The 60394-nt window shown below is 52.9% G+C and overlaps 2 protein-coding genes across 4 annotated transcripts; one reads left to right on the top strand and one right to left on the bottom strand.

Moving 5' to 3' along the window:
- Positions 1-9953: 9953 nt before the first annotated feature.
- Positions 9954-30189, bottom strand: TPRA1 (transmembrane protein adipocyte associated 1). 3 transcript variants are annotated; one of them, XM_042912582.1, is made up of 11 exons: positions 30000-30189; positions 17462-17603; positions 17174-17306; positions 14355-14441; positions 14184-14256; positions 13995-14074; positions 13295-13405; positions 13104-13164; positions 12815-12917; positions 12613-12693; positions 9954-11363 (listed from the first exon to the last, which is right to left on the bottom strand). In XM_042912582.1, the coding sequence occupies exons 1-11, from the start codon at positions 30142-30144 to the stop codon at positions 11120-11122; spliced, it is 1260 nt and encodes a 419-aa protein (XP_042768516.1). In that variant the 5' UTR covers positions 30145-30189; the 3' UTR covers positions 9954-11119. The 3 variants fall into 3 exon arrangements, with proteins under 3 accessions (XP_042768516.1, XP_042768534.1, XP_042768524.1); XM_042912600.1 differs by lacking the exon at positions 30000-30189 and adding an exon at positions 25559-25753; XM_042912590.1 differs by lacking the exon at positions 30000-30189 and adding an exon at positions 25044-25335.
- Positions 30190-30398: 209 nt separating this feature from the next.
- MCM2 (minichromosome maintenance complex component 2) lies at positions 30399-52506 on the top strand. Its single transcript, XM_042912570.1, has 16 exons — positions 30399-30471; positions 31375-31604; positions 35844-36019; positions 36142-36402; positions 37162-37381; positions 37650-37857; positions 39394-39528; positions 39846-40037; positions 46203-46296; positions 47542-47792; positions 47913-48039; positions 48627-48739; positions 49646-49894; positions 50635-50817; positions 51062-51217; positions 51672-52506. Exons 1-16 carry the CDS (start codon positions 30466-30468, stop codon positions 51780-51782), a joined length of 2712 nt encoding a protein of 903 aa, XP_042768504.1. The 5' UTR covers positions 30399-30465; the 3' UTR covers positions 51783-52506.
- The last annotated feature ends 7888 nt before the right edge of the window (positions 52507-60394 follow it).

Here is a 60394-nt window from a genome sequence, read left to right as displayed (position 1 = left end):
AAGAATGAGCATAAGGAAGGCTGATAATGTCTTATAATGAAAACAGCTTTGACCTCACAAGTCCCCTCAAAGGGTCTCAGAAACGCCCAGGAGCATGGCCCCCCCAGCCACACCCCTGCTCCAGCGATCACTGGGATCACTTGGAGTGACGTTGAAGATGCGTCCGCCCGAGACCCCAGCCGTTCTGTCCCTCCAGACACACCCTAGAGAGACTTGCACACGCACATGTGAACCACAGAGTCAGACCCAAGAATGCACGAGAACGTCATCTGCCTTCACAGCTCAGAAACTGCCTGAACGACAGAGCTGACAGGTAACTGATACTCTGTTTCTATAACAGAATACTACACAGTATCAACATACATAAGGCTCCCAAACAAAAAGGGAACGCAAACAACAGGCTGAGGAGGGAAAAGGTCGGTATGAACCCACTTGATGAATTTAGAGCACGCAGGAAGGCGCTGCACGTTGTTCATGGATACACTTAACCTTTGCTGTGTTAATAACCGCGAAATTCAAGATTTCAAGATTCGCGGCCATTGTTCTCTACTGTGGGGGGCAGGGCAGAGAATCGGGAAGGGGAAGTTGCCCAGGGGGTTTTCATTGCATCTGCGATGTTTAATTCATAAAGTTATTTTTAAAGTACCCGAGTGACTGGGGGAAGATGTAAAACTGGGCCAAGCTGGCGGTGTGTGCCATCACCAGTTCATTAACTTATTCTTCATCTTTGCGAGTACGTGAAGCGGAGACTGCCAGCCGCCTACCTAATATCTGTGTTCCTTCTTAGCGATTTATCAGGGGTAGCATGTGCCCAGCTTAAAAAAAGAAAAGAAAAGAAAAAGAAAACCCTGCATATCCCAGCCCCTGTGCAATGTAGTGGCTATACCAGCACACTGGGGCCAACAAGGTGAACCTGAGGCATCTCACGGGAAAGATTCTCAACTATAAGGGATGACGACTGACCGCACTGGTTTTCTTCATCCCTCACACTCACCCCTTTTCTCCTTCTCCCCACCTAGAACCGGGTTGGAAAGACGGTTGGAGCTGCAGCAGCCCTTTTGTGATCATGAGGTCACTTTGCAGATGGAAGGCAAGACTGAGCACAGTGTAACTGTAGGGGGAGCCTGAGCACTGATGATACCACATAGCCCTGCATCAGCCCTTGGCTCATGTTCCGTCACGGACAAATAATCCCTCCTTACTTAAGCTGCTTGGGTCCAGGCTATGTCCACCCTCCTGCACCCTTGTCTCCCCAAGCACACTGAGAGCACAGTCTCACGCTGCACATGCAAAAATGGCAGGTGCCCCAATTGCCTCGCTTGCTAACCCTCCTCTTCTCTTTGCCTTTTCCTGGTCTACATTTCCAGCTTGTTGAGCTGGGTTTTTTTTTTTTTTTCTTCCCTCCTCTTGGTGCCAAGTAATAAAATTTCAGTACTTAGCCTTGAAAACTCTAAGCTTTTCTTACTGCCGGTAAAAGAAATCTCAGCAAGATAAGAAGGAAAAAATGTTCTTGCTTCCCCTACAGCTGCAAAAACACAGACGCTCTTCGGAATCATCAAGCCGGTTCTGATAAGTAGTGCATTGAAAATATTCACCGAGAAAACGACGTATGTTCTCCTCTTCAGAGTGGAGACTGGCGTGAAAATGCAAAGCCCTGTTCTATTTTCTGTGAGTATAAACGTGTGCTTAGAAGGGTTATTTGCACAAAGGAGCCTTATAAGATGCCTGGCCTGTGGGCCTGGCTATGCTGTCCACAGCCCTCTTAGGCTGCAAGGCCCAGGATTGGGAGGGTGTCTTATGTGACCCTTTCTCGCCCTGCTGAGCACTTGGCATCTGGAATTTCTGGGTCAAAACCTAAGAGGATCATTGCTACTTGCATGAAGGAAAAAAATTAACAAAGGCGAAGACATTGTTAGATTCCTTATTTGAACCCAAATTCTTGGACTCTCCCGTCTTGTTTAAATCAACACGGATCTACCGGTATTTGTTCATGGGTTCCCCTATCCAGACGTCCTCCTGCTCTGCTCTCCCTTCATTTCATTTCATTTCCCTTCAAGCTCAACCAGAGTCTCCATCTTGGAAGGACCCTGCCCCTAGAAGAACTGGGCTTCCTCCATTCCCGCAGCTTCCCAGCATCTCCCCAGAGTAATTCCTCTCCTCACTCACATCAGCCAGGGTTCCTATAATTACAAGGGATAGAAGCCCAATTCAAACTAGCTTGAGCAAAGAAGGAGATGCGTTAGCTCCAGCGCCTGGGAATCCTGGCTGAGCTGCACTCAGGCAGAGCTGCATCCAGGTGCTGAGAGGATGATTTGTTCCCGTGTTTTGCTCCCGGTCTAGCCTCTTCAGTGGCCTTGGGTGGCTTCGTCATCAGAGAGGTTCCAGCAAGGGGTGGGGGGGATGGAGTCAGCAGCTCTGGGACCACATCCCACCGATCCATCCAAATCGGCAGAGAGAGACATCTTGTTCTTGAGGGCAGAAGCAGCTCTGTGATTCTGATTGGCCCTTCCCCAAGTGTCACATGCATCTCTGAGCCAATCACACTGCAGCTTCTCACGGGCTAGGCCTGCACCTGTGCCCACCACGAGTGGGGGTGGAGCCTTGGTGATGTGGGAGGGCCAGTCCTGGAGAGGGGAAGGGGGTGGTTCTCATCAGTACACTGAGCTGGCACAAAAGCCCACTGCAATGTGAGGTTGTAATTCATTTTCTTCCGTGCGTTTTGTGTCCAGATGGACAAACATGGAGCCTGGCACATAGTAGGTGCTCAGTAAATGTTTGCAGAGTGACATGAATGGGAAATACGAGATGCAGCCCGGAAAAGTCACCTTGATGCCACAGCTTTAGAGCTTCTCAGACATTTCAAACTCCCATATGTGGAGGGGCCAGGCCAGAGACACAAATAATCGATGTGGGCCAGATGGGCCTGTCATAACTGGGGTGGGGAGGAATGCCCCAATCTGGGATCGTTGCATCTCGTGAATGTTTTTTTTTTTTTTTTGAGAAACCGAAAATCTGGAAGTGTGTGTGATATCTAATATTTATGTTCTGACAACTAATTAAAACAATTTTTGAAAACATCGCGCGTGTCTATGGGCCACCTGTTTACGAGGATGACCAGAGTCCGTATTTGAAATGTGCGCAAGAGGGAGGAATCGGAACCTTCTGGAAGGCCACCTTCACAGGGGCTGCTTCCATGACTGCACGAGAGCACTGTCACCCCCACACCAGTCTGGGAGTCAGGGGATTCAGGACCGACCACGGGGGGCAGGCCCACACCATGAGGGTGTGCACCAGGCCGGCCCCACGGCCCAGGCAGACCCTGGCCCATCGGGAAGGCTGTCTCCTTGGGGTGGCTCTCCAATTTTCCACCTCGAATCAGACTCATCTTCCCCAGAATGCCATTCAGCCCCAGCCAAGCAGCACTGATTTTGCGTCCCAGAGTCTCCTGAGCTCCTAACGAGATCTTGACTGGAGCCCGGCTTTAAACATTCTTCACAGTGGGTGATTGGGTCTTGATTTGCTGGATGCGTTCAGCTGAGTCACCGTCCCCAAACAATATGAGAAATAAAAAGCTGGCCACGCTTGGATGGCCAGCAGCCGCCTCCTGATCCACTGGGCCAATTACACGGGCCGCTCCCCGCAAGCAGGCCCAGCCCCCCCGAGGAAGGTCCTGCTTAGAAATAGAGGGTGGACAGCCCCCTAGACAGAGAGGCTGCTCGGTGCCAGGCCTGGCACAGGGTGGGGGTGGGGCGCGATCAATACCACGTCACAGGCGAGGAAATGGAGGCATGGGGACCAAGGGGTCCTGCCACATCACACGTGAGACCTGGGTCGAGGAACGGGGTTGTCTCCTTGATGCCCAAGCGGTGTGCATCCTGGACCCAGCTCTGCCATAAGCATCCCAGGGGGCTGTCTCTCCCCTCCAGGGCAATCCTGTGGGGACTTCTCTGCACCCCTAGACCGTGGAGTGACTGCAGCTTCCTCACCTGGGTCCAGTGGCCCCAGCGGCAAGGCTCAGAGCCCCTTCTTTGTTGCTGTGTCTGTGAGTCTTGGCGGTGGAGCGCAGTGGTTGTATCCCTGCGGTCAAATCCCACCCTGCCTTGTGTTTGGCCACGTGACCTCTCCTTCCCTCGGCTTCCCCATCTGCAAAGTGGGCATCATAACTGTGTGGGCCTCTGTCACCCACGTGGAGTGTTCGGAATGTGGTCTGAACATCGATAGTTGTCACAGGCCCCTGGATGAGAAACGACTGTCATTATGCCCCAGGACAACCAGCCGACATCACACGGCTTCCACTCCAGTACACGGGCCTGCCAGGGGCCTGACTTCCTCTCCGATGGAACACCTGCCCATCAGCACCCCTTCCGGCCTGTCGCACCTGCTGCTGCAAGGGGGAGGGTGTGGCAGGAATGTGGCCACCCGCTTTCCCCCGGGGCCTACCTCCCAGCTCCGCTTCCCCTGAGACCATAGCTGCCTCTCTCGGAGCCCCAGTGTCCTCATCTGTAAGGTGGGGGTGATGGCAGAAAATCTGCCTTGCAGTGTACGTATCAGGACCTTAGCAGAATTACCTGCTGCGGAGGCCCCGTGGCCAAGGATGAGACCAGCTCTCTGAGAGACAGCAAGCCCCCAGAATCCAGAGCAGCCTTGCCTTTGCCCCTGCAGAGTCTGGAGGCAGAGCCCATACATGCTTCCCGGGGACGCAGGGTGCTCGGACCCACACCCTTCTGGTCTCACTCGGGGTTTGGAGCTCTGGGGAGTAGGGGTCCGGTCTCCAGCGCGGTCCTGCGACAAGGTCTGGAGGAGAGCTGGACGGCCACTCAGCTCCAATCTGCTCCCTGGGGCTTAGGACCGAGCTGTAGTAGCTCTGACTCCTCACTCCTCCCCAGTCCCCCTCCTGAGACTGAGGCTGCTGGCTGCAGCGTCCCTTTACCAAGTTTAGCAGGTGCTCCTCTGGGCTGGCTGGGCTCTGTCATGTTCACCTGCCCCGGGGAGGCGGAAGGGTAGAGACACGGGTCTCTGGGGAGAAGCAGGGGCGGGGGAGGGGGGTTCTCTCTGAGCAGACCACGGGCTGACAGGCTCCTTCACATGGCGCTGCACATGTCCGGTAGCAAGTGCAGGCCACTGAGCATCGCTGGAGAGGGACTCAGGAAGCTGGCTGTCTGCTCTCGGAGGGGCCGCTCCCCTCATCTTAAGAGAGAAGTGTGCTTGTCCCTCCCGGGCTCAGGGCGTGGGCCCACACGGTGGGCAGCACAGCAGTGACAGCTCATCAGGGGAGGGGACGGCGCTTCCTGCATCAGCATTCCAGAAGGAAGCTCAGTGCAGGGTCCTGGAGACACGTTCATAAACCGTAACCCCGGATGCCAGTGTTTCCTCGACTTCACGGCCCCATCTCAGAGCCAAGCCAGTGTCACCATGGCTCCCTAGCTCCCCAGCAGGACCGCATAGGTCCTGTCCCAGAGCAGAGGAGGAGCTGCTAGAACCTCAAGGGAGGAGAAAGGCCGGGGTGCTTGGGCTATGAGCCTGGCCCAGGCATCTCCAAGGAAGGAAAGCCATGAATGGGAGAGGATAACTTTGGCATGAAGCTTCCGGAAGGTGGCACAAGATGTGAAGGGGAGGCCCACGCCACACAGAAGATAAGGGGTGACCCTGTGACCCCCCCAGGCTGTTAGTTGTCCCCAGCCCAGACCTTGCTCCCCCTATTTGCTGAACATCGAGTGAACTGAGCACCATTAGGAACCGAGTGGTCTATCTCATTTTGCCCTTGTATCAGTCACGATGTGCTAGGACCTGCTGCGTTAACACATGGCCCCTGATCTTAGCAGCTTAAAGGACAAGGCATCTTTCTCATTCTGGCTAAATAGCCAGTGCAGTCTAGCAGAGGAACTCTTGTCACGAGGTCCCTCAGGGACTCAGGTTGACACGGGGTCTATCTGGACATACGTTCCAGTGGCAGGACATACTCTGTCCTGTGGCAGGACAGAGTAATGTACTAGCAGTTAAATGCTTCTACCCAGAAATGACACGTGGGACCTCCGATCAAAGTAAGTCCCGCGGCATTACCCCTCTCCCCAAAGGGGGCAGGGAAGTACAATGATCCTCTATGTGTGTCCGGAAGGAAGAGAAGCAGAATGTGTGGGCAATCCTCAAGCAAACCCCCCTTACACCGGTGCAGTGAATCCCAGGCCACAAACATACAAGTGACTTTCTAGAAGGCTCCTTAATTTCCTACTTTGTCCGATTCTGCTGAGCGGGTGGAAGATTTCACCTCTGTTGTTCTTGGGGGCTTTCTGCCTGGTCCCTGGACCAGGTCAAGTTTCCTAGCTCTGGTACAGTGTCAGGATGTCAGGGGAAGAGAAGCATTCGTGCCATTTATTATGGGCTGAATTGTGTCCCCCCCACCCAAAAGTCACATGGTGAAGCCCTAACACCCAACACCTGAGAATGTGATGTATTTGGAGACAAGGCCTTTAAGAGCCGATTAAGTTCAAACAAAGCCATTCGGGCGGGCCCTAATCCATCTGATGGGTGTCCTCATAAGAAGAGGAAATTTGGGCACACAGAGAGACATCAGGGGCGCGCATGCACAGAGGAAAGGCCATCTGAGGACACAGTGAGCACACCAAGGAGAGGGGCCTCAGGAGAAGCCAAGTCTGCTGGCACCTTGATCCCAGACTTCCAGCCTCCAGAACCATGAGAAGGAAATGTCTGTCATGTTAGCCACCTGGCCTGCAGTACCTGGCAGGCCACTACACCACTGGTCGCGTGTTCCCAGCCGTTACCACTAAGACCTCCAGTGCTCCTGGCGACAGGGACCTGCTGAGCTCAGAGCTCTGCAGTGTCTGTATCACTTGGGCTTGGAGACCGCTGTGCCCAGAGTCTTGCTCCCGAGGCTCACAAGGGCGCCATCTTATCTGGAGCCCGGCCTCCCCCATGCCTGGTCCTCAACGCTCAGGGACACATAGACCTGACTCCCAAGGGAATCCCCACCTGCTGCCTTCAGTAACCCAAGGCATTTGGGACAAAGTCAGGAGGTCAGCCACCATCTGTGGGCTTCCCTGGGTAAGGAAGGACAAGACCCAACTCCCCCTGACATGAAAGGGAAAAGAAAGCGAAGCTCAAGAAGGAAAAGACACAATTACTATCTCAAAATAGTATCCTATTTCCTGCGAGTGACCTGTTGGTGGTGGGAGGGGGGCTATTTTGATCCTCACATATTGTCATTAGGACCAAGCTTCTGTATACAAGATAGTTTCTTTCTCTCCCATTAAGGAAGCCTGTTGGCAGCAGTTCAGTGCTGGTACAGCATCACCATCACTGGGAACAGGACTTGTTGTTCTGTCTATTTGAGAAGTCCCAAGGCATAGCTTCCCAAAGTCACCTACCTCATCATCCAAGATGGCTGCCAGAGAGTCGGTCATCACATCAGCATTGTAGGAAGCAGGGGGACAAAAGAGCATACCTCCTAGCTGAGTCAACGCCCATTAAGCAGTCTGTGTTAAAGAAAGCCTCATACTTCTGCTAACATCCACTGACCAAAACTTAGTCACGTGAGTGACTACAAAGGGTCAAGGAATGTCACCTTACACCTGCCTGCTTCACTGAACCACAAAACACCAGGGTGTGGTTACTAAGGAAGGGAAGATTAGATAGCAACCAGTCATCAGATACCCTGAGTCCCTATGAGGAAACTGAAGGTCAGAGAGAAGACGCCACTCGCCCAAGGTCCATACCTCATGAGCAGAGGCAGCAGGGAGGTAGGACTGGAACTTGGGCCACATAGGGTTAATTCTATCGCCATAACAAGGCTTCCAGAATTCCCCACATTCTGGCCACTCTTCAGCATGGTGTTTGTTGCCATCTGGAAAGTGCTCCTAGAAGAACAGGAGCAAGCAAGTCTTTTCAGGAAGATTAAAAATTTGAATGGCGCACAGTGTCAATGAGGCTGCACTGGTAGGAGTTAATACTCGTACAGCCTCCTTGAAGAGTGTGCTGGTTCAGATTAGGTTGAACTATAAGAGAAAAATCCAAAGCGGTTTAAACAAAGTAGACATTTTTTTCTCCCTCATATTCAAAAAGCCATCATAAGGGGCACCGGCTGGCTCAGTAGGCTAATCTTCTTTCTGACTTCAGCTCAGGTCATGATCTCACAGTCCATGGGTTTGAGCCCGCGTTGTCCTCCGTGCTGACAGCTCAGAGACCGGAGCCTGCTTCAGATTCTGTGTCTTCCTCTCTCTCTGTTCCTCCCCCCATGTGTGCCCTGTCTCTCTCTCTCTCTCTCTTAAAAATATATAAACATTAAAATTTTTTTTTCTAAAAAGGAAGGAAGTCCAAGGCCACCATGGATGCACCAGTGTCAGGACATGGGCTCCTTCTATCTTGTTGCACTTCCGTGAGAGGCTTCCGATCCCAAGATACTCTGTGATTCAAGATGGCTGCTACAATACCAGCCACTGCAACCACATCCCAGTTAGCAGGAAGGAACAGAGCCTGTTCTCTCTCTAAGGAAGTTGTGTGTATGCTTGCATCCCATTGGCCAGAACGTAGTCACATGGCCACACCTACCTGCAAGGATGGCTGGAAAATGTAGTCTTATTCCAGGAAGCTGTGTATCCAGCTTTTAAAAAAACCAGGGATTCCATTACAAGGGAAGAAAAGGAGGGAAAACCAGGGATTCCATTACAAGGGAAGAAAAGGAGGGGTGCCTGGGTGGCTCAGTCGGTTGAGCATCTGACTTTGGCTCAGGTCATGATCTCATGGTTTGTGAGTTCGAGCCCCGTGTCAGGCTCTGTGCTGACAGCTCAGAGCCTGGAGCCTGTTTCGGATTCTGTGTCTCCCTCTCTCTCTGCCCCTCCCCCACTCACGCTCTGTCTCTGTGTCTCAGAAATAAACATTAAACAAAAATTTTTTTAAAAAACAATGGGAGAAAAGGAGGACATATATTGGAGGATGGCTATTAGTCTCTGCCAGAAGACTGTAAGACTAATTAAAACTAATTAAGACCACGTGCTCCAGTAATTCCACTTGCATGAGTTACCAAAAGCATATTTCTAAGGATTTTTGCCACTGTGCTGTCTGTTGTTGCAAAATAGATCAGGAACAAAAGTCCATCCCAAGGGGACTGGTTAAATAAATTGCAATATATCCATAATGTATGCAGCTGCCGGAGGGAAGCAGCTCTCGCATCTGACATGGGATGATCCCAAGATCAGATGTCAGTGAGGAAAAAATCTACAGAACGTCTACGTTCCCAGAACAGGGGTAATGAATACACACGGGTTCTCTGGAAGGCAACGAAGCCCCTGGCCTCGGTGGTGCTTCGGGGGGGAAGGGGACAGGGAACCTGAAAGTCAAGGTAGGGAGGAGAGTCAAACTTCGTCGTACACCTCCCTGCACCTCGTTTTTTGAGTGTGTGCGTGCGTGTGTGTGTTTCGGCATGTACGTCTATTACCTGTTAAAACACAAACTTTAAGATCAGGACAAAAAAAGGGGTAGGCCTCTAGCCTCTTCTCTTCTATTGGTGCCTCCCTGTTGACACAGCCATTTGATCCGTCACCACACTGAGCAAACCCCGGCTGTGAGTCTGGTATCTCAGCACAGGCGTCCCAGGCTGCAGACACTGAATGCAGCTCTGGGCTGGACTGTCCGGTCCCGCCCGGCCCCCAACGCTTGCCCTGCCTGGGAGGCGCTGCAGGCCTCCTTCGCCGGCCCCCAACAGGCTTCTAGGAAAGCTGCGAGAAGCAACCTCCTGGCAGCCCCAACGGTCCCCGCCCCGGCTGTGCCTTTGCACTTGCCGGTGTCCGGGCCCACGGATGGCCCTCTGGGCCCCTGATCCCGGCGAGCGTGCCTCATGCCCCCCCCCCGCCCCCGCCAGTGCCCTTGCTGTTCTCCCATGAAAGAGGGCTGGCAGTGCAGGCGGGGCCGGGCCTGACCCTTAGAACCCCTGTGGTCCCACTGAGCCTTCCTCCTCCTCTCTGGCACAAGGGATCGTGTAACTGTCAACTCCCTTTTTCTCCGGCTGCCCAAAGTCTCAGGGACAGACTTCAGTACGATGGCAGCAACACGGACACCAGCACCTCTCTCTTATTCACAGGTTGCTTTATTCTGGCCCCTTCTCAGCGTATCCCATCAACTCCCTGCCATCCTACCTTCGGAGCACCTGTTACGTGGCAAGCACTGTTCTAGGGGCTAAAAACAATCCAGTTGTCACTACTGCCCCATAACCGTCTGCCAGCCGTGCACGCTTACTGTTTCCTAACCCTTACAAGAGCCCCTCGAAGACAGGCCTTCTAATCCCCATTTTCCAGATGCCGAACAGGAGCTGGGGGAGGAGGAGCAGCCTGTCCAAGATGGCAGAGCAGAAGGAGCAGAGAAAGGATGGGGCCCGCAGGGCTCATCCTAAACCCCGGGCTCCCCAACAGGGTAGGGAGACAACAGCTCACAGAACCATGATGCTCTTTTCATGTGCGTCTCCTCTGCTCAAAAAGGGGCCTAGGGCAGGGAGCCCTGGGATCCGATTTCCCTCCATGTCCCCAGCAGCCAGCCTGTGCACTGGCCAGTGTTCCTTGGCTGAGTAAACGAAGGGGCCCAGGGCCTCCCAGTGCTGGGGACACAGGACCTGCCAGGACCTCTGTACGTCGCGGGTTCTCACCCCGGCCCCGGCGCTCCGGCAGAACCTCTACAGCTACACCTTCTGCTCCTTTTGTTTTTTATTAAAAAATAGATCAAGAAAATATCCACACTTCAGCCCACCTGCCAGAGTGGGCTCTGAAGAGGCCAAAGTGCCACGGGGAGGGGACTTTGGAAGGGACGAGGAAGGCCAGACCGGTCCCGGGTGCGCAGGCTTTGGAGAAAGGAGACGCCCTCAGCAGGCCCTGGGAGATCAGAGTCTGGGCCATGTCGCTGAGCAGGGTGAGGGCAGGTGGAAGGGGGAGGCGGCCCCCAGCTAGAGCAGAGGTGGCCACAGGCAACGCAGAGGGCAGGACAGGGCCCGCACGGGGCTGCCGCCCACAGAAGGTCCTGCGACCTCGTCCTCCTCCACCAGGGGCTTTGCGCGCCCTGGCCTTCTCTCCAGTCTGCCCTCCGCAGGCCCCAGCAGGCCTTCCTGCCAGGGTGGCCACACTCAGGCGTTGATAGCCTTCCAGCGCTCACTGTCTGTGCTGTTGATGCTGCCAGTGTGGCAGGGCATGGAGGCGATGTCGTCCAGGTAGGCCACCCCTCCGGCCGAGTCGAACTGTGTACTCGCGGCCCCTGCTGCCTCCGGTCCCTCTCGCCGGGCCACCGCGTAAGGCTGGGGCAGGTGCACGTCTGGTTCCTCAGTCTCGTCCACTTGGCATTTGTAGGAGAAGAGGATCTTGGGCTCCGAGCTGGTGGAGAAGACAGAGAGACAGGGAAGCTCCACCGGAGGGTCAAGAAAGGCTTCCTTTTCTGGGCAATAAGGCCTTCGGGCAGGGAATGAAACACACGAATGGCTGCCTAACCGCCACCCTGGGAGGTCCCCAGGGCTTGGACTCTGGAGTCCAATGGGACTTGTTTTAAAACTCAGCCCGTATGTGAGCTTGGGCAAGGACTTCTGCGCCTGTTTCTGTACAACTCTGAGCTCAATGAGGGTAAACAGAGGTAAATTCCAGCCCCGAGGTGCTCCGCAAACACCAGCTGTGACCTCCACCCTTGCAGCTTTGTGAACTCTCACTTTGCATTTACTGGTCCCTCCAGCATGGAGATAAAACTGATGGGGAAGCACTGCACCCGATTTGCAAAAAGGAGCCTGAGGCCAGGGAGATAAATACACGTGCAAGGTCCCACATGGATCAGGGGTGGGCTGGGGTCCAATCCAGCCCCTCTCACCCCACCTCTGATGCCCCCACTTCCTCAAACCCAGCAGGTGGGGGAGGGTGCGGCGGGTGGGGGGCAAAACGCCAGCACTCCTGCCACAATAGAGGCCCAGGGTCCAAGCCTCCATCCCACGTGTCCTTAGCATCCTGTCTCCCTGCCACGTGCACCAAAGTGCACCCACCCTACCCTGCACTACAGGCCGGCTTCCCCCAGCCCTGCTCATCTCCCTAGCCACTCCCAGCTTGAATCCGGGAGCATGGTGACTTGTGTCTCCTTTGTCCCCTGCGGTGTCTGGCGGCTGCAGCGGTGCGGGACACGGAGTAGGTATTCAGTGAATGCTTGCTGAAAGAATGAGCTAATCTACCGTAGAACGAAAAGCAGCAAGTGTAGAACAGCGCAGAGCTACTCTCCTGCGGGGAAAGTGTGTATGTCTGTGTGTGTCGTATATATAACGTGTAACGTGTATGTATATATAATGTACGAATGTGTATGCGTGTGTGTAAGCACGTGTAGGAATATACATACACCCTTCATCAGCATCGCCTTCCTGGTATCCGAGCCTGCGCCGCGCCAAGGGACGCTCAGGACCCCGCAGCTGCGGATGCGCAGGTGCAGAAAGCTGGAGGCGCAGTTCCGCCGGCAGCCACGAGGCGGAGCTCATGGCCCTCAAACCACCAGAGGCGGGGTGGCGAGCAGGCAGGCCACCGCCTACCCCTCGGGGCCCACACCCCTTGCCCACACCCCCCCCACACCCCCCCCACCCCCGGTGGGAAGACTCACCCAAAGAAGCCCCGGAGGAAGGCCACGTAGATGAGGGGCGCAAAGAAGCTGAAGTAGAGAAACGTGGTGGCATCTACACAGCTGGGGGGCAGGAGGAGAGGGTCAGGGAGGGGCCTCCTCTGGGTGGGGCCTCGGCTTGGCCTCCCCCTGCCCGCCGCCCCACAGCCGGGCCAGGAGACACCCTGAACCCCGCCCCACCTACCAGAGCCCCTCGATGATGTCGGCGCAGAGCAGCGCGCTTCCCAGCCCCTGCAGCAGGTTGAGCAGCGCCAGGATGCCCGCATACACGTAGAAGCTCCTCCGTGCTGGGGGGTTGGGGACCGTGAGGTCCTGCCCTTGCCTCCACCCTCCATTCCCAGCGTGTCACCGGAGACCCCTCTGGGCCCCCAGGAGGACTCCCTCCCTGGCACCCACGGCTCTCCGGGAAAAGAGTCAACGTCCCACCCCCCAGGGACCCAGCCCTATCCCAGAGCCACCCACCAGCTGCTTACAAGGCAGGGAGATGCGCTCCTTCAGCGGGGTCTTGGGGAGCACGACCACCAGAGAGTAGACCTGTGGTGACAGAGCAGGGCTGAGAAGGATGCTGGGGACACCAGTACCAAGGCATCCAGTCTCATGCTCTGAGGCTCCTCGGGGCCACCCCCAAGGTGCCCAGAAGGGGGGAGGGCACCCTCGGCCTCACCAGGAAGAAGAAGCAGGAGCTGACCAGCCAGAACTGGCGGCCCCCATGCCCATAGATGTTGAAGTCCTCAGCCGACAGGTGGGCATCAGGGTACAGGATCTCCAGAGTCCCCTGCAGGGGCGGGTGGGGGAGGGTCTCAGTCTCCTGCCCACCTGGAAAGCCCCCTCCCTGGGAGCTCCCTCATACAAAGCACCCAGATCTCTCCACCACCCCAAGCCCAGCTCCCCAGCCTGGCCATCAGAAATCCTCACTCCAGACTGCTCTCTGGCCTCGCCCTGCCCCCTGCCCACCTCGCTCCACCACCCAGAATAGGCCCAGCCATGGGGCAGGGGACAGAACTGGGCAAGAGGCAGCCCCCACCAGATCTAAGGAAGGAGTCTCTAGATGGACAGCTCTCAGGGTGGTCTGCAAACCCGTATTTTCCCTACCCGGGCTGCTTCTTAAAACAGCAAGTTCTGGGCCTCCTCCCTGCCCCCACCCCAATCTACTGGATTAGAATGGGGGGGGGGGGTAAAACCTGCCTTGTTAACAAGCACCCCAAGTGATTCCTGGGGCGCATTTAAAGTTTGAGAACACTGCACCTGATAAACATTCAAACCCTGACCCAGAATCAGGAAGCAGCGGATGTGCGGCCCTCAGTGACCCTCTGGCCTCCTCCAGGGAGCCCTCATAGCTGCACCTGCCCCACCTCCCCTCTTACCTGGGTGACAGAGTAGGCCAGGGACAGCACTGTGGTGATGGCCAGCACCCGCTTGATGCTTGACTTGCTCTCCAGGTGACCTGGAAGAAACATGCTGGTCGGTCAGGGGGAGCCAGCCAGGTGGCCGTGGTGGGGTCGGTGCCCGCTAGGGAGGGACAGGGAGAGCACTGGCCCCAGCCGCACACGCACCAAAGGCAAGGCCCAGGATGACCACACTCAGCTCGATGGCCAACAGGAAGAAGCGGGTAATCTCCCACAGGATCTGGACACAGAGTGGGCAGACTGTCAGCCTGGGGGGCCCAGTCACCCCTCTCCCCAGTGCCCAACATCCCCCACCCTTGTCAGCAGGCCCGGCCCCACCTTATCAGCAACGGTGGCAGCGTCCGAGGTGCTGACCGTCATGGACACCACGGCCCGGGCGATGCCCACCAGCGCCACTACGAACACCTGGTGGGCGAGAGCGGGGATGCCATTAAGGGGTCAGGGAACGAGGCGTCTGGGAACAGCGGGACTGCAAACCCACACCCCGCCTCTGCAGGAGCCTCTGATTCTTCGAGAACAGAAGGATTCTACGCTAAGAGTCAGGGGTGGGATGCAGGGGGGTGGCGAGATCCTCCGCTGCTGGTGACAGTTCTCTCTCCGGCCTCAGTTTCCTGGCTACACTGGCAGCCTGAGAATGGTGACATTCTTAGGGGTGACATGGTGGGTCCCCGCTGCCTCCTGCCTCTGTGACCTCAGGCCAGGAAGTGCACCTCCGTGCCTCAGTTTCCTTATCTATGAAATGGGGTAAAACTAGCATGCACCGCATTTGATGGCTGGCAGGGGCAAATGGGTAAGTACATGTAGCAGAAGCATGCGTGGCACCCAGTGAAGGCGAGGTGCACATCGGGTGCTAGCACTGTCATATTAGTGGTTTTATTTCCAAGACGCGGGGGATGGGAGGGTGCAGGGAAGAGACATCAAAGACCCTGGGGAGGGCTACTGCACCGGCAGGCGGTGCAAAAGTGCCTGGATTTTGTCACCCCGGTGTCCACTCGCTTCTTCTGGCAACAGCCTCCGCCCTCTCCCTGCCGCTCGCATGGTTCGGGGGGCTGACCCCACCATGCCTGGCTTCAGGGGCTGGCCTGTAGCACAGGGCTGGGCATTCAGCCTATGGCATTCCCTGATTTGGGGATGGCAGGGGATCCCAAGGGAGTCTAGTGAAAGGCACACCCAGGACAGCAGGTGCAGCCACTACGAAAGGAAGCTGAGGAGCGCGCCAGCCTGGAGTTGCCGGGCTGTCTGACTCCAGGAGGGCAAGACTGCTAGAGGCAAGGCCAACAGAGAGACCCAAGCTGACAGGGAGACAGAGACTGTGCCCCCACGACATTGCCGAGCACCTGAATCCAGCCATGCCTGAAGCCCTAGGACTTGTCAGATTCTCAGTCAATATGTTCCCTCCAGCTTCTATGAATCTAACTTTGGTTTTCTGGGATACATATGAAGGGGAGAGTCCAGGTACAGGGCTGCCTGAGTGGCCCCGTCAGTTAAGCGTCAGAATCATGGTTTTAGCTCAGGTCATGATCTCGCGGTTTGTGGGTTTGAGTCCCAAGCCTGGCTCTGTGCTGACAGCAAGGAGCCTGCTTGGGATTCTCTCTCCCTTTCTCTCTGCCCCTCCTCACTTCCTGCCATGTGCGTGTTCTCTCTTTCTCAAAATAAACAAATGTAAGAAAAAGAAGAATCCAGACACACACAACAGTCTGTCCTCTGTGCCACAAAAACCGTGTCAGCCTCCTGGGGAGGCTGACCCCAAGATCACAGGAGCGCCCCAGGGTTAAGCAGACCCAGTGCACATGATGTGAGAAGGAGGGCACTGAGGCACAGAGAGGCCAAGCCACCAGTCCAAGGTCATTCAGCACAGCTGAGGTCCGGAGATAGCCTGAGTCAACCCTCACCGCTGTCTCCTGAGCTTTCTAGAACAGAGTCCCCAGGAATAAGAGGGCAGTGCTGAGTCCCCTGTCCCTGCGTTGTGTTCCTGGGCATTGGCCTTGGGTCGCTTCTCCCTGTCTGCTCCCCCAGAGAGGGCATCAGTAAGTGATGCTTTAAATAAATGTTTAAAAAAATAAATAAATAAATAAATAAATAAATAAATAAATAAATAAATAAATGTTTTATCTGTGGAATAAATACTCATCTCTGTAATGAGTCAGAGAGGCAGCGGAAGACAGAAGAGAGCAGGCTTCAACACCCACCACTGCCTCACAGAGGAGGGGGCTCCAGTCAGCCAACGACCCCTGGGGCCTCCACCAACGGCCTCCAGGGTTCCACACAGCCTCCCCTGACCCTGCCTGCCCGCTGACAACTCCCCTGCCTGGGAAGCTCTGAGCCAGGCCACAAAGAGGGGGACCAGAGAGCCATTCAGCTCTCAGGCAGTGGTAGCTAAGAGGCAGAGAGAGGGGAGGATTCCAGTCAGTCAGGCCTGAGCTCTGAAGGATGCAGCTGGATGGCCCCGCACCTGGAACCCTCACCTGGAAGCCACACCTTGGGCCCACCTTCTCAACCACAGCCCTGCTACCTCTCCCGAGGAGGCCCACACCAAGAGCACTGACTGAGGAGAATTCAGGTTTGCCCAACAGGCAGGAAGAGGTTCCAAAGAGGTCTCAAAGAGTGTGTGGATGGCTGGATGGACAGACAGACAGATGGGGGTGGCCGTGGGCATTTCCCCCCCCAGCCAGTATCTATTCCCCTTCCCTCTACTAATGATTCCCCACTTTTCTTTCAGGGACCACCACCCTCTTCAGTCCACATAGTCTGGCTGAGTTGACCCCACACCCCAGCGCCAAAGTGCCCCTTTCCCTGCTAGTCACAGTGATTGGCTCGGGGACAAACAGGGACCCAAGGTGGGCCGGTCAGAGGGAATTTCAGGTCCATACTCGCACCGCCAGTAAAGAAGTCCTCTTCCGCTGGCATTGGCAGGGAGGCAGGATGTTAGCTCACGGCTGCTCTTGGCTATCTCTGACACCAGGCAGGGAGAGCTCATCTGAGATAAGGCCAGAGGAGGGCAGAGATGCAGAGAAACAGAGTCCTGATGACACCCGTTCATCCTCTGGATCCAGCCTCATCTGAAGCTGGCTTTCATTACAGAGGCAGTTGAGAATTCCCTTTTGCACTTATGCCAGTTGGAGTTGGACTGAACTCACCAGGATATAGAAGGTGATAAAAATGGGGCTGGAGGTGACGCGGATCTTGGCCCGAGCGAACGGAAGCTTCCAAAGCAGGAAGATGAAGAAAAGCACATTGGGGACGAGCAGCAAGACGTCCCAGTACCGGACCCTAGCAGACGGGCAGAGAAGCCAGCTGACTGGCAAGGCTCTGTCTGCACCCATCCCCCTCCGCAGCCCGTCATGCACACGCACACACCCCCGCACACACGGGGGAAACCCACTCACACGCAGCCAGTCGGCCCAGCAGGGCCACGGCTGCCTCACCTGGAGGTGCCAATATCCTCATAGAGCAGCAGCAGACAGCGATGTGGCACGCTGATGTTGGGCGCCACGGGCGGGGGCGGGGCTGTGCTCCCGTTGGCCCGAAACACCTCCTCCAGGGCGTCCATCCCGCCAGCAGCTGGCCCTGCGGGAGCGAGAGCCCCAGCGTGGCTGCGTGGCCCCGGGTCTCTGGTCTCAGGTTCCCAGTGGAACCCAAGAGGGCCGCATACAGTGGGCCTGCGGACAGCTCCCCCACCCAGCAGGGGGAGGGCGGGCTGTGGCTCCTGCACGTGCCACAGCACAACCCCCAGACAGGGGCCCGGTGACCCCAACAGTAAATGCCACCGCACTGATGGAGCCTTACCGTGAGCCTGGCACAGCAGCGCAAGCCACTCGGCACGACCTCAGTTCATCCCCCCAGTCCCGGGGGCCCCGGGGACAGACAGAGAACAGAGGGGTTAGGAGCCAGAGTTGTTGGCCCCTCTGTGCCTGCTTCGTCCTGCCCTTGCAACGCGGTAATGACCGACGGCATCCACCCCGTGAGGCTAAGTGGTGCCAGGCGCCTCCTACGACCCACACACGTGCAGTCCCCAGATTCCGCGAGCTGCACTTCCTCCCTGCACGCAGATGCAGAGCCGACTTCGAGGCAATCACACGGCCACCAGGCGCCAGAGTGGGGCATCAGGCACACCTCAGGTGGCCCACGGCCCTCATCAGCCTCTGCTGCCACCCTGGAAAGGCAGACGCAAATCTGGGGGGACGTGCACTGTGCCTGGAAGCTGCACAGGTGTCCAAGTGGAGAAGGGAGGGAAGGAGATGTCCTGCAGAGGGCGCTGTGTCTGCAAAGGCAGGAACGGGGGCTGCTGTAGAGTCGGCAGGTGGGCCCGCAGACAAGCGTCTCCCAATGACAGCTTAAGACCCCAGCCTGGAGGTGCCTGGGTGGCTCTGTCGGTTGAGGTCCGACTGCAGCTCAGGTCATAATTTCATGGTTCTTGAGTTTGAGCCCTGCATTGGGCTCGCTGCTGTCAGCGCAGAGCCCGCTTTGGATCCTCTGGCTCCCTCTCTCTTTTCCCCTCCCCTGCTCATGCTCTCTCTCTCTCTCTCCCTTTCTTCCTCAAAAATGAATAAATAGGTAAAAACAAACACTAAAAAAAAGAAGAAGAAGAAAAGAAAAAGAGTCCAGCCGGTGGCCGGGAACCCTGGGAACTGCCCTGGACAAAGCAGGCTCCCAGGTCACTGGGCTCTCAGGGACAGGAGCAGAGGGGCTGGGCCCACACTGCTGGCAGCAGGGATTTCCTCAGGGAGCTCAGGGGGCCCAGGGCATGTGAGCGAGGTGTGTGTGGCCCGGGCACCAGGACGTAACAGATGCCAGCATGAAAACTAATACTTGAACACACAGGGCCTGATGGCCTGGCGTCTCCACTTCTGGGTACATTTATAATAGCCCCAGGCTAGCAACAGCCCAAATGCCCACCATCGGCAGCAGGCACACATATATGGCGGCGTCGGTATAAGCAGCAGAACAGAAAGAGAAACTACTGTTACCAGCAGTAACACGAAAGGGCCTCACAGATACGGTGCTGAGCAGAGCCAGCCACGAGAGTGGATATGCTGCTGCCTGACCCCGTGCAAAGATCTAGGCGAGGGCCACCTTTGTGGAGGACGGAGGGTGTAGTGGTGGGGGGAGGAACACCAGCTTCCGGCGCTTGATCTGGGGGGGGGGGGGGGGGGGCGGGTACACAGGCGTGTTCACCCTGTCAGAATCCACTGAGTCGCATCTAGGATCTGTGTGCTTTTCTGCACGGGTTACACGTCAGTAAGTTTTAAAAAATTAGAAAGACGCGTTCTGTTTACACCCCAAGAGTGCAGATCTCACACTCAGCCAGGGGCAGCCCAGGACGCTCAGCGCCCTGTTAGCAAGGATCGGTGGCCCCTGAACGACGGGCCGAAGGAGAGGGCTGGAGGGGATACAGGGACATCCCTGCTACCTATCCAGGCCATGAAACGGGAGCACTGCCTCTGGCTGAAAGGGAGAGGAGACTGAGGCAGGTGGGCTGAGACCATCCTCCTCCATCCCTTTCTCCAACAGGCCACTCGCTGCCTGTGGATCACATCCCCATTGGCAACTCGAGGCCAAACCAACAGGGCAAACATATGCCCGACACACAGTAGGTCCAAAGAAAGGGTGCGTTCTTCGTGCATTTTCCGCCCGCAGCAGCAGCACCTACCACGAGCCAGGGAGGAATCTGGGTGTTGGGCCACACTTCCCCTTTGTTCTAGGAGGGGAGGCAGCCAGCCAGCATGAAAACTGCCTTACGAAGCAAACTTCTCCTAGAGATAAAGGCTCAGAGAAGAAAACGGAGGAGTGGAATGGAACAACGGGTAACACAGTAGAGACTACCAGGGTCCCCAGCATCCACCCTTCCCTTTAGCACTGGAGCCCAAAACTCACACAAGGCTGCCCAGAACAATAGCTATTTTCTAAGCTTCCCTTGCCACTGGCTATGGCCCAATGACCAACTTTTATCCAATTGTAAGTGAACAGTTAATTTAATGAGTTTGTCAATTTCAGGCCATGCACTTCTCCTTTCCCACTGCCTGGAATAGGGATGTGGTGGCAGGAGCAACAGCAGCCATATTACACCACGAGACAGAAGCCATGGCTTGAGGAGAGAGCAGTAAGAAAAAGCATCTGGGTCCCACACCCAATAGGCCTCCATGCATATCCTGGACGGCTTGCACGCAGACTGTCACGCGACATGCAGGAGTAATCTTCTATCTTGTTGTCTCGACCTTTGTTTCAACAGCAAAGGCAGAATCCCAATGAATATAAAGAGGTGCTGCTTTGGACTGGGTCGTCAGACAACCCAGTGCCTTCTGCACTAGATCTAACTAATCGAGAAGCAGGCAGACTTGGAAAAATCTGGACAAAGAGCATATCTGCGAGAGAACAATGAATGGAAACGCCGTGAGATACAAACAGGCTTGGCGTGTTCAAAGGGCAAAAAGCAGGCCAGTGTGGCTGGAGGTGATCAGAAAGGCTGGCAGGGCCAGGTCACTGGGGGCCATATGACCACATGCAATGCGATTTCATTCTAAATGCAATGAGAAGCGTGTCACGAAGGCTGGGGACGGGATCCCCTTTCCACTCAGGCTGCCGTGGAAAACGGACCGGAGCGGGGGCAGAGTGGAGCCCCTGTACCAGTGCAGGCAGGAGGGCGTGGCTGCAGTGGGGGTGGAGTGGAGGAATTTGGGATACCTTCGGGAGGGTTGGCCCACCTGACCTCCCCACGGACACACGGAGGGAACGAGGGAAGACAGGAAGGATGTGGTGGCTTCTGGCCTGAGCCACTGGATATTTTGCAATGGCAAGGCCAGTGCTGTTAATGTGGCCCCACCAAACACTGCTCCCTTGTCCCTAACTGACAAAGTGCTGTTCTCGTCCAGGCCCCCTCCATGATGCCCTGCTGAACAGGCAGGGACCCCTCTCCCGGGCCACAAGCTGAACGAATTACTGTTGGCCAGTGGCTTTGGGGTCAGGGCAGTGTGGAACAGGACCAGGCACTTGGGTCGTGTGCAGGGGTGCTCCAGTTTGACACAGGGACTGTGGGGGCAGGGTGCTATGATGTTTTTATAGACAGGGGCCAAGGCTGCCAATGTCCCGCAACATGGGGGACGGTCCACCAAATGGATAATCGTCCTCGCCTTTGCCAACAGTGCCCCGAAGGGAGGCTCTGGTCAAAGTCAAGAACGGTGTTCTCTTTGCTGGTGGCCAGTTCAGGCCAGGGCACGTGATGCCACACGGGGGAAGTCTCCCAGGAAACGTTTTCCTTCCTGAGCACCCGATACTTTGAAGGAGGAAAGCCCCTTGTTTGTACCTGCATGTGGCTGTTGAGGGTATGACGTCTGAACTGCAGCCGTGCTGAACACGGGGAGGTTACTGCTGGCAGGGGGTGTGCCGGCCCCCTCAAGACTTCTCGTGACCTGAGATGCTGACTTTTAAGTGACCGGAGTTGAAGGAGAGAGATTCTCCAGCCCCCTCCACCCCACTCACCACTCCCTGTGGAGCAAAGTGTCAAACAGCCCCAGGAGGGGCAGGTCTGGGAGAGCAGGCCAAGCTCCCAGCAGCCGCCGGGAAGCTGAGAGCTCCTTGTGAAGGGATGGGGATCCCAGTCCCCAGTGGGGATGAACAGGGCTAAGGAGCAGGAGAGCCGGATAGAGAGTCTGAAGGGGGAAGCGTCACTTGGTTTTGCCTGTCCAGTGTCCCAATTTCCTGAGGGGGAGCCTCACCTTCCCCAGTCTCTGCCCATGAAATTTGGGTACAGCGGACTGTACCACAGCTCCAAGGAACGAGCATGGGATCTAAGCCCGGCCAGTCGGGATGCTCCCCTGCCCCGACCAATGAGAATCAGCCCTGAGACTTTTGCTATAGTTGTTTGGAACAGATGGGCTTTCTGCTAAAAGCAGTACGCCAGGGCTGTCCCACTTTGACCCTGCACATGGATACCCACCCGAGAATAAAGCCAACTTCGAGGAATATAGAGCCGAGAGACAGATGGAAATACATCCCGGAGACAGAACAACCTCATGCGAGCCCCTGGATCTGGCCACACCTGAAGTTCATCCTACCCCTGGACTTTCTTTTGCATTTTAAATCCCACAAATTCCTTTCTCTGCTTAGGTCTGGTGGAGTCTGATTTCTCTCCTGTACTACTGAAAAACTTCCGGCTAACACACGGTATGGAGTTGGGCAGATCCGGGTTGCACTTCTGGCCCTGCCGTGTACTTGCTCCGTGACCCTGCGTGAGTCGTTTCTCCTCTCTGAGTGTCACGGGGACAATAACACTTACCCGACAGAGGTGCTGAGGATCAGACAAGGACAGAGAAGCAAAGGTCTACAAAAGGTAACATAAAGGTAATTGTTGCTTTCCGCCCCCTCCACCCCCAGAGGAGGGCTTGGGGTGTAGAGGAAAGAAGGATTTGGTTCCAAGTCCAAGGGCCCCTTTGCAAGCACTGCTGGCTGTGGGGTGATGAAGGAGAATAACATCGACTGCTCCCCACCAGTGCCCCTGCTGACTCTGCTACAACAGCACAGCACACTCGCTGAGCCCTCCCAGCCCTACAAGGGAAGTACTTCTGTTACCCCCACCGTACAAAGCTCAGGGCCAGCGAGCCGCCTGCGAGGTAATCTGTCTCCAGTGCCCAGGCCCTCAAGTGGCAACTTGCCAAGGGCCCCTCTCCAGGCATTGATCTCTCCACCTGTAGATGAAAGGCTTCATCTAGAGCTGTGCTTCTCAGACCTGAGCACTGTGCACAGGCAGGTTCTGATCCGCAGGCCTGGGGCCCGGCTGACAGTCCTCAACGCCAACCCCTGCGGCGCTGCTGGTCAGAGAACCACAGCTGGGTCATGAGGCTGTTGGCTACACCAGAATTGCCACTATGGGTCAAAGCTTACAAACCAACTGAGGCAATGATAAAAAATGAAACAACCACGCACACTACCTGGAGACAGAGGACTTTACGTGTGGTGACACACTTAACTAACACAGCAGCCCCTAAATGAGAGGGAACTACTTTGTACCCATTGTACAGAGGGGGAAAGGAGAGGCACAGAGGGGTGAGTCACTGGCTCTACACTCTCCTCCCCCCACCGTGGGTGAGCTCCTGGCCTCAGAGGTAGAAGTCTGGGTGGTGACAGACAAGGAAGGGGACTGCAGGCTCACGAAATGGGGGACAGCGGGACAGGAGACGGTGGGAAGGCCGGCTGAGGGCAGGGGGCAGTAGGGGTGGAGCCCAGACTAGAGAGGGGAATTCTCAGAGGACTTTCTGGGATGCTTGAGTAGCCTAAGGCAACCCCAAGCCTCTCAGGCCCAGGGAAACTGGGACAGACTTGTCTTCCACCTGGGAGGGACTTTCCTGACCTTGTTAACATTCTAGAGGCCATCTTCCCGCTCACCACTTGGGCCTCCAGTTCCGTCCCTTCCTCTGTGGCCGGCCTATGGGGCAGGATGCCAGGCTGGCTCCAGTCGTGCAGTGCCAGACCTGCTATGAGCCCCTGGATGGGATTTTCCCTTCTCTGGGCCTCAGCTTTCCCATCTGTGCATTGGGATTGACCAGGGCTGGATGGAAAACTCTAGGGAAGGCAGAGAGCCCCGAGCGTAAGAGAGAGGCTATGCCTCATAGTTGCTGTCATGCCCCTCGGGGCTTCTGACCCCTAGCAGATTGCTGAGCTTCTAAACCCTAGAACCAAAACAAAATGAGAAGGCTCCAGAGGACAGACGCCAACCCCTTATCTTTCATCCTTGGGGGTGGGGAGGTGGACACTGCCTGAGACACACTGCCAGCAGCCCAGGCAGGAGCCCCCGGGAGGATGGGAAGCCCTGGGCCCCTTCCCTCATCTGTCAAAGCCCAATCTGATCTGACCCCTGCCTTCTGTTCTGCCTCATTCCCTTCCATTCTCTAGCCCCTGGCTTCCACCTTGTTCTCCAAGCTGTTAAGCATCCTCCTACCTCAGGGCCTTGGTGCTTGCTCCTCTCCTGCATCATCTCCTCACGTGGCCCATTTCCTCAGGGCACTCCTTAACCATCTCTCATGGCTGGCCCACCCGGTGTTTTCTTTACAGCACTTCATTTGAAGTGGCCCAGCTGCGTGTTTATGTGTTTACTGGCTGCCCATCCCAGGCGTGCTCATGACCCAATCCCCTAGAATAGCGCCTGGCACAGAATTAAGTTCTCACCAAAATGTTACAATGTGGACAGATGAATCTCCAGCAGAGTGCGGCCAAGCCCTTCTGGGGAGCTGGAGAAGGATCGCCTGGGAGGACCCCACAGCCTCATCCCCACTACAGAGGCAGAAGGCAAAATCGCTCTCCACCCTCCATCCCCCCGATCCCGTGGAAGCTGTCTCTGAGCCTCCCAGACAGTCCTTGATGCAACAGCAGCCCGGCCTTATAAACAACACCTCCTGCTGTGGAAGCAGGTCCTGTCACGCTGTTTGTAGGTGGGGACACAGGCCCAGATGCGGGGCCACTTGGCCTAGATCTCCTCCTACACAGCCTCAAGCCCCAGGGTCCACCAGCCCTGTTCGATGGCCAACCCGGGGCCTGTGCAGCCCTGTGTGTGCTCATTCCCCCTCGCAGAGGGCTCAGCCGCCCCATCCCATCTACGGGCCTCCCAGTTACCCGCCTCTTCCCGTGAGTCCTCACCCAGGGGCCCCTGGCCCTCTGAAACTTCCCCAAGGGGGTCCTCTGAGAGTGTGCCGTGAGCGGGAAGGGGTCATTCCGAAAGGAAGGAACGGCGACAGGTGGGCCCCAGGTCCAGCTGTGGGGATGGGGGTGGGTGTCCCGATCAGCTCCCCGCTCTCCCGCAGCTGTCGCGGGGAGTCACTATGGGCACCCGGGCTCTGGGAGCTCCCTGACAGAGAGGGACTGTAGGTGCGGCGGAGGCCGGGAGGCGTCCCTGGAGCGCCGGTCCCAGGCGCGGCAGAGGGAGGGGGGCACCCAGCCCCGCGGCAGGGCTTCCGGACGCGCAGCTATGGGGCTCCCCGTCCAGGTGTGGCGGGAAAGGGGAGAGGATCCCCTCCTTACCTGAGGGTCCCGGGCCGTGCTCAGCCCCCGCCGCCCGGGCCGCTCATCCACCACCGCAGGGTGCGCAGACCCGGCCAGGCCCCGGGACTCCGGCCTCCAGCGCCCCTGGCAGGCAGCAAGGCCAGGGAACGTCGCGCAAGAGCCGGGGACAGCCGGCTCCGCGGAAATGGGGAATCGGCGGGAAAGGGGAAACGCGGTCAGCGCGCCGGGCCCACCGGCCCCCAAGACACCACGCAGCCCTTCCCGGCAGCGGTGACCAGATGGCAGGCGCGTCCTTTTCGTTCAGCCAAAACTGCAAAAACAGCCACAGCCCCTACTTATAGCCCTCAGGCCCGCCCCCAGCCCCCAGAAGCCTATAGAAATGGAGTTACATCAAAAAGAAGGCGCAAGCCGCGGAAGAAGCCAATCAGATCCCTAAGAGGCGGGGCGACCCGCTGACCTCTTAAAGAGACAGCAAGAGGGCATTGCGGGGGAGGGAAGCAGCTTTGGGGTAGGGAAGCTGCTACGTATCTCACCCTGAAGGCTGCCAGGATCGCGGACCCGAGAACTGAGGACGCTGCCCCCCTTTGGCCCCTGCTCCTGCCCCAGCTGTCAGCAGCTGTCAACAGACCCGCTCGCTCCAGCCAGTGCTCCTCCTCTGGGGCCCGGACGCGGCAGGACCGTCCAGGGAGGAGCCTCCGCGGACCTCCCCCTCGCGTGCTGCAGCCGCGGGCGCCCCTCAGCGGCAGTCTTGCCTGGTGACCTTTGGTCACCTGGCTGGGGAAGGAAGGGTAGGGACAGCCCCTCCCCCTCTCCCGGAACGACGCGTTTCCACAGCATGCCACGCTGCCCCTACGTCCACCATCAAAGCGCTCTGGCATTATTGAGCACCAATCGGGTTTCAGGCACTAATTTTCACAACAACCTTGCAGGGCGGTTATTATTAGCCGCCTATTCAGAGGAGGAACCTGCGGCTTAGAGACGTTAAATAACTTGTCCAGAGCCATACAACTAGGAAGTCAAGACGCCCGGGGTTTGAACTGCCCCTCCTCTCATCTCTGACTTCAACAGGTCTTCAGGCAATCTCCTCTGGGAAGCCTTCCCTGATTGCCCCATCTTTGCCGTGTTCACTCCTGCCTCTCCTCTGCTGGCCCTGCGTGGTTTGGCCCCTCCTGCGTCTGAGTCACCGTTTCCCACCTAACCCCTCCTCATTCAGCGTGTTCAAGCCACGGTGCTTTCTGTTTCTCTTCCTTAAATATACCAAACTTGTCCCTGCCTCCCACTCTCTGCATCTGTCCTGTCTGGCTGGCTCCTTGTCACATGACCTCCTTGACACCCTAGCTAAAGTAGCTGTGCAGTCTCTCACATAATGCCCCTTTATTTCCCTCCAAGCACCATCTCTCGAACATGATTATGTTCATTTACTTGCTTCCTAGTTCATCAGCCACCCTCCACTAGAATGTCAATGTCATGAGGACAAAACCATGTTTGTCACTTTCTTTGCAATATCCTGAGGCTGACTCGGTGCCTGGTGCAAGTTGTAGACACCCACTCATCACGGTAACCTCAGGACACACACCCAGTGATAAGACGGTGACTTCACAGTTGGGCTGGAATGACATGGACCCCGTTCTTCTAAAACAGGAGAAGGTTGGGAAGTCACCACCTCGTGACCATTTGGGATTCGGTTTGTCTGGGACTTTCCCAGCTTGGACTGTGGTCAGTGTGCACAGTTTCTGTAGTGGCCAGGAGGGGCTGTGCCCAAGCTGATGCCTGCCTTCCTGAATGGGCTACGGGGAGTCACAGTCAATTCCTAGAGTCGCCAGGAAGCTAAGAAAAGAACTTCATCACTGCTCACGTTTAATTAGGTAAAACAAGTCCTAGGCCACTCCTCACCTCCAGGGGGCAGGAAAACTTCCCTCCTACCACGTTCCAGGAAGAAGAAATGGAGTATCTGTGACCAGGCTAAAAGACTACGCTCCATCTTTATCTTTATGTGTGTGTGTGTGTGTTTTTTTAAGACAGTACAGACTTTCCGGGGCAGGGAGTTTGCTATTCTCATTGCAACGCACAATTCTGCATTCTATACCCTGGGTTTGGGGCCTTGCGTGTAGGTTTCTGCAGGATTTCCGAGGATATCTATTTCGTGCCCTCCTCTTCAGGGCAGAATCAGGATCTTATTCACTGTGGTATCCCCTACATACAGGACAGAGTGGAGCATTAGCGAAGTTCAAGAAGTGGTAGTTTAACAAACAAAGATCAGACTCCCAAGTTCTGTTCCTTGTCCTACACTGGGCTCAGGGGTGGTCATCCTCTCTAGGCCATGGCTGCTACAGAACGGGGATCCCTGAAAGCAATGGAAATCTCAAAACAACAGAAACAACATGACTGCTCTGCTGTCAGAAGAAAAGTCTGTACAATTTGTCATGTAACTGTCGAGGCCAAAGGAGCAGCCAGGAAGGCTGAAAAGATCTCTGGGATATATGTACGCAGTAGTTGGCAGAATGCCCATGTTGGTTCCTTGGTCTGTGTGAGGAGAGTTTTCTCAGAGGTGAAGGTCAAGTGAAAGCCCCTGAAAGTTGCCTCCTACCCACCTAGCTTAGCCAAGATAAGTAAAAAAACAAGAACAAAAACAAAAAAACAATATCACATGGACAAGGGAAATGCAGAGATTAGTGCTACCCATGGAGACCTAAAGCATCTGGAGTTGGGGATGGACCCCATCGTATCCCTATTTAATTCATCAGTCTGATCTTTAAAAAATACAGAAAATGGTAGTGGATTGCTACAAACTCAACCAAGGAGTAGCCCCAATTACAGCTTCCGTGCTGGTGTCCTTGCTAGCGTGGATCAGCACGGCCTCAGGGACCCAGAGGCTGGCCTTCTATTTGACCACTCATATCAGGAACCATTGACATTCACAGGGAAGGACAGCCATTCACATTTATGGTCTTGCCCCAGGCCAGTGGTCACTCTCCCACCAAAGGGCCCTGGCCATCTGGACATTTGACAGAACATTGCAAAGACATCCTACTAATCTGGCTGGCTGAACGAGAAGTAACAAGTAAATGAAGACCTCGATGAAACATATGTGCTTCCGAATCGGGTGGAATATAAACCCCGGGAAGATGTGGGGGCTTGCCACATCAGTGGAGTTTAGGTCTGGGGCATACCAGAACATCCCTTCCAAAGTAAAGGACAAACAACTGCATCTTGAATACCCCATTGCAGGGAAGGAAACACAATGCAAAAACTCACTCTTTGGGATCTGGAGGCAGTATATTCTACACCTGAGAATTCTGCGCTGACCCATACATGTCTGGATGACGTAAAAGGAAAGAGCTGTCCCATGGACCACAGGGCTCACAGACCCTATAATATTAGAGGCATAGACGGTGAATAAAGATGCTGTGTGAGGTTTATGGCAAGCCCTAGTGGGAAATCCATCATGTACACCCCTAGGGTTCTAGAGCAACGCCAGGCCACCTATAGCAGAAAATTATATATACATTCCAAAAGCAATTCCGCTAGGCTACTGGACCCTGGTGGAGAGAACTAGGGGACATCAGGGACCATAAGGCCAGAGCTGCCCCTAATGAACTGGGTTCTATCGGGCTTGCTAAGTGGTAAATTCATGTGGGCCCAGCAGATTATAAGCGATATGTTGTACCTCCATATCATCCACCCCCGTCACACCAGCGCCTCTCCCTCATTCACACCTATGACCTATCCAAGAGGTCCCTCGTGACCAGCTGACAAAGGAAAAAGGCTAAGCTTGATCGGAAATGAGCTGGCTCCTTATCAGATGTCTCATATGACCTCTCATACCCTCTAGTTCACTTGCTGTGAACAAAGCCAGCTGCCATGTTGTGAGATGTCCTGTGGGGAGGCCCACATGGCAGGGAAGTAAGAGGACCCCCTCCAACAGCCAGTGTGAAATCGAGTCCTCATCCAACAGTCTGGGAGGAACTGATGCCTGCAACATGAGGCAGCTTGGAGGTGGATCCTTCCCAAGCTGAGCCTCTCCGATGAGACTGAGGCCCCCGCCAGCACCTTGACAGCAGCACTGTGAGAGATCTTGAGGCAGAGACACCCTGCTAAGCCACAGCCAGATCCCAGACCCCTAGACACAGTCATTGCTTCAGGCTGCTGGATTCCAGGATAATTTGCTATAAGGCGATAGATAACTAATACAGTCCCATCCACCATCTCTTCTCTGGCTTTTCCCCAGCAGTTCCCAGCATCCCATCTCCTGCCCAGAGTCCTTTGTTGGTGCCTCCTAACTGTCAGTGTTTCCCAGGTCCCAGGCCTGGGTCTTCTCACTGCGCTCACTCTCTGGATTGTCCAACCACTCTCAAGACAATCTACAGCTGAGGCCCAAACTCCCTCTCCAGGTCCAGACCCGAGCATTGGATGACCTCCTGGAAATCTCCACTCAGGGCCCATGTTCAACACAGCCAGAAACAAACATCCTCTTTGCCCCCAAATTTGTCTTCCCTCTGAGCTCCCCATCTCAGAGGTGGTGCCATCATCCACCTAGTCTCCTAAGCCAGAATCCTGGTGTCATCTGGGATGCCTCCCTTTTGCCTGCCCTCAATACCCAATGCCAATAGATTCTCTCTTCTAAGTATCTCTGGGATATTTCCAGTCTTCATCATCCCTCCTGCACCTACGCTGCGATCCATCCAGAGATGCTTCCTCACTGCCGCGCTCACCAAGGGACCTGCCCTAGCTTGAGCTAGCTGCCTGTAACTGGAGAGAGGACAGCAGCAACGGTCTCCAGTTTGGTTCAATCCACCACCACCCAGGAGCAGCCTGAGGGATTCTCCTTTCCTGGGCATCGCAAGCTGTTTAACCGAAACTACAGAAATGCCTAGAGATCCCCGCTGCGCCGTGCTCTCTTATATATTTACAGTTGTCGTTCTTTGTATCTGGAACATCTCGGTATCTTTGCTTCCCTCAGTCAAAATAACTTACTAGAACACCAAATGTGGCCTCCTACAATCCTGGAGCTGTTTTGGTGCTTGAAGAATTCGGCCTGAGGGCTTTTGGAGTAGCTGAAACAGACTTTCTGTTCATAAGACCTCGGGAAACAGGGCTCTCTGAGCCTCGGTTGCCCCATCTGTAAAATGTCCACAGGGTGGCGAAGGTCGCGCAGGCAGCAGGTGGCGCTGGTCTTCATTGCCCCCACCCGCAGCTCCAGCTCCCACACCTCTGCTGGTCAAAGCGCTGAGAACGGCTGAGGGAAGGCCGGGCAGGGGAGGGGCCTCTGAGGCGAGGGCGGGGCCTCCTCCTTTGGCCCGCCCCCCGCGCACGCAGATAAGGCTTACGTCACGACGCTGTGTTCTTTCGGACGCTTCGCGGGCTCGGGCGGGTCACGTGAGCCGCTTTTCGCGCGAAAACTGGTTGTTGCCGGAGTGGCGGCGGGGAGCGAGGCGCTACCATGGCGGTGAGCGCGCGTTTGCCGTGCGGAGGGGAGCGGGCCTGGGGGACGGCGGGTGGTCCCCGCGACCCGGCACGTCTGCCTGGGGCCAGGGGCGCGGGCGGTGCGGGCGCGCTCCGGGAACTGGGGCGAGGGGCTGCGCGCTTCTGGTTCTCAGGCTCTTTTCGCCGCGCTCGGTCCCGCCGGGAAGGGGCCTCCGGATGAGGTTGGGTCCCTGGGCTCGGGTCGGCAGCTGATTTCTCCCTTGTACTCGTCCCTTGTGCAAAGCCAGCGGGCCCCGCCCCAAGCTGGGAGCTCGGAATTCCTTAACTCGAGCTAAGTGGCCCACCCGGCCACTATCATTCACCCACCGCGCACATGCTTGTGGGGTACCCTCTCTATGCCTGGCGCTGGGTGTACACAAGACAGACACGGTCCCGCCATCTTCGTGCACGTATTGTGGTATTTTTTGTCCATTTGTCTTATTTATTGTCTTCTCTCCACCAGTCTGTACGTTCCAGATCTCTGAGGTTTCAGTCACTCTTGTATTGTGTTTCCTATCGCAGTGTCTTGCATGTTGTGGGTGCTTTCATGGGTGGGAAGGCGGGCTTACAGGAGAGGAAGGCAGAGGGAGTAGAGAAATAGGTACATAAGCAAATGAGATGTGCTTAGTGACTGGTCCTGGAGAAGGGAAATGGGAGTGAGTGGCTGCAGTGTTTGAGTAAGTGATACTTGAGCTGCTTCCTGTGTGCTCAGAAGCCATTGGCTCAGCTCACTGGAGAGCATTCCAGGCAGAGGGAACATCTAAGGGCAAAGTTTTGAGCCTGACAGGGTTTGGAGTGTCGGGGGCACAGGGTCACAGGTAGAGAGAGAGGGCTGCCTTATGGGAAGCTAAGTCAGCCCTCACGAGTTCTCGGTCCTCCATTGCAGGAATCATCTGAGTCCTACACTGTGGCATCCAGCCCAGCCCGGCGGCTGCGAAATGATCCTCTCACTTCCAGCCCTGGGCGAAGCTCCCGTCGCACCGATGCCCTGACCTCCAGCCCTGGTCGTGATCTTCCCCCTTTTGAGGATGAGTCTGAGGGACTTCTAGGTACAGAAGGACCCCTGGATGAAGAGGAAGAAGATGGAGAGGAGCTTATCGGAGATGGCATGGAGAGGTATTTTCATTCAAGGCCAGGCACTCAGCAGACGGTTTTTGCGGAGAGCTCGTGGGTTGTGTCCAGTGACCTTGCTTTGGGTACAGGGGTAGCAGATGAATCAGAGTATCCTTGTCTGTGAGTGCACCTTGATGGCAGGGTCTAGGGGGAGACAGGTTCATGGAGCCACAGCATAGGTCCCTGTAACTTGCTGAATCTTCGTCTGGGTCCTAAGGCCTGGGTGAGCCTCAGCTCCATAAGATGTGCATCCCAGGGGATGCAAGGGGTCTCTAATGTGATGGACCACGTCAAGGATGCCAAGGGTGACTTGGAACAACAGGAAGAGGAGGCAGCTGAGTGTTTTTCTGCAACTTGTTTTTTGCCACTTCTTTTCTGCAACTGAAACTGTGCAGGGGTGCCTGATGAATCAAGATTTCTTTTTTTATTTAGATATTTTTTTTAACGTTTACTTATTATTGAGAAACAGAGACAGAGGATGAGCATGGGAGGGGCAGAGAGAAGGGGAGACACAGAATCCCAGTCAGGCTCCAGGCTCCGAGCTGTCAGCACAGAGCCTGACATGGGGCTCGAACTCACCAACTGCGAGATCATGACCCGAGACGAAGTCGGACGCTCAACCGACTGAGCCACCCAGGTGCCCCCTTTGGGACCTTCTTTTACTCTGACTCAGGGGTTCCAAATGTGGTGTGTTTGAGAGCACTGTACAGGCCATCCTATAATCCATGGAGAGTACCCTTTGTGAGCCACCCGAGGGACTTGCGAGGGCTCTCTGGACCTTTCAGATCTTTGCTTTAAGCATCATTACCCTAGATGATGAGACTGTTGTGCCATGCGTGTCACACTGTGGAAGGAATTGGGAGTCTTTGGACAGATGCTCTGAATTTTTTATGTGAACATATGCTTTCCATTCTCTTTGGCATATATCTAGGGACGGAATTGCTAGCTCATACGGGAACTCTGTGGTTAATCTTTTTTTTTTTTAATCCTAGTTAACATACAGTGCAATTATCGGTTTCAGGAGTAGAATTCAGTGATTCGTTACTTATATACAATACCTAGTATTCATCCCAACAAGTGCCCTCCCTCCTTAATACCCATCACCCATCTAGCCCCTCTCTCACCCATGTCCCTCCGTCAACCCTCAGTTTGTTCTTGATCATTAAGAGTCTCTTATGGTTTGTTTCCCTCTCCTTTTTAAAAATCCCCTTGCCATATGTTCATCTGTTCTGTTTCTTAAATTCCACATATGAATGAAATCATATGGTACTTACCTTTCTCTGACTAATTTTGCTTAGCATAATTTACTTTAGCTCCATCCATGTTGTAGCAAATGGCAAGATTTCATTCTTTTTTTTTTAAATTTTTTTTTTTTAATGTTTATTTTTGAGACAGAGGGAGACAGAGCGCAAATGGGGGAGGGACAGAGAGAGAGGGAGACACAGAATCTGAAACAGGCTCCAGGCTCTAAGCTGTCAGCACAGAGCTCGACGCGGGGCTTGAACCCATGAACCGTGAGATCATGACCTGAGCCGAAGTTGGACGCTTAACCGACTGAGCCACCCAGGCACCCCAAGATTTCATTCTTTTTGATGGCTGAGTGACATTCCAGTGTGTGTGTGTGTGTGTGTGTGTGTGTGTGTGTGTGTGTGTGTGTATGTGTATACACACACACCCCACATCTTTATCCGTTCATCAGTCAATGGACATTTGGGCACTTTGCATAGTTTGGTTATTGTTCATAGTGCTGCTATAAACATCAGGGTGCATGTACCCCTTCAATTCTGTATTTTTGTATCTTCTGGGTAAATGCTTAGTAGTACAATTGCTGGATATGGGGTAGTTCTATTTTTAACTTTTTAAGAAACCTCCATATTCTTCTCCAGAAAGGCTACACCAGTTTGCATTCCCACCGACAGTGCGAGAGTGTTCCCCTTTCTCCGCATCCTTGCCAACATCTGTTGTTGCCTGAGTTGTTAATGTTAGCCTTTCTGACAGGTGTGAGATGTTATCTCTTTGTGGTTTTGATTTGTATTTCCCTGATCATGAGTCATGTTGAGCATTTTTTCATGTGTCTGTTGGCCATCTGGATGTCTTCTTTGGAGAAGTGTCTGTTCCTGTCTTTTGCCCATTTCTTCATTGGATTATTTGTTTTTTGGGTGTTGAGTTTGATAAGTTCTTTACAGATTTTTGGATACTAACCCTTTATCTGATACATCGTTTGCAAATATCTTCTTCCATTCTGTCGGTTGCCTTTTAGTTTTGCTGATTGTTTTCTTCTCTGTGCAGAAGGTTTTTATTTTGATGAGGTCCCAGTAGTTCGTTTTTGCTTTTGTTTCCCTTGCCTCCAGAGACATGTTGAGTAAGAAGTTGCTGCGGCCAAGATCAAAGAGGTTTTTGCCTGTATTCTCTAGGATTTTGATGGCTTCCTGTCTCACATTTAGGTCTTTCATCCATTTTGAGTTTAGTTTTGTGTGTGGTGTAAGAAAGTGGTCCAGGTTCATTCTTCTGCATGTCGCTGTCCAGTTTTCCCAGCACCACTTGCTGAAGAGACTATCTTTATTCCATTGGGTATTCCTTCCTGCTTTGTCAAAGATTAGGTGGCCATACGTTTGTGGGTCCATTTCTGGGTTTTCTATTTGGTTCCATTGATCTGAGTGTCTGTTTTTTGTGCCAGAGTTGTAAGTTTTTAAAATTTATTCTGGATACAGGTCCTTTATCAGATACGCAGTTTGCAAATATTGTCTTCTCAATCTGGCTTTTTTTTCTTAACCATTTCTTAATGGTGTCTTTTGAGGCACAAAAGCTTTTAATTTTGATTATGTTCAGTTCTTTAGTTTTAACATGGAGCAATTAGAATTTCACGGAGGACAGAGGACATCTCATGTGACTTAAAATTCTCAAAGAACTAGACATATACCATTTAACTGAAAACATTTAAGCATTTGGAAATGGATCAGCCCAGAAATGTACCTGGCTCTGGGATCTGTTTCTGGCATCAGCAGTGTGGAATTACTTATTCTGAGTTTACTGCAAAGAAAAGAAAGGGGGGTGCAGTTCCTCCAATCACCACTTTGAAAAAAGGGAGAATTCCAGAAGATTGTCTGGGGGGGGGGGGGGGGGGAGTGTAGTATGGTATCTGAGAATGAGCCTGCAGTTTGTGGTTGGATGTATTTGACGCCCAACTCTGCTGAGCGACTTTTGGCAAAAGCCCCATTACCCCCGTAATCCAATTTCCTCATCTTTCAAATGGAATAATGGTGTCTACCTCCCAGAATTGTAGGGAGGAAAGCCGTGCTTCACTCTCATGGGTTCTTTGTTCAGGCAACATTCATTCCCCCTTCAAATATCTGGTAGGTGACTGGAAAATGAGCCCTTGAAGATCTTAAGGGTAGCTGAGACGGTTGAGCCAGCGTGTGGACGTTTCAGAGAAGCTGGTTTGGCAGATGTCAATAGATGACCCTCCCAGAACTTCCAGGGGCTTGGGGCGGCATTGTCTGGGAGGAGGAAGGTGTGGGGAAAATTTCTGCCTTGTTGGGGGGCTGGGGTTGGCTGCCTGAAGGTTTTGGGGTTCCTTCAATTCCTGTTTCTTTCGGGATGCTCAAAGCTGTCTGGAGATCTGTCCCCTTTTTTTTATTGTGGTTAAATACACGTAACACAAAATTCACCCTCTTTAAGTGTTCAATCCAGTGGCATCAAGTATACGCACACTGTTGTGTCACCATCTCTGCCACCCATCTCCAGAACTTTTTCCTCCTTCCAAACTGAATCCTGCAGAATTTGCCCTTTGGGGATTGGCTTATTTCCCTGAGCATATTTGTCCTCAAGATTCACCCATGTTTAGGGGCGCCTGGGTGGCTCAGTTAAGTGTCTGACTTCAGCTCAGGTCATGACTCGCAGTCTGTGGGAGACTGTGCTGACAGCTCAGAGCCTGGAGCCCACTTCAGATTCTGTGTCTCCCTCTCTCTCTCTGCCCCCTCCCCACTTGTGCTCTGTCTCTGTCTCTCTCTCAAAAATAAATAAACATAAAAAAACATAAAAAAGATTCACCCATGTTTAGCGTGTCAGACTGTTTTTCCTTTTGAAGACTGAAATATACTCCGTTGTATACACAGACCAAGATTTCTTCTGGCCTGCCCAGCCTGGGGCTCCTGAGCCTTCTGAGCAAGCCCACTTCTGGAGGTGTGGGGGGGGTTGTTTTGGTCTTGATAACTAACAGGGTCCATTCCGGGGCTCTCTCAGGGACTATCGTGCCATCCCGGAGCTGGATGCCTACGAGGCCGAGGGACTGGCCCTGGATGATGAGGACGTAGAGGAGCTGACGGCCAGTCAGAGGGAGGCAGCGGAGCGGGCCATGAGGCAGCGTGACCGAGAGGCTGGCCGGGGCCTGGGCCGCATGCGCCGTGGGCTCCTGTACGGTAGGTTTGAAGGTCTGCAACCTCCAAGGGTGCAAGGCTGGTCCTAGCTTCCAGAGCCTAGGGGAGCTGGGAAAAGCAGTTCTGGGGAAGGCCTCACTTGAGGGTATCCCTTTGGCCTCCAGACAGCGACGAGGAAGACGAGGAGCGCCCCTCCCGGAAGCGCCGCCAGGTGGAGCGGGCCACGGAGGAGGGCGAGGAGGACGAGGACATGATTGAGAGCATTGAGAACCTGGAGGACCTCAAGGGCCACTCTGTGCGTGAATGGGTGAGCATGGCAGGCCCACGCCTGGAGATCCACCACCGCTTTAAGAACTTCCTGCGCACCCATGTGGACAGCCATGGCCACAACGTCTTCAAGGAACGCATCAGTGACATGTGCAAAGGTGTGGCTTCTGAGCATCCCCGCGTCCCCTCCGCTCACTCAGTCCGCTTTTCAGAGTTCTCCTGCAGCAGGCCATTTGCATGGGCCTTTAACGGCACATTTAATAGGGGTGGGAAGTGTGGGGAAAACTGGGTAACTTGCCTGTAGCTAGACAGGAGCTACCACCTGAAGCTGGAGATGTCTGTCTTTTAGGCGAATACAAAATGCGTGTCTGCACTAGGATGCTCACTGGCTGTCCAGGGACACCAGCTGGACCACAGAAATGTTTTTTGAGTGCTTAATAGGCGGCCGGTTTCATGTAAAAGTCTGGATTACTAGTTCAGTCAGAAAGTAGCATGTTTCCGTGTGGCCGGAATTACATTTAAAAGGAGGCACACAGATCTTGGTTCCCTGCTGTCCACTCCGCCCCCTTTTGTTTTGTATTTGACACAGTTTACTCACAGGTTTCCTTTGTGGCCCTCTTAGGCATTTTGAGTTTGCAACGCTCCTGTAAACATCACCCTGTGCATTTCACTTGATGTAATTTTGCGCTACGCTGTGTGACATCTGCATTTTACAGTTTGGGAAGCCGAGGCTCAGGATGTGTCACTTGCCTGAGTCACGTAGCTAAAGCAGGGCAGGCTTAGAAGTCAGGGCTGGGGTTGCCAGCCCCAAGCCAAGGATTTGGGTGGGCAGGCCTTCTTCCCCGCGCAGTGAGATGGAAAGTGCCTGCTATGTCCGCGGCTGAGCTCTGTGCTCAGTCTCTTTTTCCTGCCTCCAGAGAACCGCGAGAGCCTGGTGGTGAACTATGAGGACCTGGCGGCCCGGGAGCACGTCCTGGCCTACTTCCTGCCTGAGGCACCTGCAGAGCTGCTGCAGATCTTTGATGAGGCTGCCCTGGAGGTTGTGCTGGCCATGTACCCCAAGTACGACCGCATCGCCAGCCACATCCATGTGCGCATCTCCCACCTGCCTCTGGTAGAGGAGCTGCGCTCGCTCAGGTGAGCCGAGGGCAGGGCAAGCCTCAGGGTCCGGGTCCTTAGCACCCTGCTGTGGCTTCATTCGGGGGAGCTCCAGCAGGGCCACGGAGGTGTGGGCAGGCTGGCTTCAGCTGAGGAGAGAGTCCTCACCCCCTGTGCTCTGGCACTGGGGCGCGATGGGATGACCCTGGGTTTTCTGGATCCACCTACTTACCGCTCTGACCTCTGCAGGGCACGGGTCACGCATCTGGCCTCCAGGACTCTGATATTCTCGCTCTCGTGTCTGCAGGCAGCTGCACCTCAACCAGCTGATCCGCACCAGCGGGGTGGTGACCAGCTGCACCGGTGTCCTGCCCCAGCTCAGCATGGTCAAGTACAACTGCAACAAGTGTAACTTTGTGCTGGGGCCCTTCTGTCAGTCTCAGAACCAGGAGGTGAAGCCGGGCTCCTGCCCCGAGTGCCAGTCAGCTGGCCCCTTTGAAGTCAACATGGAAGAGGTGAGAGACCATCCTGTGCCCACTGTTGACTGCTCTTCCTGTCTGTGCAGGATGGAAGTGCGTATGGCCGCACCCTGAGGTGAACCAGATCTATCTGGCTAGTCTGTTTAGTTTGGCCCAGGTGTTTTTTGAGAATTTAAGCCAATATTTTAAGCAGATGATTTTATTTAAAACATCAGAGTTGATGGCTTTCTTTAAAAAAATGAGAAGCTCTGGAAAATTGGGCTCACTCTTACCTGGCTGCACCCTTAGCAAGGCACCTGCTTTCCTGTCCCTCAGCCACATGGGGCTTCCCCTTGACGACCCTGGTACCTACCTCTCTGACAGCCTCCCACTGGGGGCCTCTAGATGGTGACTGCCTCAGACACTGCTGTGCCGTATTCAGGAGGTCCTGCTGAAAGTCTCTGGGCTGTTTGCCTTTGTACTTGAATGACTTCATCTGTAGAGTGGGGGTCATCACAGTACTTTTAGGGGACGCCCAGATTGCCTGCTTAGCTCGTCTTTTTTTTTTTTTTTTTTAACGTTTATTTATTTTTGAGAGCGAGAGTGTGAGCAGGGAAGGGGCTGGGGGAGGGGGGCAGAGGATCCAAAGTGGGCTCTGTACTGACAGCAGTGAGATCACGACCTGAGCCGAAGTCATACGCTCAACCGACTGAGCCACCCAGATGCCCCTTAGCTTATCCTCCTTAAGAGTCCACCTTCACAGAAGCTTCTTGAGAAGTCTTGTACACAGGAGCAGAGTTTCAGGCTCTGCTTCTAAACAAGTAGTAATTATAGTTGAAGCTTCTGGAGTACTTGCAAGGTACCGAGGGGTGGGTGATGTGTAATTTCACACCCTTTGAGGCAGGTGGTATTACTGACCCCTAGGTCACCCAGCTAGGAAGAGGTCCAAAGGATTTGAACTCCGGATTTTGATCCAGACTGTGTGCTTCCGACGGCTGTATTTTGTGGCCTCTTTGCTAGACAGTGAAATAATGGATGTTACATTGCACAGCACGACGTTAGCCTGTGACGTTTGGCAGTAGAGCCAACGCTTAGTGGAGCTCACCGTCTTGGTTGGCATTGATGTGTTTTTGACATATGGCACGATTTAACCATGAGGTTGCACTCAGAGTGTTAGCATCCCCATTCTGCAGAAAACGCATAGAGAGGGGACATCACTTGCCAAAGATCACACAGCCTAAGCCATGGAGCTAAGATTTGAACCGGGGCAGCCTGGTTCCAGCATCCATGTGCACAAGGGCTGGGTTACATAGCATTTAGCAGGTGCTTGACTGTCTAGCAGTAGAGAGGCATCCACAGGGGTGGTGGCAGGGGTGGGGACCATCCACTCATATGTTGGTCACAGCAAGCTCATTCCCTGCTGTCTTTCACTCTCCGTTTTCTAGTGAGTTGGTAGAAAGAAGAACCATGTCTGTTTTCCCTCCTCATGGGGCCGTGGCCAAGGTCGGGTGGCATAATAAGTCAGTGTTTGGAGGGGTGCAAGGTTGGCCATGCAGAGACAGGCTCCTGTGACCTTGTGTTTGCCCCACACAGACCGTGTATCAGAACTACCAGCGCATTCGAATTCAGGAGAGTCCCGGCAAAGTGGCGGCCGGCCGGCTGCCCCGCTCCAAGGACGCGATCCTCCTCGCCGATCTGGTGGACAGCTGCAAGCCAGGAGATGAGATAGTAAGTGGCCCGGAGCAGGCGCGGAGGGAGCCCAGTTGCTAGGGAAATCAGCGTGAGCATCTGTGGTGTGGAGAGGGTTGGAGAGGGTTGCTGGTAGCGGGGGCATCGGCTGAGGCTGGTTCTTCCATTGCTGAGAGGAAGACCCCTCGGTCCTTGTAAAGGCTGGCGGGTTGGAACATAGGAGTTAGTTTTGCTTTGGCCGTCTGGGTTACTTGTCTCGGTGCCTGGCATGGAGGACTTGGGGATGACTTGGGAAGGAGGACGCGCCCCTGGGTCTGACCCAGGGCTGGCCCTCTGGCTTGGCTCCCTTCTCCCAGGAGCTGACTGGCATCTACCACAACAACTACGATGGCTCCCTCAACACGGCCAACGGCTTCCCCGTGTTTGCCACTGTCATCTTAGCCAACCACGTGGCCAAGAAGGACAACAAGGTTGCCGTGGGGGAACTGACAGACGAAGATGTGAAGATGATCACCAGCCTCTCCAAGGACCAGCAGATCGGGGAGAAGGCAGGTGGAAGGCCGGGCGGGATTGCCATGCTCCCAGAGGAGGCTGGGGGCCCACTGCCCCAGAACCGCGGTCTTAATTCCCCGGGTCCTGGAGTTTGGGCTCCCTTCCTGGCATCAGTTCGGAAAACTTGCCTTGATGGGGGGGACTGTACCGCTATTCACGTGGGATGGGGCTGTGGTGAGGAGTCAGTGGATGGAGTGGAGCTTGGGCTCAAAGCTGAAACAGGTGCCGCATGGGGGGGTGGGGAGTGCGCCCTGCTACCAGACTCCTCCCCACAGTGGTTTCTCTAGGAAGGACTCAACCCCAGCGTGGTTTCGGGGTTTCTTTGTTTTAATTGTGGATGTTGTCACTGAAGGTTGGGGAGCTGGGATGTATGTTTCACCTGCTCAGGTATCGCTTGGCTCCCAGGTCGGGAAGTGTTCTCCTCAAGCTCATGGCTGTCCTCCATCTTTTTTTTGTTCTCTCTTCCTGTTCAGCGTTTAATGCAGAACAGCGTAGCCTTTTTTTTGCCTCTGCTCTTCTGCAGAGCCAGACCCTTGGTTCAGTGCAGCTTCCATTTGGCTTGTTTAACAAATGGGATCCTTCCCTTGAGGGTAGGGCCACATGTGACACACCTCTGTCACCTCCACCTGGGCCACTAGGATTTGGGGTACCACCAGGAGGCGGGTGCTTTCCCAGCCTTGGACGACAAGAACCTCATTCTGTCAGCACACTCAGTCCTTGGATGCCTTTTATGGCCACAGTCTAGGATCTTGGTGGGAAATCCGGCACAGTCCTGGCCCTCATGGGGCTCATAGTTAATCAGGATCCCCAATAACAAGAAAGAAAACAATGGAACAGGATCTTCTCACAAAATCGGTACCATGGGAAGATGGTTACAACCCATGATTCTTTGGTTCCCACGCTTCCCAGAGGAAAATGAGTGCTAATGCAGTGGACATGTTTTCAGACTCTTCGTGAGTATCTCAGCCAGTTTCTCCAGGAACAGAGATCCAGCCCTCCCTGCTGGGTGGCCTGGCACACATCAGCCGTGTTCATGTGCGCCTGACGTGCCACGGGAGCCCCGTGCTTCTAGGACACTTTGCCAGCACCCCTCTTTCTCTCTGCTTCAGTTCTTGCCGCTCTCCCGCTTTGTCAAGGAGACGAGGACGGCAGCAGATGAGAGCGTGGGAGACAGGATGTAGTTGAAGGCGGTCCCCAAGCGTGCCCTGTGCCCCAGACTTCCAGAATTGCTCGTAGTTGTCCTAGCATAGAAAGCTGTGCCGCACTTCTGGGCCTTGGTAGCTGCTGTTTCGTCTGCCTCCTTGTCTGTGTAGCTAACTTCTTCAGGTGCACACGTGTGGGCTATCAGTGTACTGACTGCTCAGTTTCAGTTACACCTGCATGCTTACACGGTGACTCTCTCAGCATTGGAGAGAGTGACTTCTAAAGAGAGACCCTTTATTTATTTATTTTTATTTTTAGAGTGCGGTTGGAGGGTGAGAGAGAGACACACAGACAGACACTGAGGCAGGCTCCACACCCAGTGCAGAGACCAGCGTGGGGCTTGGGGCTTGGTCCCATGACCTGGGGTCATGACCTGAACTGAAATCAAGAGTCGGACGCTCAACTGACTGAGCTACCCAGGCACTCCTAAAGAGAGGTCCTTTAGAAGGATCTGGAGGGGATTCTTTTTTTTCTTTTAATTCTTTTTTTTTAACGTTTATTTATTATTGAGAGACCGAGCATGAGCAGGGGAGGGGCAGAGGGAGAGGGAGACACAGAATCTGAAGCAGGCTCCAGCCTCTGAGCTGTCAGCACAGAGCCCGATGCATAAGATCATGACCTGAGCTGAAGTTGGATGCTTAACTGACTGAGCCACCCAGGCGCCCCTGAAAGGGATTCTTCTAGAGAGGATGACATCTCTGTGGGACCCCTTTCTGAGCCCCCATGGGTAAAGGAAGACCAGATGATACCAGGGAGGGTTGATCTGTACTGGCCCCATCTTTAGTCCAGTGTCAGGGTGGATGTTTTCACCAATAACTTGTTCAAAGACAGAAACTACACTCAAGTTTTCGGGAACAAACTGAAAGAATGGATGACAGGCAGGATCCAAAAGTGGTGGGGCTCCTTTGAACTATCGAAGCCAGAGGTTTGCAAATTGGTAGCCTGTGGGCCACATGCTGCCTGCCAGCAGGTTTTGTTCAGTTGGTATGTGGTTCTGTGTTTCCTTTTCTTTTTAGTTTGCATTTATTTTTGAATGAGTTATCATCCTTAGGAGTCCAAGAGTTTTCACCTAAAGATCCAGAAGCCATCCAAGCATCCATCAGTGCTAGGTCTGTGTTGCTCTCCAGCAGTGACAGACAGGAGCCAAGCGGCAGCTGCCTTGCAGACGGGGCGTGCTCCCTGCTGTCTGCCCCAGCCACCTGCTTCTCTGTTCTCTGCAGCCTGAATAACTCAAGTGTGCAAAAACCCAGGGCATTTGATTTTGTGGGCCCTCGTCCGTGATAGATATTTCTACCGACATATCAAGGGATGTAGTTCACGCCTAACACTTAGATTGCAAAGAACTAATGGGAGCATCGGTGTGCAGCCAGTCTCTTTAGTTTGGATTTCAGCCCAACCCTTGGTGTGATCAGATGGGCTGCTTGCATCTGGGTAGTAGGATCCGCAGGCAGAGTTGTTACAAAGATTACATAGATGTGCACACACAAATGCTCCACTGTTGTGTGCTCAGCAGGGAGCTGTTACTGCACGTCCGTACAGAAGTTAGACTACTTGTTCAAAACGTGGATGGGTGTCCCAAAGGCATAAAAAACCGTAGGAAGATAAGCACCGTCTCGTGTTCACAGTCGCGGTGCAGTTGGGGGCTTGTCTCCTCTTTCTGGCGGGGTATTCTGCGTGGGGAGCGGGAACAGTGTGTATTGAGAGTTAATAGCATGAGCTTCAGAGTCAGAGGAATCTGGGGTCAGGTCCTGCCTGTCTCATTTAGGAACAGACAGTTGTCTGCCCAGAGCCTCGGTTTGTTTCCTCCTTTGTGACGTGGAGGCCCCAGGATCATGAGGTTTAAATGGAATACTTCACGGGAAGCGTGTCCTTCCTCGGCAGGTCTGGGTTTAGTCTCACCCTTCTTACCAGCCATTAAGGTTGCCTGTTACTCGCTCAGACCAGCTAGGTCAGCGACAGGACAGTGTGGGCTTTAGCATGGTTGCTTCCTTGCCCTCTAATCTACAGGAGGCCCATCTGGATGCAGTGGGTGCTTTGCAGGAGGGGAGCTGAGCCTGGGAAACTGGTGCATAGCAGGCAGGAAGGGGGCCTGCTGCTCTTGGTGCTGGAGGGAGACATTACCTCATCCACGCAGGGGCACTTCATACGGGAACAGCCCTGAGAAGCAGTCTGGGTAAAGAGAGGTCAGGGACAAGTGGCCTTGGCACAGCCACAGGACGCACAGGAGGAGGAGACATCCATGGCAGATCGTGTCTCCTGACACTCCCGGCACAAGTGAGGGTGTCGTGGCAGAATCATGCACACTGAGCATGAAGCACCTACTTGACACTCTCTAGGTAGTTTCCAGGTAGCAACAACAGTCCTATAGTGGAGGTGTCACATGTACCCGTCTTATTGGTGAGTAAACTGAGGCACGGATTAAATAAGCCTCCACGCCGCACAGCTGCTAATGGCAGAGGCAGGATCCCCATTGGGCAGTGTGGTCTGAGCCCGCGCTCCAGGGACAGCTCTCTGCTCCCTCTCCGTCAGTTACTGCGTCTGGGGGAGGACGCCTGTGTGCATGCTGGCTTACGGTGAGTTCTGTGCACGCCCAAGCACAAGTCCTGACCTGACTATTAAAACTTTACCGCACAAACTTCTGGATGTAGGCGTGGAGCAGCACAGTGAGCCCCACATATCCTTCCCCCGGCTCCACTGGTTGCTGCAGTCGTGCCAGCCTTGTGTCCCCTCGGGTCCACTCATTACTGTGAGGCCACTTTCCGATGCAGCATCTGCAACCAAGGATCTCTGACAGGCCCTCTCTGCTGAACCTAACCCCAACTCTGCAGCCACACTTTAAAAAACTAATTCGCAGTTCTGTAATACCAAGTATTTGGTTGGTCTCCACATTTCCCTGATTATCCTACTTCTTTTTTTTTTTTTTACAAGTTTCCTGGACTTGATCCCCAGGGAAGGCCCCCACATTGCGACGGATTAATCTCTTAAGTCTCAATCTTTTTAGGTCCCCTCTCCATCTCCTCTTTTCTTGCAAGTTTTTTTAAGGTTTTACTTATTTATTTGAGAGAGGGAGAGAATGAGTTGGGGAGGAACAGAGATAGAGAGGAACAGGGGATACGAAGCAGGCTCTGTGATGAGAGCAGAGAGCCTGATGTGGGACTCAAACTCAAGAACCACGAGACCATGACCTGAGCCAAAGTCAGACGCTTAACCAACTAAGCCACCCAGGTGCCCTCTTGCAATTTGTTTGTGGAAAAATTTGGGTCGTCTGCCTGCTAAATTTTCCACAGTCTGGTGTTGCCGATTGTGCCCTTGTTGAACATGTTCCTGGGCCACCCGCTTTCTGTGAATTGTTACTGAGCTGCGCAGGCTTACCCAGTCTCCAGGTTGATGGGTTTTTTTCTTCTTTTGGTGTGGGGGCGGGGGGTGGCGCGGTAAGACTGCATCAGGGGCCTGTGTTCCCACCAGGGACACGTGCCTTGCCTCTCTGTGACATTAGCCACTGATGATCCTTGGCTAAACCCATGCATTCATCAGGGGTTGCAAAATGATGGTCTTCTAATTCCAAATCCTTCTTCATTCATTTTCTAGAATCCTTCTATGTAGAGAAGCTTCTCTCTGTTAATTTTTGGACTGTCCCTGGGTTAAGGTCCAGCAGGAAAAGCAGGAGGGTGCTTGATTCTTTCCCTTTGTTTACCAGTTTTCAGAATAAGCAATGGTCCCCTCCCCGGGTGACCACTGAATGTCATTACAAATTAACAAATATCTGTGTTATTGAGGCTCCAGGTGATGCCCAGCGTGTCCCTCTAGTGGCCAGTATGAAGCCTGTTGTATTGGCTCCTGAGTGGTGTCGTCGTGACCCCAGTTGTCTGTGATGGCTTTCTTCTTTCTCTTGCAAGACACTGCCATTTCTCCAAATAGCCCTGTGGGATGTATAATTTTCTCTCAGTGGGAAATGGTATTTAGAGATGGCAGCCTCTCACACACACCAGGCCTGGACTACCGTTCACCAGTTAACGCTCTATGTCCTCTCCTTGGGCTAGGTCTTGCGGAAAATGTTAGGGCCAAGGAAAGAACCAGCAAAAGCGTACATGTGGAACCGACTTCCGCTCCTAACTTAATACATAAAATCACAGCAGGAGGCATTTCTGGCACAGTGCCAGTGGTGCTGGCAGATCCTCTTTCCGGAAGGACCTGCTGGTCACACTGTCCTCTGGCAGCAGGGGAAAGCAGCCGTGCCTGGGATAAACCGCTGACCCCTAGCTCCAGCTCTGAGAATTGGATTTCTCCCACCTTCACTCCACCTTCTGGGCAGTCCAGAGGGAGCAATTCTGGCCTGTGGAGCAGGCAGGATCCAGCCCGGTGGGTCTCCCTCAGGATTTTCAGCACTGATTTTCCTGCTCCAGTGCCTCCTTCCCCCCTGGGGCCGGCTGCACTGCCGGCTGCCTTGGTGTGACCTGTAAGGAGGGAAGGATGTGCAGTGCTTGTGCAGAGCTCCTCAGTTCAGAAGGCAGGTCGAGAACAGTAAAGGCATGCAGGTGGAGGTGGAAATTCCTTCCTGCTGGCGAGACATTTCTCTGATGTCTCTGGTATTATCTTTATTTGATGTTGTTTCAAATCTTAGGATGTTTTATTTATTTTTTGTTTTTTAGATAGCATGTGCACACATTGGGCAGAGGGGCAGAGGGAGGGGCAGAGAGAATCTTAAGCAGGCTCCATGCTTAGCACAGAGCACGACGTGGGGCTTGATCCTACAACCCTGGGATCATGACCTGAGCCCAAATCAGGAGTCGGACTCTCAACTGACTGAGCCACCCGGGCGCCGTGGTGTGGGCATTTGGGGGCTGGAGGTGTCCCCGTTCCCTGAGACTGGAGCGTGGGGGGGACCTGCTGTGTGTGTCAGCTTGGCCCAGACGCAGAGCACAGGTGCCGTTCTCATTGGCTCTTTTCCTTCCTTGCAGATCTTCGCCAGTATTGCTCCTTCCATCTATGGGCACGAAGACATCAAGAGAGGCCTGGCGCTGGCTCTGTTTGGAGGGGAGCCTAAAAACCCAGGTGAGTGGCGCTTGGGTGCCACCCACCTTTCCTCTGCACGGGTGTCCATAGGAGCCAGCATTGTGGGTATTAGACAAGGCAGGACTCTGCATTTAAAGGCCGGGCGCCTGGGGAGAAAGCACATATTAACAGACTGCCAGACCATGTATGGCTTGGTCGTTGTGGGCGGAGCGTAGTCCATGGCCATGGCTCTTTGGGTGGTTTTAACTATAAAAATAACACGGGGGCACCTGGGTGGCTCAGTCAGTTAAGCATCCGACTGGCTCAGGTCATGATCTTGCAGTTCATGAGTTTGAGCCCTGCATTAGGCTGTGTGCTGTTTGCACAGAGTCTGCTTCGGATTCTGTGTCTTCCTCTCTCTCTGCCCTTCCCCTGTGCACACATGTGCACATTCTCTCTCAAAAATAAACATTTAAAAAATAATAATATGTGAATATGTTTTGATATTCTTAAATTGTTAGAAGTCACAGAAAGGTTAAAGTCACTGCTGACCATGTTTGTTTGTTTGTTTCTTTCTTTCTTTCTTTCTTTCTTTCTTTCTTTCTTTCTTTCTTTCTTTAAGTTTACTTATCTTGAGAGAGAGAGAGAATCCCATGCAGGCTCCGCACTCTACGTGCACAGCGCAGCCCAGCCCAACTCAGGGCTCAGACCCACGAAACCAAGAGCCAGGCACTTAACCGACAGCCACCCAAGCGCCCAGTTTCTAAGCCGGTCCCGTTTGTGGTCTTTCCTCTGATTAGTGTGGTGTGTGCCCTAACCTTTGCACGGCCGTTCACATAGACTTACATGCATACGTCTACAAAAACCAGAAGAATTTCGTGGCATGTGTGTATATGTCTCTGTTTACAAACGTAGTAATTTCCTGTAGCGTGTGTTAGTGATTGTGTAAAATACTTGCCTTACCTTTTCTGCCCAGTAGCAGGTTTGTGTTGGTGCCCACTGAGCTGGCTTATTCTCCCGTGACTGCATTGTGGCCTCCGTAGCCTAGCGTACGTAGCCGTCCCGGGTGGAGAACATTTGCATTGCCTCCAGTCGCTTAACATTGACTGAGAGCGTTATACAGGCGTCCCTGTGCACCCATTTCTCTGGGTCCAGTGCTCAGAAGTGGGATTGCTAGCCCTAGGGTATCACGTCCCTTTCTAAAAGAATGTGCTTCGCATAAGCAGGCTGAGAAATTCGCGATAACCCAGCTACACCTCGCACCCCTCTCCTCTTTTACATCCCCACCTCTGTCCCTGCCTCCAGGGGGTAAGCACAAGGTGCGAGGTGACATCAACGTGCTCTTGTGTGGAGATCCCGGCACAGCCAAGTCTCAGTTCCTCAAATACGTCGAGAAAGTGTCTAGCCGTGCCATCTTTACCACTGGCCAGGGGGCTTCAGCCGTGGGCCTCACAGCGTATGTCCAGCGACACCCTGTCAGCAGGGAGTGGACCTTAGAGGCTGGAGCCCTGGTTCTGGCTGACCGAGGAGTGTGTCTCATCGATGAATTTGACAAGGTGGGCCCCTGGGCCACATGGTGATGGTACTGGGGAGGTGTTGGCTTAGCCCCGAGTGGGGGAACAAGTGTTCATGGGATAGCAGTCGGGGCAAAGCATCATGCAGTTGGACATTTGCAGATGAATGACCAGGACAGAACCAGCATCCACGAGGCCATGGAGCAGCAGAGCATCTCCATCTCCAAGGCCGGCATCGTCACCTCCCTGCAGGCTCGCTGCACGATCATTGCTGCGGCCAACCCCATAGGTATGCCAGGCACGACAGCCATGGGGGTTGGGGCTCTGCCCCAGGGAGGCAAGACCTGGAGAGGTCCTGCCTCGGGAAGCAGGAGCCTGCAGCCTCCCTCGGCCAGTCCCAGGGTCCGAGGAAGGAAGGAACTGAGCATCAGTAAACCTTCCTCTCTTTGGTTCTTGCTGGGGGAAGGGGGCGGCGTGGAAGCAGGACGTGGGGTCTTTTGTTGGGCTGTGTTCTTAGAACCAGTTTTGGACATTTTCCTTAGAAGACAAGAATTTAGTGCATTGTCTCCACTGGAGTTGAGTTGATTGTTGGTCCCAGCCAGCACGGAGGTGAAGCCCGGGCACCCCGCCCACTTATTCTAGGTTTTTTCCTGCTGGGAGATGGTTACACATTCGATGAAAAGCCTATGTCAGGGAAGGGCTCAGGGAAAGACCTCAACGTCTTGTCAAGCATGCCTGACAGTTGCAGGCACTGAGTGTTCATCCTCTTCCAAGGTCGTCTTTCTGTTTTGTCTCTGAAGCGACTTGGGGCTGGCAAGAACTCTCTGCTCAGGAGATGAGCATGAGCCCTGATGGAGAGGTGCCTTTGTGTTATAGGAGGCCGCTATGACCCCTCACTCACCTTCTCAGAAAACGTGGACCTCACGGAGCCCATCATTTCCCGCTTCGACATCCTGTGTGTGGTGAGGGACACAGTGGACCCAGTCCAGGTACACAGCCCCATGTCTCGGGCCCCGTGCAGCAAGCTGCAGGGACCTTGAGTGAGGATCAGAGCCCGGGTTGTACTAGTTGCAAGGAAAGGGACACCATTCAGACCGTGGTGTTTGTCAGGGAGTCAGCCTCGGTTTCTTTCCTTCACTGGCCTGTGCCTACCGCCCAGCCGACATGGTCCCCACTCTGTCACTAGGCCCTGCTGGCCCCACCAACTGTACCCACGTGCTTCTCCTGCATCCCTGCTGCAATCCGGGTGCCAGCTTCTCTTGCTCTGACCCGAAGCTGCCATGTCTGGTGGTGGGTCTCTTGGCTTCTGCTCCCAAGATGGAAGGTGGAAGCTGGCCCATCTTCTGGAAGCATAAGGTGGATGGATCATGCCTTTTCTTAACTTGCTGTCAGCTTCTAGTGTAACTAGCAGAGAATCTGCTGGCCCTACAAGGATTCCTGTGGACCTGTCTCCTCCTCGTGCTCTTTGCTTCGTCCACCCCAGCCACACTGCCCTCTCTCCCTCCCCTGCAGACGCCAGGCTTTGTGTTGTCAGCATGCTCGGCTCTCTTTCTGGAGTGTTCTTCCTAGATTGCCGCATGGCTGTGGCGCTCTGGCGGCCTCAGCTGGAGGGATCTCCTCGGGCCTCAATCTCAGGCATGTTACTCTCTGGGTATCTCAGAAGCCGTGTCTGTTCCCTCTCCCCTCACTAGGAGGCAAGCTCCGTGCGGAATTCTGTCATGTGCACTGGTCACCCCCGGCACCCACCGCCGCGTGGCCACAGCAGATGTAGGATGGCACCGTTGGGAGAGTGTCATTCCCGAGCCACCTGCGGCTTTCACTTCTGGTGAGCTGACCTACCCCGGGCCAGGTCACAAGACTCATCCTGTGGCCTGGCCTCTCCTGTCTCGTCTTAGGATGAGATGCTGGCCCGTTTTGTGGTTGGCAGCCATATCAGACACCACCCCAACAACAAGGAGGAGGAGCTGGGCAGCAGTGGCACCCAGGAGCCCGCCATGCCCAACACGTACGGTGTGGAGCCCCTGCCGCAGGAGGTCCTGAAGAAGTACATCATCTATGCCAAGGAGAGGGTCCACCCGAAGCTCAACCAGATGGACCAGGACAAGGTGGCCCAGATGTACAGTGATCTGAGGAAAGAGTCCATGGTGAGCGCCCAGGGTCGGGGCGGGGGGCAGGGGGTGGGCTGCAGAGAGGGAAGCACGGCAGAAGCTTCCTCAGCTGTGCGGTTCATCTCAGAAGTGCCAGTGTGACTTTCCTCTAAGAACTGCTACGTAGATACTGTAGCCATCCTATTGCAGATGGAGTGTGAATGCGTCCGTCTGCATGGTATGGGGCCCCGGGTCTTTGGAGTGTTGGCCAGTTCCGGGCTGACTTTGTGTGAATCTCCCCCAAATGAACGCACGATCTGAGCGAGTGTTAGTTCTTTTGTAGCAGAGTGGAATTTAGAGGCGGCCTGTGTGCCACTGGAATGCAGAATTCGTGTAGACTGGTGGGTCTCACCTACCTCGTCAAGGCAACAGCTGCTGTGTTTCTTTTTTGCCTTTTTGTCAGGTCTTTGGTGAGCATTCAACTTAGTTTTTATAGAGACAGCTATATTCTCTCACGTACACGGGAATGTGGAGTACTTCCCACCTGGCAGAAGCCAGTACAGCTGGCCAGAAACATCGCGCACTTGGGGTGGGAGGGGGCACACGAGTGAGCTTGTAGGAGAGAAGGTGCGGGTGGGATAGGGGCGGGCCACAAGCATCCGGCATCCATGGGGGCCCCCAGCACGCTTCGAGAAGGGTGGGAGGTGTGAGTTCACCCAGTGGCTCCATCGACTTCTGCCACAGGAGCCACCAGCCGTGCCACTTCTCCATTTTCCTCGCCTGTCTCCCCGCTGCAGGCGACAGGCAGCATCCCCATCACGGTGCGGCACATCGAGTCCATGATCCGCATGGCAGAGGCCCACGCGCGCATCCACCTGCGCGACTATGTGATAGAGGATGACGTCAGCATGGCCATCCGCGTGATGCTGGAGAGCTTCATCGACACACAGAAGTTCAGCGTCATGCGCAGCATGAGGAAGGTGGGTGGGAGCTGCGGCGAGGGCCTGTGGGAACGTGGCCTGCCGGGGAAGGGGGTGCTGCTCATCACAGGCGGCCATGGTGGGCATCCCAAGGCTCTGGCCCAGACCAGAACTTTGCTGTCCTTCCCGGCTGCTCTGGCAGGTCATGACAGGAGTGTGTTAGAAGTGGAGGCCGGTCATCCTATAGTGGTCTCGAGGGCCCTGGTAGGGAAGGGCATCACTGGACTTCGGCTGTTCTCTGCAGACTTTCGCACGCTACCTCTCGTTCCGGCGAGACAACAACGAGCTCCTGCTGTTCATACTGAAGCAGTTGGTGGCAGAGCAGGTGACATACCAGCGCAACCGCTTTGGGGCCCAGCAGGACACGATCGAAGTTCCCGAGAAGGACTTGGTGGACAAGGTATGGGCACAGAGGGGAGGAAGGGCAGGGCTGCTTCCTGGGGGGGCTGTCCATCACCTTTGGGGGCAAGAAGTCCTTGTTTCCTCATTAAGGTGGGCAGGCCTTGGATGGGAGCCATTTATTGAGTGTCCATGGCATGCTGAGCACCACGCGCTTTCGCTCTTGACCGTGGCGAAACAAGGTGATGAGGCCGCCATCGCCTCTTACAGACGAGATGGGCACAGTGCGACTAAGTGACTGAGGAGCTGGTCCCCGCTCACAGGCCATCGGCAGAGCTGAGACTCCAAGCCCTGTGTCTGGCTCCAGACCCTGGCCCAGTCGCCTCTGCTCTGCTTGACTGCCACCCTCCCCCCGGCCAGGAACGGGCCTGAGAAACTGCGCCAGGACCGAAGGCTGTGCTGCAGATGAGCAGAAGTTCATGCCCACGGCTCACTCTGACGTTTTCTCTTTTTAGGCTCGTCAGATCAATATCCACAACCTGTCTGCTTTTTATGACAGCGAGCTCTTTAGGATGAACAGGTTCAGCCATGACCTGAAACGGAAGATGATCCTTCAGCAGTTCTGAGGCCCGGGGCCAGTGCAGGAGGCTGTTGAGACGCCAGCCAGGCAAGCAGACCGGTGCTGCCCTCACGCTGCCTGGGGGGCACAGAGCTGACCGCCGAGGGACTCGGGGGAGTGCCAGCACTCGTGGCTGAACTGTCCAGCATCACCCCCAGTCTCCTGGGCTCAGGCTGGGCTGGGGACGGGGGTGTTTGTTTCATGGGCTCTACTTTCTGCTTCTCGCGCCGTTGTAGGTGGGCACGCTTCGCCAGTGTTCCTCTCTGAGCTGCTCAATGGCCCACTGGCTCCCGGAGGTTTGTCTCCACTTTGTTCCGTGGATCATAGTCGTTCGTTTCCAGAGTACTGTGGTCTGTTTTATGTGACTGAGAGTATGAGGGTGTCATGAGGACTGTCGTTGCCTCTTGGTGTGAGTTCCTATCCTGGGTGCTTCTGCCACTTGTGCCAAAGAGCACGTTGAAGGTATTCCTAGTGTTTTTCTGAAACCAGTCCTGCAGGTTTCTCTGGGCTTCTGTGAGTAGAGAGGATGTGTGGGCAGGAGGGCGCGCAACCTGGGGCCAGCACCTTTGGCCTTTGTAACGGCCACAGGGATTGCTCTGGTCTAGCCGGGGCTGACCGTCATCCTTGTCGTGTTAATCTGTTTTCTCCTCTTAGGCATTTCCCCGTCATCTTGTACACACAGTTTTTGTTCTGTAGTTTTAACTTTTAATAAAATGAAATAAAATCTAAATACTGGTAGCTGCCAGTCTGAATTCTGTCTTAATATAACGCAGGCTTTCCTGCACTTCCCTTGAAGGCCTTTCCCACCTTCCATTTTTGGTGTTCGGTGGGAGGCAGATCTGGCTGTAAGAGCTGTCGTCTTTATGGATGTGCAAGAAGCAAAATGGTGTGGCTTCTCCCTAGGGAATTCACTTGGGTACTGCTGCCTCTGTGACTTCTGTGGAATCCATGAGAATCGTAGAACAGAGTTGTATACCTGGTGGGGCTGGAGGTAACTTGGCCCTGCCTCCTAACGGAGCAGCACTGTTCATCTTGACAGCGTTGCCACGTGACCTCTACCTGGAAATGCCCAGCTCTGATCAGCTGCCGTCCAGATGCGTGGACACCAATGATTCTTACTGTTTCTTACCTGAGATTTAGCAGAAGTGTCTCCCTTCCATCGTGTCTCTCTTGTCCAAATTTTCCTTTCTGGAAACCGCCAAGATAGTCCTTCGTACGAAAGCCCTGCAGACGTTTGATGAACCTAGTATATTTGGTTCCCTCCCTCATTCAGTTCCTTCCACAAATCCTGGAAGGGTCTAAGGGGTGTGGCAATACTCCAGTCATTCCTGAGGAACCAGTCAAGTTCTGCAGAACTGAATGGGGGAGGAGAGGGATGAGGAAGTGCCCCTTATGAGGTGAGATCTTTAGGAGGAAAAGGGAACGTGCCAGCCCCAAAGAAAAAGCAGCGGGTGTGGCCGAAGCTTGGGAGCGGGGAGAGTGGGAGCAGGAGCCAGGCCCTTGGGCTTGCAGGCTGAAAGGAAAGCTTTTTCTTTACACAGAGAACACTTCTGACACCAGATGTGAGGGTTCTTCACGCTAGTCAATTCACGGCGGTCCTACACTGGTGCCCTGCGATTTAAGGCCGCTCTGACGCCACCTGGACTCAGCGTGCAGACCTCAGGAGGTAAGGTCTCAGTCCCACAGGCCTGTACCCACTTCAGGCACTGGTTGCAAGTCGTGGGTCCCCAGGTCTCCTACACTTCTGTCCAGCTTGGCTACATATCGCAGGTTCCCATGCCCCCCTCCTCAGGTTTGATAATTTGTTGCAATAGCTCACAGAACCCAGGGCAGCAGTGTATGTACTATGGCCAGCTTCTTACAAAGGACATACTGAAGGACGCAAATGAACAGATGGAGAGAGAATACGTAGGGTGAGGTCCCAAAGAGTCCTGAGCATAGGAGCCTCTGTCCCTGTGGAGTCTGGGGTGCCCCACACTCCGGGCACACGAATGTGTTCTTGTTCACCAACCCAGGTGTTCGAACTCCTTCAGTCAGGGGTTTTTATGGAGGCTTTATTACATTGGCATAATGGTTAAACCATCGGCCATTAGTGATTAGCTCAACCTCCAGCCCCTCTCCCCTCCCCAGAGGTCAGGGGCTGGGACTGCTCCTTCCAACCCGCTAATCCCATGGTTCCCATGACAACCAGGCCCCATCCTTAGAAGCTTTCCAAAAATCCCCTCCTTCAACTATGGTATAGTTGAAAGGGCTTGTTAGGAAAAAGTAAAGGCATTCTTTTCACCTTTATTACTTGGAGCTTCAGAAGCCAAGATAAAACCCAAATATTAGAACAAGATGCTCTTTTCCTTTTGTCACTTAGGGGATGACAAAGACATTAAGCTCTCTGACCAGGACTGGGGAAGAAGATAAAATATATACACTATACATAGTTGTGTTCTATAGAAACCCAGATTAGGGATCTAAATTTTTTTCATGGAGATATAATTGACATACCACGTTCTATTCATTTCAGACGTGCAGCATAATGATTTGATAATTTGTGCATATTGCAGAGTGATCACAATAAATCTAGTTAACATCCATCACCCCACATGGCTACAAAAATTATTTTTTCTTGTGATGAGAAATTTTAAGGTCTCTTTTTACTCTCTTAGCAACAATTAAATGCATAAGACAGCACAGTTAACTAGAGTCACCGTGCTGTACTGTATATTTCTATAACATTACAGGACAGTACCACACAGGCCTAATAAGGGCTCGAGTCTGGCTGGGGTAGCCAGCCCTTGAGGGGTGGTGAGCAGGAGACTAACACGGTGTATTTTACAGGGGGCTCCTGGCCACTGTTGACTCCTACAGGGAGAAAGGAAGAAGAATTAGTGTCCTAGAAGGCTCTGGCGCTGTCTGTGGATGGCAGTGGTCTGAACTAGGGGATGGGGGGAGGTGGATGCAGTCTAGACGGATTTTGCAGGTAGGTTTGATAAGACTCAGGGATGCATAAGAAGTGGGAGTGGGAGAAAAGAAGAAAGCGTTTCTAGCTTGAGAAACAGGTAGAGGTTTAGTGGAGAACCAGGAGCTTCACTGTTGGCATGTTGGCTAGGAACGCGTTGTAGACATCCAGGTAACTGTGAACTTCGCAGGCTGACTTGAGCCTGGACTGCTGATAGATGTTCTGGCAGGAGCTGTAATCATCTGACAGCTGTCACCATGGGGCCGGGCGTAATCACCCAGCAGAGCGCAGCAAGACACGAGCACCCAAGGAGACTCAAGGGCCCATTATCTGAACCAGCAAAGGATACTTCAGAGTGGGCAGAAGGCGGGAGGAAAATGAGAGGAAGGGTGGTTATGGAAGCCAGAAGAAAGCAGTTGAAGAGGGTTGAGGTCAGTTGGGGCCAACATAGCTGTAAGTTTGGGTAAAATGACAGGCCTGTCCCCCATAACCAAGTTTCATTGCATCTAAGATGCCATCTATTATAAAAATCACCATTATTGTACGTGCTGCTAAGACAAAAATGCTAACGTTTAGAAAGATTAGATGCCGTCAACCGTAACACATCGCAGCTTAGAGATGCTGGGGGATTGTTTCCAACCTGCATCTTAAGTGGAAATAGGGTATTTGTGGTAAGGCGGAGGCTTGCTGTTCACCTTGAGGAGCGGTTTCAATGCACCGCTCTGTTTGTAGAATAAAGGGCAGGTTAGCGATAAGGAATACAAGTTGTATATCTGGAAAAGTCTTGAGAAGTTTGGCTCTGAAGGGGGAGCATGGAAATGGGCAGCTGACAAGGCATATGGGATCAAGGGAACGCTTTTCCTGTCGTGTTTATGTATTTAAAAAAAATTTTTTTTAATGTTTGTTTTTGAGAGAGCGAGAGAGACAGCACGAGTGGGGGTGGGGCAGAGAAAGTGGGAGACACAGAATTGGAAGCAGGCTCCAGGCTCTGAGCTGTCAGCACAGAGCCCGCCATGGGGCTCGAACTCATGTGCTATGAGATCATGAGCTGAGCCGCAGATGGGATGCTCAACTGACTGAGCCACCCAGGCACCCCGTGTTTATGTATTTTATAACAGGACGATTAAAGTTTGTATTTGTGCAATGAGAGTTTACTAATGGATTAATTGGAAAGATAACTGAGTGAAAAAATAAAATGCCAGAGGATCCCATATATGTGAAATTTAAAAGTATACTGATACTATGTACTGTTTATGTATATATGTGTGTTAAAAATAATACAAAATATATGGGTCACCTGGGTGTCTCAGTCAATTAAACAGCTGACTCTTGATTTCAACTCAGGTCATGATTTCACGGCTCAGTTCGTGGGATTGAGCCCTACGATGGGCTTTGTGCTGACAGCGCGGAGCCTGTTTGGGATTGATTCTCTCTCTTCCTTTCTGGTTCTCTCTGCTCCCCCCCTCCGCCGCCACCAAATAAATAAACTTAAAAAATTCTATAAAAGAAATTATATGAAACGTCTGCTTCTATGTTCTTGTGTTTTTTTTAAATAACGGGTTGAGATAGAATTTACATACCATATGATTTTAAAATGTACAATCCAATGGTTTTAACATTTAGAATTGTATAACCATCATCAAAATCAATTTTAGAACATTTTCATCACCCCCCCCCCCCCCCCCAAACACCCATACCTGTTAACAGTCACTCCCCTCCTGTTCACCCCCACTCCCTAGCCCTGGGGAAAGACAAGCCTACTCTCTGTGTCTATGGTATGACTCTTCTGGACATTTCATATAAATGGAATCTTAACAATACATGGTCTTTTGTGATGGGCCACTTCCACTCTAATGTTTTTATGTTCCATCCCTGTCATAGCCTGTGTCAGCACTTTATTCCTTTTTATGGCTGAATAACATTGCGTTGTTATTTATCTGCTCATTAATATTTTATTTATTTATTTATTTTATTATTTTATCTGCTCATTAGTCGAGCATTTGGGTTGGCTCCACCTTACCAATTATGAGTCATGCTACCGTTAACAATCCTGTAACAAGTTTTATATGGACACATGTTTTCTGTTCTCTTGGATAGTACCTAGGACAGGAATTGCTGGGTCATTGGCAACTCTGTTTTAATCTTTTTTCCCCCAAATGTTTGTTTATTTTGAGAGAGAGAGAGAAACAAGGTGGGGAGGGGCAGAGAGAGAGGGAGACAGAATCCCAAGCAGGCTGCATGCTGTCAGCGCAGAGCCCGATGTAGGGCTCTAACCCACGAACCACGAGATCATGACTTGAGCCGAAATCAAAGAGTCAGACGCTCAACCAACTGAGCCACCCAGCCACCCCAACTCTGTTTTAGTCTTTTGGAAAGGAAACAGCCTATTTTCCAAAGCCGCTGCACCATGTGCATTCCCATCATTAGGGCATGAGGGTTCTGATGTCCACATCCCACGGAATGTGAGTTGCCTTTCTCTTTGATTTTAGCCATTTCCGTGCAGGTGAAGTGCACGGATTCTCGTGATTCTGATTTGCATTTTCCTGAGGCCAGTGAGGTTAAGCATCTTTTTGTGTGCTTATTGGCCATTTGTAGATCTTCTCTGGAGACCTATCTCTTCAGATGCTTGCTTATTTTTAATTGGTTTGTCTCCTTATTACTGAATTATGAATTATAAGAGTTCTTTATATATTCTAGACACAAATCCCTTATCAGATGTGTGACTTCCAAATGTGACAAACACAAATGTTTGTGTTTTTTTGTTTTTTTTTTCCCCTATTCTGTGGGTTGTTTTCCTTTCCTTGGTGATATCCTTTGAAGCACAGAAGTTTTTCATTTTCTTGATTTCCAGTGTATAGATCTTTTGTTGCTTGTGCTTTTGGGGTCATCTCGGAAGCCACTGCCTAATCCAAGGTCATGAAAATATATTGCTGTGTCGTCTTCTAAGAGTTGTATAGTTTTAGCTCCTACATGTAGGTCTTTGATCTATTTGGAGTTAGATTTTTGTGTGTGGTGTGGGGGAGGAGGCGAATCTTATTCTTTTTCACGTGGATATCCCTATGTCCCAGCATGATTTTCTGGAGACTGTTCTTTCTCCATTGAATTGCTTTTGCACTTATCAAAAATCAATTGGCCATAATGTGAGGGTTTATTTCTGAACTCTCAATTTTATCCAAGGATATAATTATCCTGGTGCCAGTGCCAACTTTGTTTTTCTTTCTCAAGACTGTTTTGGTTATTCTGGACCCTTTGAGTTTCCACATGAACTTTAGGATCATCTTGTCAGTTTCTACAAGGAAGCAAACTGGAATTTTGAGGGAGATTGTGTTCAATCTGTAGATTAATTTGAGGATTGCCATTTTAACCATCTGGGTCTTCTTAGCCATGAAAATGGAATGTCTTTGCATTTATTTAGGTCTTCGGTGTCTTTCATTTGTCGTTTTCAGAGCAAGTTTTGTACTTACTTGTTCCCAAGTATTTTATTCTTGATGCTGTTGTAAATGGAATTGTTTTCTTAATTTCATTGCCACTCGTATTAGTTTCCTGTTGCTATTGTAACAAATTACTGCAAACTCAGTGGCTTCAAATAACACACATTTATTATCTCAATTTTGGAGGTCAGAAGTCTGACATGGATCTCACTGAGCTAAAGTCAGAGTGTCAGCAGCCTTATTGCATTGTCTCTTACAAAATATTCAATATTTGTGTTGGAAATGATTATCCTTCTCTTGTTCCTCACTTACATGGGAATGCCTCTAATCTTTTTTTTAACTTTTATTTCTGAGAGAAAGAGAGAGACAGAGCATGAGTGGGGGAGGGTCAGAGAGAGAGGAAGACAGAATCTGAGGCAGGCTCCAGGCTCTGAGCTGTCAGCACGGAGCCCGAGGGAATGCCTCTAATGTTTCTTCCTTAAGTTTGGTGATTGCTGTAGGTTTCTGAGAGATATCCTTTATTGAATTAAAGAAGTTTCCTTCTGTTTCTTATTTACCTCTGAAGTTTTTGTTCCTTTTAAAAGGAGTAGGTTTTAAGTCTCATCACATGCCCCTGTGGGGGCATCTCTCGAGATTTGTTTTTCTTGACTCTTAATGCAGGGAGTTGAATTAGTGACTTTTGCTAATACTCAACCAATCTTATGTCCCTGTGTTAAGTTGTATTTAATCATGGTCTATTATATTTTTAGTACATTGCTCATTAGCAGCTTGCTCATATTTTCTTTATGAAAGTTGCATCTGTATTCAGGAAGATTGGGGATTTTTTTCTATTTGTATTATTCTTAGTTGTTTTGGCAGTGGGGTTACACTAGCCTCATAAAGTGAATTGGAACACTTTCTAACCTTGCTTAGAAGAGTTTATACAGGGGCGCCTGGGTGGCGCAGTCGGTTAAGCGTCCGACTTCAGCCAGGTCACGATCTCGCGGTCTGTGAGTTCGAGCCCCGCATCAGGCTCTGGGCTGATGGCTCGGAGCCTGGAGCCTGTTTCCGATTCTGTGTCTCCCTCTCTCTCTGCCCCTCCCCCGTTCATGCTCTGTCTCTCTCTGTCCCAAAAATAAATAAAAAACGTTGAAAAAAAAAAAATTAAAAAAAAAAAAAAAGAAGAGTTTATACATTGAAGGTTTGACAGGATACCTTCATTCCGAAGGGGACTTAATGTCTCTTTTAAGGGTTGATTTTACTGTCTTTTAATTTTCTCCACTGTTTATTTAGCTTTTCTACTATTTGAATCAGTTTCAGTAATTTGTGTATTCCTTAAAAGTATTCATTTCAACTGCATTTTAAATTTTATTGATATAGGTCAAGTTTTGCCTGTAGTTTAAAAATCTTATGTCTAGTTTTGTTCTCTTTTTCATTCCTAATGGTATTTACTAATGTCTTTCTTTTCTATCTTATACTAAAGGTTTGACTGTTTCATTTATCATTTCAAATAACAGGCTTTTAGCAATCAGTTCTGGATTTTTATTGTTATTTTAACAACAATAGAAATTTATTGATTCATGTATGTTATGTGTGTATAGTTTAAAGCTTTTTAAATTGAATGCTTAGTTCATTTACATTTAACCTGTGGTTTCCCCCCCACCCCTAATAAATGCGTTTGTAGCTATAAAAACTCTTCTGTGAATTGTTGGCTATATTCTATGGATTTTGATATGCAGTGTTCTCACATTGTCATTAATTTCTAAATAGACTAAAATTGATATTGTGATTCACTCTTTAACCTAAGATTATTTAGACAGGTATGCATTTTAGACTGTGGTTCCCTCCGTCAATTATATCTCATTTGCTTTTTATCTTTCAAGTAACTCCTCCTCATTTGAGAACACCAGCTGATCCCATCTTCTTTTCCAGTGCCCATTTGGACCCATGTGTATATGTGTATCTTTCCTATCATGTCTAGGAATCATGAGCAGAAGGGGAAAACAGGGACATGTAGTCAGTGTACCAGTAGCATGATTTCATATCCCCCAATTTTTTCTTTTTTCTTCTCTTCCTCCTCCTCCTTCTCGTCCTCCTCCTCCCCCTTCCCTCTTCCCCCTCCTCCCCTTTCCCTCCTCTTCCTCCTCCTCCTCCCCCTTCTTACCCCTTCCCTCCTCTGCCTCCTCCCCCCTTCCCTCTTCCTCCTCCCACCCTCTTCCCCCTCCTCCTCCTGCTCCTCCTTCTTTTAGGTGAGAGGTT

Source organism: Panthera leo, chromosome A2 (assembly GCF_018350215.1).
Source record: "Panthera leo isolate Ple1 chromosome A2, P.leo_Ple1_pat1.1, whole genome shotgun sequence".
Taxonomy (NCBI): domain Eukaryota; kingdom Metazoa; phylum Chordata; class Mammalia; order Carnivora; family Felidae; genus Panthera; species Panthera leo.
This window is presented reverse-complemented; position numbering and strand designations above follow the sequence as displayed.

Excerpts from the sequence above, each read along its gene's own strand:
- TPRA1 (XM_042912582.1), bottom strand. The coding sequence starts at position 30,144 with ATGGGGCAACCGAGGCTCAGAGAGCCCTGTTTCCCGAGGTCTTATGAA. Across the intron at positions 13,165-13,294 it reads GCTCCTGCTTCTTCTTCCTG|GTCTACTCTCTGGTGGTCGT; the intron begins GTGAGGCCGAGG and ends CTGTCACCACAG. Across the intron at positions 12,694-12,814 it reads GACATCATCGAGGGGCTCTG|CTGTGTAGATGCCACCACGT; the intron begins GTAGGTGGGGCG and ends CCTGCCCCCCAG.
- MCM2 (XM_042912570.1), top strand. Across the intron at positions 36,020-36,141 it reads GCGCCGTGGGCTCCTGTACG|ACAGCGACGAGGAAGACGAG; the intron begins GTAGGTTTGAAG and ends TTTGGCCTCCAG. Across the intron at positions 39,529-39,845 it reads GCAAGCCAGGAGATGAGATA|GAGCTGACTGGCATCTACCA; the intron begins GTAAGTGGCCCG and ends CCCTTCTCCCAG.